The sequence below is a fragment of the Bolinopsis microptera genome, chromosome 10, assembly GCF_026151205.1.
Source record: "Bolinopsis microptera isolate Bmic1 chromosome 10, MBARI_Bmic_1.0, whole genome shotgun sequence".
NCBI lineage: Eukaryota > Metazoa > Ctenophora > Tentaculata > Lobata > Bolinopsidae > Bolinopsis > Bolinopsis microptera.
Window position 1 is genome coordinate 14,583,523 of NC_087081.1, and position 72,089 is coordinate 14,655,611.

The 72,089-nt window shown below is 39.5% G+C and overlaps 2 protein-coding genes and 1 long non-coding RNA gene across 7 annotated transcripts; all 3 read right to left on the reverse strand.

Moving 5' to 3' along the window:
* Nucleotides 1–727: 727 nt before the first annotated feature.
* LOC134822270 (uncharacterized) lies at nucleotides 728–11,482 on the reverse strand. 3 transcript variants are annotated; one of them, XR_010161157.1, is made up of 7 exons: nucleotides 11,269–11,482; nucleotides 10,975–11,049; nucleotides 3,438–3,581; nucleotides 3,167–3,228; nucleotides 2,427–2,626; nucleotides 1,632–1,848; nucleotides 728–1,524 (listed from the first exon to the last, which is right to left on the reverse strand). It is a non-coding gene; the product is annotated as an uncharacterized LOC134822270 (long non-coding RNA). The 3 variants fall into 3 exon arrangements; XR_010161159.1 differs by having other exon boundaries at nucleotides 3,167–3,247; XR_010161158.1 differs by having other exon boundaries at nucleotides 2,427–3,247.
* Nucleotides 11,483–15,801: 4,319 nt separating this feature from the next.
* Nucleotides 15,802–45,981, reverse strand: LOC134822033 (sushi, von Willebrand factor type A, EGF and pentraxin domain-containing protein 1-like). Of its 3 annotated transcripts, none has more exons than XM_063832868.1 (43): nucleotides 45,827–45,981; nucleotides 41,017–41,142; nucleotides 40,477–40,593; nucleotides 37,421–37,537; nucleotides 37,017–37,202; nucleotides 36,672–36,779; nucleotides 36,175–36,348; nucleotides 35,787–35,876; nucleotides 35,426–35,566; nucleotides 35,138–35,177; nucleotides 34,872–35,050; nucleotides 34,324–34,644; nucleotides 34,033–34,173; nucleotides 33,720–33,840; nucleotides 31,394–31,518; nucleotides 31,037–31,135; nucleotides 27,005–27,142; nucleotides 26,739–26,868; nucleotides 26,350–26,486; nucleotides 26,148–26,222; nucleotides 25,893–25,965; nucleotides 25,481–25,686; nucleotides 25,096–25,179; nucleotides 24,766–24,874; nucleotides 24,281–24,405; nucleotides 23,877–24,116; nucleotides 23,675–23,759; nucleotides 23,257–23,432; nucleotides 22,621–22,699; nucleotides 22,336–22,493; nucleotides 22,001–22,074; nucleotides 19,794–19,953; nucleotides 19,409–19,636; nucleotides 19,087–19,218; nucleotides 18,702–18,800; nucleotides 18,483–18,570; nucleotides 18,183–18,325; nucleotides 17,941–18,015; nucleotides 17,573–17,728; nucleotides 17,291–17,365; nucleotides 16,789–17,075; nucleotides 16,462–16,661; nucleotides 15,802–16,259 (listed from the first exon to the last, which is right to left on the reverse strand). In XM_063832868.1, exons 1-43 carry the CDS (start codon nucleotides 45,960–45,962, stop codon nucleotides 16,106–16,108), a joined length of 5,907 nt encoding a protein of 1,968 aa, XP_063688938.1. In that variant the 5' UTR covers nucleotides 45,963–45,981; the 3' UTR covers nucleotides 15,802–16,105. The 3 variants fall into 3 exon arrangements, with proteins under 3 accessions (XP_063688938.1, XP_063688937.1, XP_063688939.1); XM_063832867.1 differs by having other exon boundaries at nucleotides 35,138–35,198; XM_063832869.1 differs by having other exon boundaries at nucleotides 16,131–16,254; nucleotides 35,138–35,198.
* A 14,918-nt stretch (nucleotides 45,982–60,899) lies between these two features.
* LOC134821936 (uncharacterized) lies at nucleotides 60,900–64,142 on the reverse strand. The gene is made up of 4 exons (XM_063832765.1): nucleotides 64,069–64,142; nucleotides 63,066–63,150; nucleotides 61,468–61,698; nucleotides 60,900–61,345 (listed from the first exon to the last, which is right to left on the reverse strand). The coding sequence occupies exons 1-4, from the start codon at nucleotides 64,124–64,126 to the stop codon at nucleotides 61,162–61,164; spliced, it is 558 nt and encodes a 185-aa protein (XP_063688835.1). The 5' UTR covers nucleotides 64,127–64,142; the 3' UTR covers nucleotides 60,900–61,161.
* Between the last annotated feature and the right edge of the window lie 7,947 nt (nucleotides 64,143–72,089).

The following is a 72,089-nucleotide window of genomic DNA, read 5'->3' on the forward strand; positions in this document are numbered from 1 at the left end:
TCAATGCTACATAAACATTCATTCAACTAAAAGCTTATAATAAACAAAATAACTAAAAATGACATACTGCAGCTTTCACTTTCAATCGGCAATCATTTACATTTTTGAAATTCATCATTATCGTCCACGTCCTTTTAGTTTTATCATCAAAAGATTTATCAATATCTGGGGACCCCAGGCTATTATGTTCAATATAATATATATATATATAATATATATAAACATTATAGTAGAGGCTCTTACGGGCAAATATCGCACTTCTCTGCTCGAGCCCTGGAACTTCTTTTAGGGTTCTTATATGATAGAATGGAGTGTACTGAACACTCTGACGGTATCGGGAACCTTCTAGAGCCTTCAGAAGCTGTGTTGTGAGCACTTTACTGCCAAAACTTCGGACATCTACAGACACCGGAATATCGACTAAAAATTTTTTCTGAGTTGTTCCCCTAATTTCTCTTAGGTTGCTTAAGCCCCAGAAAGTGTCAGATCGTCTAAATATTGCTCCATTCCGGTGTCAAAGACCTCGAAAATTTCTACCTCGTAGAACGTGTTGCGCGTCGTATGTAGTGTTTACAATGAAAAAAGTGCACTTAAATCTGATTCGGTTGCGGCGCGTGACGTATCTAGCACGATATTTGCTCAAAAGCGCGTCACTGCGCCAGAAACCTCGTGGTAACGTAACACTGTAGAAATAGATAATCACAAGAGACACAATAAAAGTATCATCACTATGCAAAGTTAATGTTAAAATGATACAATAGCCCTGCTTTAACAGATTAATCCACATAAACACTATATTTCTACAGATGCCACCGATCAGTAAATCGAACATAGCTGATAGAATTCGTTTCTACATTGAAAGATTTCTTTTCTAATCTCCTTTATGAGTGCTGTCTTTGTTAAAGTGTTATCATCTCTATCCGCATCTATTGTTGCGGCAAGATTAGATAAGATCCTGCTGTCGAAACAAACTCGTCTTACCGACATTGTCTTTCTGAAAACTGATGTGATCAGATTAAACATTGCTGGAGTTTGCAGCGTTCTCAGATAAACTAGACGTCACATAGTCATTGTACTTAAGCTTCGGGTCAGACACGAGGTACAGTTCTGGTAAAACATTCTCCTGCTCCAGTTAAAAGGTACGTACAGCGTCAATACCTGCACTCATTAATGCAGCATTGGTGTTGTCGTGCGTGGACACGTGTCTTTCCATTTTAAAACCTGCCTTAGAGACAGGTTTTAAACTTACAGCTTCAGATAATTTACCCTTCAATTGTTTCACCCTCGAGTTGCTGTACCTCAAACGACATGTTTTGTGATATCTACCTAGCTTGCTATAGAGATATTTTCCGAGACTCTCAGAGTTAAGAACAGGGCACTTGGTCATGTGCGAATCAGGATTAACATCGATGTTGCACAGATCCTGAAGATTTCTGTAGATGTCCACAGATAGTATGTTGCGAAATCGACGAAGAAACTTTTATCTTTTCCTTGAATCAGACTATCCTTTTTCGTTTCTAACGTCTAGGGAAATTCGTATTGTTAAAGAAGAATAACCTCTCATACTCTTAAAATTAAATCTAGATAATATGTATAATAATTATATTTGCGAGCAAAAGTTTCACACAAACCTGTTCAACCTGGCATATGAAACACAAGTCTCAGTCCATTTCAAACAAATCAACATCTGGTCCACTTGATTGGGAACTAAATGAAGAAAGTCTCTACATTTTCTTAGTTCTATTCGAGGAGGGTGACAAAGGCGGGACTTTTTCCACTTGGATGGCAATAGCTTCTTCAATCTTCATCACAAGAGGATTCGTCAATTTCAGAAACAGCACTGTACACCTGCAAATACTTTATTACTTCCCACATTTATATCAACAGTATCATATCGGGGGGGGGGGGGGGGGGGGGTACCAATGGCATAAAATGGCATAAATGGCATACGTTTTATGGCATAAATGGAAATTTTTATTGGCCAATTCTCCATTTATGCCATGAATTTAGGTCTTCATATTGAAATGAAATGAAATGAAATGAAATTTGAATATTTGACTTTAAATTCGCAAATTATTATTAGTACTTAAATAAGAGACATGTTTCATGCTTTATAATGCTTGGAATGATCGTTAAAGATTCATATGACAAATAAAGAAAAAAGAAATGTATTATATCAAAAATGGCATAAATGGCATACGTTTTATGGCATAAATGGAAATTTTTATTGGCAAATTCTCCATTATGCCATTTATGCCATTGGTACCCCCCCATCATATCACATAAGTTTGAGATCGTACAAGTGTTATATCATTTTAAAAGTTTGCAAATCCGATAGAAATGGATTAAAAATTACTACTCGCTGTCTATTTACCTTTGAATAATAATGTTTTTAAATGTTAGTAAAACAGGAGGAAACCACTCACCCTGTTATAGTTGTCTTTTACATAGTTAAGACACTGAATACACAAAAAAGAGGTTTGATTTGGTGAGCACAACCCAGGATTGATCTTCTGCAGCAGGGCGAGGAATTTTCTAGACTGTTTTGTCATTCGTTCACTTTCAGAGCGGAAGAAAACTGTTTCATTAAAATCCTTTATTTCAATTCGGGTACAGATACAGCACTCTAAAAATTGATGAATGGTCACATTTTTGTATACCCTACGGCAAAGTCTTATGTCTGTGGTAAAAGAATGATATTCTTTAAATAGTTTTTCATTAAAGCCTAAACTTAACTTCTACCAATTCAAAATTGTTTACGTCGGTCTCCCCTCCTTGAGCCACTTTTCACATAGCTATTGAGTATAAATCACTCTAGCACAAGCAATTTCAAACCCCCTCCCCTAGGCTGGATTAGGTTATATACAGTGAACTGTGCTCTAGTGCATGATTGACTTTACATAATGCAGAGCATGCAAAGTTTTGATGTTTCATAAACTTATGAATAAAGTTTTTAAAATCGTGACATAAAAAGCAGTGGTCGCCCGGTGCCCCGGCCAAAATCACAACCCCCAGCCCTTCCCGGCCCCGGCCAAAAATTGGCAATTCGCCGGGGGTAAACCCCGGCCCCGGCCAATTCTCAGTGGTCAGCCCCGGCCATATTGGGGCTCCCCGGCCCCGGTCAGAATCCTGCCCCCGGTCGACCACTGATAAAAAGTTAACTCACTGGATTTGTCCAAAAGCGAGAGAAAGTACTGAGAAAGCACTTATACGTCACCACCAGAGGGCCTAGAGAGGTTATCTTTGTCTGTTTAATTGAATATTGAGTATATAATATGAGATTTAAGATGAACATGATAGATATAACGTCCAAATTCTAAAGTTCCACCAAAATTGAGTCACATTAAACTTGGTGAACACAACAATTTTAGTTCTTCATTATAGTAGGTGATTTGACATAATGAAGTGTAGACTAAATTATTATTTATAATAATTACCTGTCGGAGGGATTTAAGTGTTCCTTTGAACAGTCCTTTTCTGGAAGGTTGAGAGCTTTCCATACATCCAGAGAGCCAAATTGGATTTGTCCTTCTTTCGGGCATATGCAATCTTTGATATGATGCCTTGTACATTTTGAAACCCTGCAGTTATCATTATTCAATACTTATAGAGCCTATAAGGGGTTAGGGGTCGTTCACATAATATTGTGTAATTGCAATATAGTAAGGTTACTGTACATTTCCAACCCTTTGTCATGTATATCACAACAGATGATGTTAAAAGCATAATAATATTATGATACAGTTTTACGGTTTTTGTTACGTGTTGATAATCTAGCTCTTATCTCTATTTTATCGCTACATTACAACTGCCATTTTGCTGGTACTGTGTTTTTACTTTATACAAGTACAAGTAAACGATGGAGGAAATGGATACTCTTCAAAGATTGTCAGTTTATTCTACCTACATTACTGAAGAGTATGAGGTCTATAACGGTTGGATCACTGAACTCGCGGAAGCTACGAACTGTTAGGGACAATAAATCTGAGTTTTCAGTTGAAACGTTCAAAAAGCCAGTGAAGTCAGTTTCAGTAAAACATTTGTAATTTGTATTCTGCGTATCAGACTACCGATAATCATGTAAGTACCAGTGATCGACCGGGATCCCGGCCCGGCCCCGGATACGGCCGGGATTTGTGTTTTTCCCCGGCCCTGGCCCCGGCAAAACAATTTTCAAAATCCCGGCCCCGGCCCCGGCCAGAGGCCCCCAATCCCGGCCCCGGCTTTTTGTCAATTTTTGCCGGGATTTTGCCGGGATTTCTCGTATTTTCTGCCTCAATTTAAACAGATAGATTATCAGAATTTATCTTGATTTTTAGACTTAAATTAAACACAAAATTTTCGGTAACATGAGATCGAGTGAAAAATATAAATACGAGGACTTGACATCATTCCAGTTTGATATTCAGAAAATTTCAACTTTGAATTTACAAAGAATGTAAAATATTAATGTTGATTAAAAAAGTTCGAGGTTGATTAAAAAGTTCGAGGAAAGTCCTGTGTTTGTGTACCGTTTTCTTTCATATAACTAGTACAAAGGTCAAACAATTTAGTTCAGGAGCAAAAAAACAGTAGAGAGTGAGGCCGACTCAATGCAGATGATGATGATAGTCATCATATCACAGATGACTACTAGTTTCCGGTGTCAGCTTCAGTGTCCGAATATCTATGTCCGGCTACAAGAAAGCCTTTCTGAGTTACATTTAACTATTAAAGAGAAATAATCCTTTCTCATCCTTTAAACATTGTGTAGCTGCCTTCTAGGTTGACCTTGAAGCTAGCTCACATTGATACGAGTTTCCGGAAACTTTCAAAAATTTTCAAAATTAGATTAAAAAATCCCGGCCCCGGCCCCGGCATATTTTAGCAAATCCCGGCCCCGGCCTTGGCAACATTTCAGAATCCCGGTTAATCCCGGCCCCGGCTGATTCAACTTGGTCCCGGCCCCGGCCCCGGCTAAATTTCGTCCCCGGTCGATCCCTGGTAAGTACGTTTCTGGATAACAAGAAAGATATGGAGGAGTTGAAGAGCGATCTTATCCGATCGCAAAGTACTGTTATCAAGCTGCAGGCTGAACTTCTGGAAACTAAATCGAAGCAGACACTGTCCAAGCTGAGATGAAGTCATACAGTCAAGCTGTGACTAAAAATGCACCTGTGCTTGCAGAAGAGAGTTTAAAAAAGGTTGTACAGAATGCTGTATCGGAAGAGGATCGCAGTAGGAATGTGCTCATCTTTGGTTTGAAGGAGACTGATGAAGAGGAACTGTGCAATATTTAAGTTACCGTGATTTTTCAGCAGATTGAAGAAAAACCACGTTTTGAAGCTATCTGGGTTGGGAGAAAATCAGCCAACAAGACGAGACCAGTCAAAGTTTCGCTAGGTAATTCTAACTTACCGTTCATCAGATATTAGTAAATGCCAAAAAGCTGAGACTGTGTGAAGATCATAAGACTGTTTTCATCTCTCCAGATCGATCACCTGAAGATCGAGCTATCCATCAGCGGTTGGTCTTGGAAATGAAACAGATAGCCAAAGCAGGCATGGCTCCACCGTGTAGGTTCGGGTGGGTGCGCACCCACCCAAAGAATGTTGCACCCACCCAAACGATTTGAAAATGTTCACACAAAAATTGTCAAATTTTGTATAAACTAAGGGTCAATTGACTTCTGTAATCAATTGAGACTGTTTTGGAGATATTAAAATACGTTTAGGAGAGTAAAATTCCAAAATTTTCCAGGGGGCTTCTCCCCCCCCCCCCCCCCCCCCCGCCGTGCGCCAAGCTGCACCCACCCAAAGATTTTGAGCTGGAGCCATGCCTGAGCCAAAGAAGACACAAAAAAAACATTATTATATCAGAAGTGGTAATATTTGTAGCGAGGAGAAGATGTTAGAGAGTGATACATAATAATGAGTGATATACGTCCATAATTTTTTAATTTTGATTGTTGTTATAAGCGGGATAAAAATAATTTATTTCATTTGTATTGGACGGGACATACACAAAGATGCTACGCATGGTGCTGGGTATCTCATGGAAGGACAAGGTCAGCAACATAACTTTGTATGGTAGTCTACCAAGGCTTTCAAACAAGTTACGAAGCAGGAGACTAAAAATGGCGGGACACTGCATCAGACATCCTGAGCTACTTGCCAGTGATTTAGTCTTATGGAAACCTATGCATGGTAGAGCACAGCAAGGCCGACCAAGACAAAACTTCTTGTCTATGTTACTGAAGGAAATTGGTACAAACTCAAAAGAGGAACTGTGAACCCTGATGCGGGACAGGGATATATGGAGGGGGTTATCTGGCGTAGATCGGACTTAGTTCCGACAAAGTAGTAGTATTTCATTTCATTAGTAATTGCATTTTGTTGCGTTTTTGTTGCTCCCTTATCAGCAATTTTTATTTGAGATAAGACGTACTACTCATCACTGTGTGTATACTGTACAGCCTTCAGACATTATACATATACATACTCATACACGGAATTTGTGAAAAATGTCATCCAATCCGATTCCAGATTTTGATGAAAAAGTAAAACTTATAATCGGTAATATGCTGGCCAAAGCCGATAAAGTGTCAAAAACTGTCTTGTCGGCTTTTGATTCATCCGAAGATCGCGAAGCGAACGCGAAAGTATTGGGCGGATCTCGTTTTAATTCTCAAGCCCTCGACATTTGTGCACAGTTTCTTGACATCGACCTTGTAGATAAAGATAACGATCGAATCTTCACCAACAAACCATCGCTTGCTACGAGGATTATTCTAGAAATTCAGTCCTATTTTCCAGCCATGTGTGCCGGCTGTGACGCCGAGTACTCTGTTGAATTTGATTCTGAAAACAAGTCTGCATTGCGATGTTTCTTGTGCTTCCAAGGTTCTCACCACTGCGCAGCCTTTACTCCCTCCGGTAGCTCCCCTTCCTCCCCTATCGGTACCGTGTGGCTGTGCCGCTCATGTCACAATACCAACAACCCAGCTAAACGAAAGAAACCAAAGTCCAAGAACGCCAGCAAAGCCAATTCAAAGGCACCATCTGGTGCTAATACTCCAGTCAGTAGTTCAGCAAAAGTGACTTTCTCTGCCGAGACATTATCTGAAAAGCTATCAACTGTCAGCCAGCTTCAGCAGAAAAGCGAAGAGGAATTATCACAATCGACTGAAAAGGAGTCAAGCTCCGTCACAAACACCAGCACTGGTATTGTATGCGAGAAATTCAAAATTGGCAAATGCCCTCATGGCATATCAGGTAAAACTGAACAAAATGGACGAGTTTGTGACAAAAATCATCCCAAATGGTGCTACCGTTTCGCGAGAAATGGTAGCAAGGGAAAATACGGCTGCAGAAAGGATGACAAGTGTATTTTCTATCATCCGAAACACTGTCCCTCGTCTGTCTCTGACAAAACTTGCTTCTCCGACAAGTGCACATTGGTCCATCTCATTGGCACAAAGAGGCATAAACGTTCAGATGAAGAATCCTATAGACGGACAGATGAAGACTTCAAACGCAGCCAGTCCAAGTCCAACGACTCAAGACGTAGTGCTTCTAACCGACAGATGAAAACACCTCGTATGAGTCGCAATGAGTCCCAAACTGAAGCTCTACAGGACATCGGACATTTTTTAGAGTTGCGATCCCTTCTGACATCATTTCAAGAAACCTTTCAGAAGGAGATCAAGAGCCTAAGGTCCGAATTAGCGAGTCAAGAGAGCAAACTTACATCAATTGTTCCGAGCCTCAGTCAACATCATGTGATCAAACAGTTTCTTCCCCAACATCCCCCAGGTCACATGCCACCATCATTTCATCAATACCTTCCCCCTCATCATCAACAACAGCCGCACCCGATCCAGCAGACAACGAACTGGCATCAACTTCCCGTGTCTGGCTGTTAAATGTACAATCTTTCAACCCTAGCGCTTCCAGTACATCTAAGTGGAAGGTCTCATATCTAGCCCAACAACTCGCCGAGGAACACGCAAAACATCACTGTGTCCCATTTGTTGTCCTAACAGAGACCTGGCTGAAGTCCTATATTGAAGATGCACAACTTGAAATTCCTGGATATTCACTGTTCAGAAGTGATAGAAACGCTAGGGTTGGCGGGGGAGTTCTACTCTATTCACATGACCAACTCCCCATTACTCATGTTGAGACATATGATGACCAAATATGCCAAGCTCTTATCTGCAAATGTGAACTGACAAAATCTATTATCTGCGTGCTCTACCGTCCACCTAACTGTTCAGTATTCAGCTTCAGATCTTGTCTTGATTTTCTTGATAACTACATTGCAGGCGAACCTGATGGTTTTGAGCTATCAATTTTTGGTGATTTCAACCTTCCCCGTATAAACTGGTCCACTCATACTGTTTTACCAGGGGGAACTGTCTCGTCCATGGATGCTACTGCGCTCCTTCTTGATTTTATGGCTGAAAACTTGTGTACACAGTACATATCTCAACCGACTAGACTAGAAAATATTCTCGACCTCTGCATCTCGAATTCTGAAGAGCTTGTTACCCACACTTCTACATCAGACACCATCCTCTCAGACCACAGACTTGTTGAGATTTTCTGGTCTTACAATCCTTGCTCCTTCACTACTCCTGATCCGCCTGACTTTAAAGAACTATCCTTCAGAAGTCTTGATTTCTTCAAAGCTGACTATGATTCAATCAGTAATAAAATCAAGTCAGTGGATTGGGACGCTCTCTGGGAAGCTAGCGAGCCAGAGGTTTTTCCGGAGCTCTTTACTCAGACTGTCCATCAAATCTGTGTAATATATTGCCCAAAGAAAATTCCTCCCAAAAACAAGCAAGCATCACTTGTCCGGATTCCTTCTAGAAAGAAACGCAAGCTTCAAAAAGAACTTCGTGATGCTGAGAACGACGTTCACTGCCCTAGTACTCGTTTGAAATCTCTTCAAAACAAGCTTGCTTTGGCCCACATAGGAATTCGTGATGCTATTAACAAGACCCTTCAGTATCGCGAAGAGCAGGCTGCAGCAAAAGTAAAAGCAAACCCGAAGTACTTTTATAGTTATGCCAAGAAGTTTTCGAAAAAGAAAAGGAATATCAGCATGCTATTTGATGAGAACAGTAACATCCGTTCTCATCCTAAGGAAATGGCAGACCTTTTACAAAACCAGTTTCTATCCGTATTTAGCGACCCCTCCAAAACTGAGTTAGACGCTGCATCATTCCCTCCTCCGGATTTAACATATCCGTTTACGGATCAGATTCTGGAATTCTCTATCAGTGATGTTATCGAGGCTATTGATGATATTAAGCCAAATGCTTCATCTGGTCCTGATGAGATCCCAGTTGCTCTACTTAAGAATTGCAAAGATGCTATGGCGATTCCTATCCATCTGATCTGGTCAAAATCCCTTGCATCTGAAGAAGTACCTTCATTTTATAAGTACTCCCACGTTTCTCCGCTCCACAAGAAAGATAGCAAGGCGTTTCCTTCCAACTACAGGCCCATTTCACTCACCTCCCATATAATCAAGGTGTTTGAGAGAATCATAAGGAAAAAGCTAGTCTTACATCTAGAAATGAACAACTTGCTCTGTAGCAAACAGCATGGCTTTAGATCAGGCCGCAGCTGCCTTACACAGCTTCTCCACCATTTCGACGACGTTTTTGAGTCATTAACCAACAAAGCTGACTTTGATTCTATATATCTTGATTACGCTAAGGCGTTCGATAAAGTTGATCACAAATTGTTGATCAGGAAACTTCACCTCTATGGCTTAAATCCAAAAATCATCAAATGGATTGAATCTTTTCTGTCAGACCGGAAGCAAGCTGTAGTGGTCGACGGCCACTTGTCATTTCTCGCTCTGATCATCAGTGGTGTCCCCCAGGGAACAGTCCTCGGGCCGATCTTGTTCCTTATTTTCATCAATGATATTGAGCATTGCATAACTGAATCCATCATCAGATGCTTTGCAGACGACACTCGTGTTTCAATATCGGTAACCTGTGAACAAGACGTATCTGTGTTACAAAACGACTTGAACAGTGTCATAAAATGGTCTGAACGAAACAATATGGCACTACATAAAGACAAGTTTGAGTACATGTGTCACAGACACAATCGACGTAGTGCTCTCGTCGAACTTCCTTTTGTTAGTGAACTATACCAGTACTCAGTATCCAAAGACAAGTCACTCGCACCTGTAGGTCAACTAAGAGACCTCGGGGTTCTCGTCTCCAACGATCTATCTTGGCAACCCCACATCAAGACCGCAGCAAACAAGGCTCGACAAAAAGCTGCCTGGGTTTTCAGTGTCTTTCAGACAAGATCTCCAGTCATAATGCTTACGCTTTACAAGTCGATGGTTCGTAGTTTACTGGAATACTGTTGCCCGCTATGGCACCCCTCCAAGATATGTGACATCCAGGAGCTTGAAAGCGTACAGAAAGCTTTCACCGCAAGGATTACTGGAATGCGTGATCTCCATTATTGGGACCGTCTTCAACGGCTATCTCTGATGTCTCTACAGCGTCGCAGGGAGCGGTTCATTTTACTTCATATGTGGAAGATTTTCCATCACCATACCAGCAACGACATTAACGTGCAGTTTGTCTCCAGGCCACGTTTTGGAAACCTTGCAGTCATTCCATCTGCATGCAGACACAGCTCAGCAGCAAATCAGTCACTGTATGATAATTCATTTGCAGTCATAGGCCCAAAATTGTGGAATGCAATGCCTTACCATTTGAATTCCATCGGCGACCGAGAGCATTTCAAATCGCAGCTCACCCAGTTCATGCTATCTCTTCCGGATACACCGCCCATCAGGGGCTACACTCCTCAGAACTCAAACTCGCTGCTTTGCTGGAGGAATGACAGAGAGATCTCCTCTCTGTGGGGTGGTCACACAATGTGATGGCCCTGTTAAAGCTTAACGAATCTCAACATAGGTGACATAGGTAGGTGACATTTCATTAATAACCTGCATAGTTGAAAAGTTGATTGATGTAGTTTCGATAAACAGGGCGTCGTTCAACTCCACTCATTTCGTTCCAAGCTGGAATGTAGTATTGTTTAGTGTAGGTTTGTTAATGTACCTCTCATCATCAAAAGGTTTCAACTTATACAGCATCGATAACATCATCTAAAAAAGCTGTTTGAACAGCTTAAGATTCAGTTAAAATTACATGATTCAGATACAGTTTGCGAAATGAAACATTGTCAGCCTGTATTTAATTAATTATAATAATTATGGTAATTTAGCTAAAAATCGAACCATTTGAGTTTTCATTGTTATCAAAATAATGTCGATCTAAATTCTTCTTAATCTGCATGGCTGTGAGCGGATTGAAGTCTTTTAACAAACCACACAAGCTTCTTTCATCAAGAAGATTCTTGAAGTGATCCGCATGTACACAGAGAACTGTCTTAGCTAGTTCTGGGTCCATAAACATGTCACCTTCTTTCTAATGGTGATTGTCAAGTTTGTTCAGCAACATAATTCAGAATTACAGAAATTATTTGAATCTACTAGAGATGAAATGGCTTAAATAACTTGGCAATATGCTGCAATCATGAATTCAATGCAGCATCTATACATTTATTCGAAATTAGTGATGGATGAGGGGGTTTAAGTCAGGCATTCCTGACATTTACTCTACTACTATTTATAAATTCAAAATCATGTTAAGAAGATAGCAGCAACTAATCTATATTATTCACCGTGCTCTATTTTATGTGTACTGAAGAGTGCCTTTACAATATTCCACTTTGTGGTGTAGATTTCCTCCATATCCAATAGGCAACACTGAATGAGTGATGGATGAGGGGGTTTAAGTCAGGTGTTCCTGACATGTATTCAAAATTGCATTGAGAAGATAGCAGTAACTAATCTATATTATTTACAGTGCTCTATTTATGTACTGAAGGGTACCTTTACAATATTTCAGTTTGTGGTAGGGTTCCTCCACATCCAACAGGTAACACGGAATGAGTGATGGATGAGGGGGTTCAAGTCAGGCATTCCTGTCAAAAGATCTATAATTAATCTTGTAAGGGTACCACACAGTAGACATCAGCAATGTGTGGCTGTCTGCGCGGCGGGCTGTGTATTGTGTATATAGCTGAATTTAAATTTAGATTTATTTGTAAATGTATAATAATATTAAATATGTATTGATTGTTTTGTGGTAAATAAAAATTTTGTTTTACTAAAAAAATTTTGTTTTACTTATATTGTTGATTGTGAACCAAAAGTTTATTCATACCCACAATCGATAAATTATAAATCCAAATAGTCATATAAGCAATGCAATACTAAATTTGTGAAATTGTATTAACAAAAGGATATCAGCCAAGTTAAGGTATCTCAACAATATAACATTGAAGTATTAGAAATGGCACTCTACTATTGCTGACATTAACATTGTTAACTCTTGAATGATATTATTGAACGATTCTACGGTCAAAAATACGTCTTTTAAGATGGGTCTGGTGATTTTAGTGTATCGAGCAGACAAAGCCCGTAAGAGCCTCTACTATTATAAACATCCGCCAAATAAAGATTCGGCGGAATGACAGGCTGAGCGCCGCCCAGTAACAAAAGATACAACTTTTTCCTTCGTCATGGCTGGTAAATTTGTTTTGATGAAAATTATGATATATAGGGCAAGGTTACTAAGTTAATTTCAATTGACAAGTCGCCATGAAAAACTGATAACAATAACTGACGACAAAAAATTTTACTTTGTGACCATGTTAAGCGGCCAGGTAGCGCAGTTGGTTAGAACGCCTGTCTTACAATCGTTAGGTTGCGAGTTCGAAACCCACTGACTGCCTGGTCGTGGGGTGAGCGTCGTCGACGTTCAGCTAAGGATCATGAGTGGTCTATGCAGCCCCCCGGTCTACTCAGCCGAATACTCGAGAAATCGGGTGTGAGGGTTAAATGAGGAGCTGCACATTGCAGCAAAGTCTCGGACGAAGAAAGTATGGTACACACTACCTTAACCGTCACTGGCCAAAAAGATCCTTCGGCTTCCTGTAATTGGCTGGTTGCACTTGTGTAACATTGTGGCTGTTGGAATACACCGAAGTAAAATAAGTGTCTAGATAAAAAAAAATGTACATACATCAAAATCACTGGGCCGCGCTCAGCCTTCACCTAACCATGTGCTTTCGCGCCACTGCGGGCGCGCTTGTTTCACAAGTCAAGAAAGTGAGGCGGGCGCGCGCTACTGCAAGCGCAAGGGCTCTGGATAGAGCAACGCTCAGCCTGTCATTCCGCCTAATCTCTATTAGTATTAATGCTAATGTAATGTTAATGAATATGATAGCCTGACATGAGGCCTCCCCAGGTAACCGTAAACATTGCAAGACAACAAAAAATTTCTCGAGCCATAACGGCGTTTATATTATAATTACAACACTACAAATCAATTTTCATTTATTTAAATATTATATTAACAAAAGGTTTGTGTATAATGTTAATTAAAAGGGGTCCTACTCCCCCTCAATCCTCAAAGGGAGTTTCATTTTCTCAATATTATTGATCATGAAAATCATCTATGTTCTATATTCGGAGGTGCACGATAAAAATAAACTTTCACAGTACCAAATTGTTCATACCTTTTTAGTCAGTGTAATAAGCGCCAAGCGCGAGCACAGAACTTTTTTCTCCGATTTCGATAAATTTGGTACCAAAATTTGTCTAAACATGTGAATAAAATAAATCCACCGTGTAGCAATTTTCGCTAAAAATGCTACACGGCGCTTGTTCGCCGCGCGTGCTTTTTTCGCGCAAATTTTTAGTTTTTGGTCTATAACTGTCACATTTTCAGTTATTATCACATAATTATTATGGCATCGTAATCAGCTCATCAAGACGAAACTTTTAGTACTAATATTTTAAGATTTAAAGGAAATTTTTTTTTCAAAATTTTTCAATCTGAACACAATTAAGGGTCCCCCATTGTGTGAAATTTTGAACAAATTTTTTTCAAAATTTGGTGCTTGAAATATTTTAATTTTGGTACCAAAAGTTGCGTCTGACTAAGCTCATTACGATATATACTGTAATAATTATTTCAAAATATTCAATATTTTAGGAGTTATAGGCATTTTAAGCAATAAATTACCCATTTTTCGTCCTTTGTACATTTTTGTAATGCACCGGAGGCCCACATATAGCTCGACGTTATTTTGCTACACGGTGAATTTGCATTATTCACACTGAGAGGCAACTTTTCGTACCAAATTTATCAAAATCAGAGACAAAAAGTTCTGTGCCAACTCATGGCGCTTATTCATATTACATAAACTATTTTGTAATGATCAGTGAATTTTTTGTATCACGCGGTGACCCCCACGGTCGCTTCACTATAGTGTAGCGTCTTCGACGCTACAGGGGGAGCCGCGCACTTCGTGCGCGGCGGGTCATACAACGTATGACAATGAATTTTGACTTTCGCCTAGGTGCATGCTTGTCATACGTTGTATGACCCGCCGCGCACGAGTGCGCGGCTCCCCCTGTATCGTCGAAACTCTACACTATAGTGAAGCGACCGTGGGGGTCACCACGTGATACAAGGTGCATGCTATGTGCTAGGTGCCATATTTGATGGTGCGCGGCTTTTGGAGCAAAAGTAGCACTATAGTTATACTAGCTGTATATACTTATATATATTACAGCCTGTAAAAGTCGCGTTATTTCAAATTTGGCGTAATTTTACGAAATTCGTTGATTTTTGTTATATTATTCTGTCATATCTTCGGTTCCTTGAATGAGATCATTCTGAAAATTTGTGTAGACCTAGTCCAATAGGGCTTTTACAACTGTCCAAAAAACTTGGTGGATGTCAGAGTTGACGTACTCGTTAGTGATGAAAATGGGGCAAAATACGCTGCTTGGATATTGGATATGCTCTAAATTTTTCGGACAGTTTTCTTGTAAGCCTAGGAGTAAGCTAACCAATTTTTGTTAAAATTGGATCAAGGGAAGGTTATTCAATACGAATTTGTTTCAAGAATTTTGTGCTGGCCGAAATTAGCGCTAAAGAACAATCCTGCCATGCAGTCGGCAAGCGCGGCTCACTGTCGATGGCGCACTACCTATCTAATTCTATATCGAGCTGACAGTGACACGGACTTAGGACGTCCGCCAAAATCGCAGATTTTCAGACCACCCCCACCCCTTTCCGGGTGCGACTGTGTCCAAATTTTCAAAACCACCCCCTCCCCTCCCCCGGACGTTCGGATTTCCAACTACTTTCAAGAGTACAAATAAAACCAACTCAAATTCATTATATAGTAATTGGTGTCAAAGTACAAAGAGTTGAAATTAATGGGACTTTTTCGTTAGTCCGGATTTTCAGAAACCACATCCTTCCCCTGTCGGATTTGTCCGAATTTCCAAAACCAAAATAATTTATGAAAACGGAGCCTTTTCAGGTCACAGATACGATATCAAGATTTTACACACATCTTGAAAAAGATAAAAATAAACTTCGTGCAACATTGAACATTTTAGCTCGATATCTCATCAAAACAAATGTGCTTTTACATTTTACGAAAAATGGGTCGCGATTAACTTAACTAGCAGGAACCCGTCTAACCCTAAAATGGTGCCAAGACTCAAGAGACTAAAACAATTATTACCCATTTAATTCGCGTTTTTGACACCACGTAGGGTACCAAATTTTGGGCTCTAAAACTCCTATTTCTTGGCCTATTTTTTATTTTTTCATGCTGATTTGGAGGCCATTAAAGCATTTGACCCAGTCAAAAAAGTTTTAGTTGTATATATATAATATCTTTTACGGTTTTTGCAGAAATTCGCGTTTAACTTGATGCCGTGGTGTCAGTAAAATGACACGGATAAATATATATATATCGTCTCGCTTTATATATAGTAAGATAATAAAGCTAATTTAAGTCTTAAATTAGCTTTATTATTAAGTTAAATCTTAAATTTTAAGATGCAAAATATTCAAGCATCCACTAAAAGTAAACATGACTGGGATCTGTGCATAGTGATAATTATCATAAACTTAAAACGTTTAATTTTCAATTTCAACATTAAGAATTAATTTTTTAAATGTTAAAACATTAAATCGAGTTCAGTTCTTTGAAACTAATATTCCGACTAGATGTTCTCCGACTTCTTTAAGACTTTTCATCAGCACAGAGTTGGGTTCCCTGGAGAATATATCTAAATCAGGTCCCTCGTTACTACGACCTCTCTTTCTCCAATGATCTTTGTCGAAATCTGTCCTGAGGAAGTGTAGATATGTTAAAAATCCAAAAGTTTTAAAAACAGATTGATATGAAATGGATCAAAAACAAATTTTATGCCTATTTGAACAGCCCAAATAATGTAAGTAATAGTATATCTATAGATTATAGAACGAATCCGTCGGTATTTAAACCTTTATTTGATATGAGGACCGGTATTAATAAATATCTTAACTCGAACCTCTTGGAGTTAAGGTCTCTCTGAACAGAACGAATGATTGAGTTTAAAAGTCGCATCGTCATAGCAACTATCTTCCGAACAATACCAGGTTTTATTTCACCATCTTCAAAAGAAAACATAAAGTCAACATTCTTAACGGCAATATCTTTGACATAATCTCGAATCTTATCGGTAAACCTATCTTCAAGGGGCTGCATCTCCTGTAATATTATTAAAATTACAGCACAGTACGGTCAAGGCCGGTGATAAATAGCTGGCAGTCAGGTTAGACGATCACTCTTTTAACTTTTAAGATATGTAGCGCAGATAATATCAATAATAAGTCACCTGCAAAAGCAGCTTGCTGACAAGGAAACTATGTCGGGTGCTGCTGTATTCTGTCTCATTCATAACCCCCAACAAGAAATCAAGTGACATAACATCATCCTCTACCTCCTCCTTAAACTCCTCGATGACGTCATCACAGCTGGAGACGTATCTCAGGTCAGCTAAACATACGCCCAGCTGTTCCTTGTGGTAGTCCCAGCGGGGCTCTATACATAAGGGTGGGGAGGCACCCCAACTACCGTCCAGTCGACATACCAGAGCAGTGGATACTCCTCTCATTTTGTACCCTGATAGTTGTTTGTTTTTTTGTTAACAGACGTTGTGAAAGAGATTCCCACTTTTTAGTAAAGTTATTAGTGTTGGTTTTACTGATGATGTCATCATGTTTTTTAACAAAAGGGCAAGGTGACAAGGGAAACTGACAGAAGCTGATGCATGATGATTGATATAGACCTCTATTATTCACAAATTATTCGCAATAACATCGACATAAGCTGATAACCTGGCTTGCAGGAGAGGGAAGCCACAAAGTTGGAGATTGAAACCTGTCCGTTAGGGATGTCTAATGTAGGGCAGTCTGAGGAGAAGATTTAAAAGCTGCAGTATTTGCATGATCAGATAGTATCATTGGTATTATTGTGTTCAAGGATTCACAGAGCCAGCTGTGAAATTTATTTCAAGACTTTTAGTTTTAAATTTGATGCAAAGTCCAAAAAGGGTCTCAAAATGTCTCCGTCACGCGAGTAAGTCTTGATAATTTCCCTAAGTGCTAAACACCATTTACCTGGAGAGCAGATAGCTATTCCGGTTATCAATCTACAAGAATGGTTCTCCTGGCAAGTTTCCAGGAGCTCACACTTTGTTGGGATACAAGAGGGTGGTTCCGGATCCCAATCTCCGTTACTACAGTGCACTGTTCCCGCACCGTTCATCTGAAAACCTGAAATTCTGGAGAGTAATATTTTATACGGCGCTAGATCTGTGTTCATGTTATACACGATGCGAGTTAGACCAATACACAAGGGATTTGTGCCTGGGCCGGGGTTTCTTCCGAGCATAACTCTACCATTAGTAGAATATAGCAAAAACTACACCTTTTATTTGATGGAGGTAAACCCTTCTTATCTAGCCCCCCCCGGCCCCCACCTTTACCTTCAAGACAAGTGATCTGAGCTGAACTGGTCGTTCTTGTTACGTTACCACTGTACACAGTAGGTGTTGTGCACTCTGAAACAGTGGGTATAAGTACCGTATTAAGAAATATGTAATGCAAAGATAGTCAATGTTAATATGTTATACCAAATCATTTTCAAAACTTGACCCAACAAAACGAGACAGAATACTACAGCCAAAAAAGTAATGGTGCTATTTTGTGTTTCAAATAAACTTTAAACCTTTAAAGCAAGCAGGAACTCCGTCCACCTCCTCGCAGTACATTCCACTAGGACAGCTGTAGAATTCACATGTTCGAAAGACACAGAGAGGCGGGGTCCCGTCCCATTCTCCCTCAACACAGTGCAGAACGTTCCTCCCTACTCTGTGGAGCAGGAACGTGGTTATATCGATTTAAGTGAAGGAGTAACTGCTGTGTTATTCGTTTTAAGATCGGATGAAGATGATTAGTATAGAGGGGTTCAATAGTTTAAATAGAATGCGCTGGAATGACAGCTTGTTTTGTGTGTTAGAACTAGTACCTTCTGTAAAGACTGTCGCACGTGTAGCGAGCTGTAGTGGAATGCTGTACCACAGATCCGTTATCTAATGTATCTAACACTGGACACGCTGAAATATTTTCATTGACTATGTAATTGGACGATTTTATACAAATTAATTATAATTAATGATATATGTATCTAGTCAGGTAATAATTTAACAAGACAAAAAACTTCAACGAAGTAGTAAATATTAAATACCAAGGTGACAAGTAGGAGTGTCGTGTTCCATTAAACAAAACATATCAGACCCACAACTCCAGCTCGCGCAGTCATGAGGAACACATTTGGGTAGATCACCTGGATAATTAGCTAATTAACTAATCATTGACTGACTATTTATTCTGTGGACTGATATAATCAACTGACTAATTTTTTTAATAAATCGAAATTTCATACATCGGTCCCATATTACCATTTGCGGTGATTTTCGGGCATTTTTCGAAGATCCTGGAATCTAACTCTAAGTAACTTAATTGTGTCTAATGCTATCGCCATTCACAATTAATCGACTAATTGGTCAGCTCAATGTTTCTTAAAAGGTGTATTGAAATTAAAAACCATCAAATTAATATGCCAACAATACCTGACCAACTCCCGCCTTTACATGTCACAGAATTTACACCTTCTAGATAAAAGTATTCATCACACTGAAATTTTGCTCGTTTCTTTGTGTGTTCTACAGTACCGTTTTCTAGTAATAGCACTTCTTGACAACCTACAAAATATGTTGATAGTAAGGGACAATGTTAAATATCTTTTTTTTAAATACAAGCTCTAGATGTTTGTTGCTGAGAATAAATCAAACTCAACCGAATATCAAAAGAATCAAAGAAGGATGGGAATCAAATGGTTGACCTTTTAAGTTTTAAAATCAAAATAAAGGCATTAGTAAAAAATGCAGGAACCTTGATAACAAGTGGTAATGTCTCCCTGTAATTCACAGAACTCCTCCGCACCACACGGATAAGTATTACAAGTATGTGGCACACATTCCGGTTCACTTCCCGTCCACGCACTGTTAGAACAGGTAATACGTGACTCTCCCGACATGTAGAAGTACTGATTGCAGTGGAATGTGGCGGCCCCCTTGTGCATGGTGGCTGTTCCGTTCTCTAGCTCTAGTTCCTCGCATCCTGCGGTGGTTTCGTTTAATCTGCAAGCTGCAAACACTACAACGGTGGATGGCACAGAAATGTTTACAACATATGTCTTTAGAGCAAGCTAGGTATATATATAAAAATTGTAATAATAGAGTTTCGGTTATCAAATACAAATCACTGATCAGCTCACGTGGTAAACATGTGGGAATGTTGTCCTGGACCTCACAATACTCTGTCTCCTCACAAAGGAATGTGTCGCAGGTATGTACTGTGCACGTGGGCGCCTCTCCTTCCCACTCTCCTTCTACACAGTCTAACTTTTCTGACCCCTCCAAGAAGTAGTGGTCATCCTGAAAGGATGGGATTGAAAGATTGGTTAGAATCCCGTTAGAATCTAAACATTTGTCTTATATAGTCTCATTATATAGTCTTATATAGTCTTATATAGTCTTATATAGTCTCATTAAACATGAAATTAGAATTTAATTAGAATGATGCTATTGACGCGGACGTAGTGTTGGTAGATGTAAACGTTGATCCCTCTGATTTATAGACTACAGTGGTTGATTAGATTTAGAAACATTCGAACTTCTTGTTTGATAGATAAACAACAACTCGTTCTGTCTTCACTGAAAATTATTCAGCTCAGAATTCAGTTAATAATAGCCCATGATTATCATCTGTTTCCGTTCAATTCTAATCACAATAAATAAAACAACAAAAGCGTTTACAGTTAGAACGAAGACTCCGATCTTTAGTTATAGCCTCAGCACTAGCTGAGTATATATACGGTTATAAAAGGTGAAAGAGGTTGTTTAAAAGTTTAAACTATCATATTGAAAAAGGGCAATAGTTCATGTGACAATAATAGCATAGTCTGTGAGTCTCGGTCTATACTTAGAACAAAGACGTCCATCATAAGTTTTAGCCTCAACACTAGATGAATATAATATCATGAAAAGTGAATGAGATTGTTAAAATTATTGGATCAAATAAAACGGTCCACGCTTTAACAAACCAACTTTAACTGTAATAAGAAAAAAGTTCGTATGGTTTATTGTTTTCTGACACGTACTTAATGTCAATATTGTTCTTTATCAGTAAATAGACGCCGGGCTATCACTTGGTCTTTGTGTCGAAGATGAATGAGGATGAACAAAGAGGCGACTGATTGACTGCTGCGTTTTGAGTGCAGCTTTAAAAGCTAATCTATGGAGGTAAATTTATCATTTATTTTTATTGATTTAAAATAGTTCAGCCATATTGTTCAGACCTCTGTTACTTTTTAAGTTTTGCTTAATCACACAGAATTATCTGTATATTTTTTAGTATTCTAAAGTCAGTGTTAGTTATTCTAAAATGTCGACACATTGTTAAGTACGGATCAACACGTTTAAATCACAAAGCAAGACTTCGAAAGTAATTTTACGTATTATTATTTCCATATTTCCCAGATCTGAATATTATGAATAACAATTGATCCAATTAACCTTTTTAGCATCATGAGAATCTTGTTGTTTGTCTCGGTGATATGCGGATTGGTGGCGCTAACGGCTGCAAACAAAAAATGTGACAGTTTGGAAAAGAAATTTAAAGATTGTCTCTCCAAAGGATTCAAACCGAAAAAACTTGAAGGTTGCAAATCTGGAGACGGAAAAATGGAAAAGAAAGACGTCAAAAAATGTGCCAAGGTCGAAAAGGTGGTGATCAAGAAATGTGACTTCTCCTGCGACGATGAAGATGGAGGAGATGAAAATGGAGATGTAAGAGAACCATTCGTTCCTGCTGCCGGGTCTCACTACCTTGTTAAAAAGGTGGATGCACCTGGAGCTGGACAAGTCCTGTCGATTAGCCTTATTGACAAGAGGAACATTATATCCTACTTTCTGTCCACCACAGTCCACACTTCCAAGGGGATTCCGTGGACGATTGAAAAAGCAGCATGCAGCTGTCAAAATGAATGCACCTGCTACAAGCTCGTATTCCGGAAAAAAACCTGTTGCTGCTATAGAAACTTCGCTATGTCAGTGCACAGCGACACACGTGATAACGGAGATGGACGAGTCATAGTGCACCGGACACCTCACAAACCCGAAGATGAGTCGTGGGTCATTGAACCGGCAGTGAACGGCTACAAATTGAAGAAAGCACAGGGAAGACAAGAAGGAAAGTATCTTGTTGCCAGAGTTAACCGAAAAGAGCCCGGTACCATGTTTGCTGACGTCACCGCTGACTCTTCTGCAGCTTCAATTTGGAATTTTGAAACTATTGCGTAATTGAATGAGAATGGTTTGCTGGTTGAATAGACATTATCATTAGGATACAAAATGGATGAACGAAGACAGTATGGCCCAAACTAAACTATAAATTCCATCTCGACAACATTGATAAGAAAACCTGACACGAGAACATAGCAGTCCCTCCCACCACGGAGAGGTCTCCGTTACTTAGTGACGGCAATGCTGGACACGCTGAAATATTTTGCAGACATTAATAATTAACAATTATTTAACAAAACAATGATTTATTTTTACAGCACATTCCAACAATACCAATGGTAAATAATTCAGTGGAGGCTTGAGGAGGTTTCAAGTGCTGAAGGTCACTGTTATTGTTGTATGACATAATGTTGAAGACAATAATGTTACGATGCTGCTTGTTCATTCCAAAACGAGAATGAAAGTTGAATTACAAACTTGACAAGTTAAGGTACAGAATTCAAAACGACTAACATGTTTTGCAGGAGGGAAGGTTGTTAATAATACTACAGTACTCAGTTTCAGAACAAACCCATTCCGCGCACGTGCGTGGGATGCACGTGGGCGGGGGCGCACTCCACTTTTCCGTAATGTGGTTGTAGCTTAGCGTCTTCTCTCCTTCCAATATATATCTAATAGAAAGTGGTAGAGATTTATTTGAACTAAAATTGTTCATCAATCTAAAACGGAAATGTAGATTAAACGTTTCGTAAGTTGAAAGGGCCGTACAACAAAAGTAAGATAACCGAAAGAAATTACTTGCTATCACAATCAAACACAGTTAGTCGACTTTTCACATTAACATTCCCATGGTCAGGAGCTACTAAAACAGGCGACTCTGAAAATCAGATGGATAAATTAAACTGAATTTTCATCAGAAATTATGAGAATTTACAGAATATTTACACTCAGTTGTTATACAGACGCATAAAGACGGTTAACATTGTGCGAAAGCTTCAGCGTCTTTAATTTTGACCATTTTAAAGGCTTCACCGTCTTTAATTCATCGCAACCCGTCTTTAAATTTGCTGGTAGACGTAAGGTCAGTGTGTGAAATGTGCTTTATTACAATATTACATCCCATCTATTTTGAGACCTGTTAGGCTGTTAAGTGCCGTCTTTAATTTTTGTTCATGTGAGGCTTTGTCTTTATACTTTTATAAAGGGCTTCTTTATAAAAACAAACTGAGTGTACTTTAACTCTTTGTTGAGTCACTATAACTTAATTCCCCTTCTAAACTCGATCAGAATCCAAAAGAGACCATTTGGTATAAAGGTGAATGCATATTAAAACTTAACATGATATCATGGTAATCAAAAACAGGAAAACTTGTAATTTCAAGCTTTTTACAAATTAATAAACTCACTCAAGTAACATGTAATTAATAAACTCACTCAAGTAACATGTAGGACCAGGAATATCCGCGTCCCACTCACAAAGGTGCCCGGTCTCCCCGACTGGAGGGTTGCCACAATTCCATGTTTTGCACGTGTGTTTAATGCACGTGGGCGCGTCACCGTCCCACACACCCGCAGTAGAGCACAATAATGTGCTCAGTCCCTTCAAGTACCTAGTAATAGTATTCCATGCTTTCTTATATGACACGCATGAATAATTATTGATTACCCGCAACCACTGCTTGACTGACTAAGTTAACAGATAGAGAGCTAGTAATATAACAACCACAAGGACAATTTTTTCATCATCATGTTTACACACTTTTACAACTGTTCGGTTCGATTGTAACTCGTATACCGTGACACCAGGTTGAAACCGTAAGTTTATAAGGTTTGAAACAACTAAGTCCCTGACCTGTATATACTCAAGCATTGAAACGTTGCTGTTGTATCGGTTTGAGCCACTGATTTTAGTTGGGTATCAGACAGCTTCGGGCAAGCTGAAAACAGAGAGTTTGATTTATAATTTCTTTTAGATAGAGCTTGAAAAATTAATATAACCTAATCAACAGAAGCAACACACTCACTAAAAAATAAGAGGTGACCAACGTACTTACATTTGAAGCATGATGGCAAAGAGTTTTTGTCACTCAAAAGACAGTACTCGTCCACTGAGCATACCCACGAGCTACAATCATGAGGTTTGCACGTGGGTGCTGCGCGGTCCCAATGTCCGTTAGACTGGCAGGACAGCAAACTACTTCCTTCCATTCTATAGAATTTATCACAATAAAATGTAGCTGATGTGTACGTTTGCTCAACAGCTCCATTTGTAGGTTGTGCTAATAATGGACAAGCTGAAAATGGATGCCTCTTACGAAGTTTTCGGTAACAAGATTTGCAATTGCGACACTCGCACAATGTACATATTATACAATATACATTATACACTTGACGTGACCTATAAAAGTAAATAAAATTAAAAGTGATGTTGATGATTAACAGGTCATAATGAGCTCACCCTGTTGACAAACTGGTATCCCCTGAAAAACGATGCAGTACTCATTGACAGAATCACATTCCCATTCTTCGCAAGTGTAGGCTTCGCAAGTGGGTGCTGAATTATCCCAGATTCCTTCTTCACACCTTAGGATTGCGATTATCAGGAATACAGCTTGGGGTAACTTGAATAAATATTTTGGGACGAGTTTTTGCACTTTATCTTGGCCTTCTAGAGTCGACAATTTAATAGTCGACAATTTAAGAGCCTAAATGCTGATTGAGCCAACGAACCTATATATTGGAGACAAGCCAAACGCCACAGTAGGACGCGATGAGAATTGAGACCTTCACACCTCAAAAATCAGCTAAGGTCGGTCGGGACCCTCAATATGAACAAAAACAGAGAATTTGAAGCTACCGCCATGGTGATTGGAGCAAACATCCCTATCATGGTATGTATCAGGAGCGAATAAAGAATGTCATTCCTGCGCAATATATATATACCTTAGTTTATAGGCTCCCACCAAATAGTGAGAACTCTGACACGTAAACTTGGCTACGGTATTACTTTTCTCCACAGCTCCGAACACAGGGTTTTCCAGGTCAGGGCAAGCTGAAATGACACTGTTGAAGTCTAGATTTCTATTTATTACAATTTTCGGAGATTACAATAAATCAGAATTGGTGTCCTAGATATTTAGGGACCATTCATGATATTAGAACACCCGTTCTTATCTCCCCTCCTTCCGGTTTTGAAAGAAATTTCCAACGATTTTTTATTCGACGCAGGGAATCTGAGTGTAACCATAAAACAAGGATTTTAACACAACCTACCCTTCTTACAGACAGGTATGTTACCCGAAAGGAAGTCCATGTAACAAAACTCATCGTCAGCGCACGTTATTGCCGAACAATCGCCTGAAAACCCCCTAAATTAGACCACAATTACTACAGCACAACAATCATATCAAATTGGCATATTATTACTTATTAGTATAAATTAGCTTATTTCGAACTCAATCTTACTTATTGAGTATTCTTCCAGTATAGCTAGTAATTTCTATTGACCAAAAGTTATGTTTCTGTACGATCAACCAGAGTTTAAAAGACAAATATCTTCTTGTCAGAGATCTTTGGCAAAATTCGCTGTGTTCCTTAACCGTGCATTATCTGTGCCTCAATTTTCCACCGACAGATTACCGAACTCCCTAAAACTTACCTAAAACACAGGCAGGTTTTCCATTCACCATCTCGCACATTTCACCATCAGCGCAAGGTTCCTCCCATGTCGAACAATCGTGTGGAATACAGTGGGGAGGCGACAAATCATTCCAGTTACCGTCAGGCATACAAGTTACCACATGACAAGGTGGGCTTATTGCAACACAGACTCGCCGTAACCACAGTTTTGCAACTTCAACCAACCTAATGTCAGTAACGTCACGCAAATGCTACCTTGTGGAAACCTGGATCTCGTATAAGAAGTCCGGTTATATTTCATTATGTTATGCAGACTTGGAAAGTGATTCTGTTGGTAAAAATCGCACAAAAAGCACTTTACAAAGACACTAAACAAAGAACAGTAAACAAAGAACACTAAAGATTATAACATCAAATCTCGCACCACTTACTCGTTTGTATGAGACAGGTAAGAGTGAGAAGGGCAGCTTATGTAAGCGACAAGGTGTTCCGTCCTTATCCCGTCTGTTTAATAATATCAGAGATTGTTAAAATTGTTCAATACGGCTAATTTTAAGCAATAATAAGTTTGTATTAAGTCCTTAAGAAAATACGCGTATATTTCTTCAAAATAAAATACGTCAATAATTGAATAAATAGGTATCGTATTTTGTAATACGTATTAATAAAAGTATGAGTTTAACAACTTTGATAAAATCTGTAGGTCACTTTTGGTGCCACCTCGCCTTCATTGTAATCCGCTTGTGTAATCTTTGCACACCCTGTAAAGTGTAAATGAACTTCATGACTTGTTTCCCCCTAGTTACGGGAAGATTCAAAAGGGAATTTTCAAACTCTGCAAGTCTAATCTAAAAAGTAAGCTTGCAAATCGTAACAAAAAGAACTAACTTGGGTGACATTTCTTGATTTCTTCGAAGCCATTACAGTACTCGTGCTGCCCACATATCAAATCAAGACACTCCTGGTGTCCCTCACGAAATACATAGCTCTTTTCACAAGTCGGAGGGTCGTTATCCCACTCTCCACTGACGATGGAGTATAATTGGTTAATTGATCAGATTAAAAACAAGCTATAAATTCTCGAAGTAGATTGATCGGGGAAATAGCACTCATTCATAAATTTGCCAAATTTTATGAATGAGTCGTGATATATTCAAATTATCAATATTGAACTGTGCCGACGCCCGATAATGAATTAAATCTGATTTGGGTTAAATAAATTGCAATTTTATTGATTAGAGTTGATTCGACTGCGAATTGCGAAAAATAATAGTCACCTTGGTAAACAGTTGAGGGTGGAATGGCCCCACAGAAAATAATCATCTGTTAGATCGCAGGAGAAGACAGCTTGTGCATCCATGACATTGACTTGTAGTCGTTCGTCGGTAATGTCGAAACTCGGACATGCTGTAGCGAAACAGGAAAGTGAATGTGAAAGTGAATGTTGAGACAAAAGGTGATGGTGAATGTTGAGAGAAATTGTGAAAATGAAACGAAAAATTCACGGATAATTCACGCTAAATATTTAGAGCGACGGAAATACCTTGTGTACAGACAGGAAATCCGTCCACCGTATTTACACAGATTTGATCCTCGTTACAGGATATAGTTTGACAGACATGAACTAAACACACTGGTAGAACATCATTCCAACTTCCGTCATTTTGGCAGAGCAAGGTTTCTGGGGAATACTTCATTACTAATCTTATAAGAGCACTAACTCATTATTATATGTTCTATGATTTCTCATTTCAGAGCTCTCTATCAAATTTCTAGGTCTATATTCTACATACAATACGGTAATAATGAGTCTGTCAAGTATGAGCGGAGTAAAAATGATCAGGTAACACGTCTTGTATCCAAGAATATTGTTTACACTGTTGTTGGAGCCAGCTGTAAACTTTACAGCCGGCTCCAACTCTGATCCATCAATCATATGAATTTGAACGTATTCAAATTTCAAGCTCATCATTATTGGCTGGGGAAACTAAATAATAATGTTGAGTTGATGAATCCAGATTTTTGGAACATTTTTGGAACATTTTTGGAACATGTGCCAAAATTGTGCCAAAAGTGTGCCATGCATTTATTTGCCCTAATAAGCTCTAAATAGTGCCAAAAATAATTGTAAATGATGGATATAGCTGCAAGCTAGGTCTAAGGGCCATCGAAAGTAGCATAACATTACCCAGGTTCATGGAATGAACGTAAATGAACAAAAATGAATATTGTCCTAAAAATGCTCAGAACGGTTTAAAATTGGTCGGAAAGTGTTTATATTGTTCCTAGGACCACTCAAACCAAGTTTGGGAATCACTGCATGTCTAGAACCGATGTTACCTATGTTCCAAAATGTTCCAATTTTGTCACAATAATCCTCCTGAGAATCCAGATTTTTGGAACATGGGCACATCGAAGTATTGGCTGTATTTAAGTGCTGGGAAGCCTCAATTCGGTTTTCTAAGATGGATATAGGTAAAAACTAGGCCTAAGAGCCATCAAAACTCAAATAACATTACCCAGGTTCATGGAATGAACGAAAATGAACAAAAATAAATATTGTCCTAAAAATGCTCAGACAGAACGGTTTAAAATTGGTCGGAAAGTGTTTATATTAGTCCTAGGACCACTCAAACCAAGTTTGGGAATCACTGCATGTCTAGAACCGATGTTACCTATGTTCCAAAATGTTCCAATTTTGGCACAATAATCCTCCTGAGAATCCAGATTTTTGGAACATGGGCACATCGAAGTATTGGCTGTATTTAAGTGCTGGGAAGCCTCAATTTGGTTTTCTAAGATGGATATAGGTAAAAAGTAGGCCTAAGAGCCATCAAAACTCAAATAACATTACCCAGGTTCATGGAATGAACGAAAATGAACAAAAATAAATATTGTCCTAAAAATGCTCAGACAGAACGGTTTAAAATTGGTCGGAAAGTGTTTATATTAGTCCTAGGACCACTCAAACCAAGTTTAGGAATCACTGCATGTCTAGAACCGATGTTACCTAGATGTTCCAAAATGTTCCAATTTTGGCACAATAATCCTCCTGAGAATCCAGATTTTTGGAACATGGGCACATCGAAGTATTGGCTGTATTTAAGTGCTGGGAAGCCTCAATTCGGTTTTCTAAGATGGATATAGGTAAAAACTAGGCCTAATACTCTAATAGCCATCAAAAGTCAAATAACATTACCCAGGTTCATGGAATGAACGAAAATGAACAAAAATGAATATTGTCCTAAAAATGCTCAGAACGGTTTAAAATTGGTCGGAAAGTGTTTATATTAGTCCTAGGACCACTCAAACCAAGTTTGGGAATCACTGCATGTCTAGAACCGATGTTGCCAATGTTCCAAAATGTTCCAATTCGAGTGGTCTTAGGACCAATACAAACACTTTCCGACCAATTTTAAACCGCTCTGAGCAATTCCAAAGAGTTTACGAAAGAGTCATAAGGCCAATCAACAGATTATTCATTTACTGTACTGTTAAGATGGTTCGGTATTCTGCACCCCTCGTATCGGTTCTGGGCATGCAGTGATTCCATAAACAGTCAGACAGTCACACAATGTACACCCTATATTTAGATCACATCAGTTTCATTTGTATCACATCACTTCGTGTAATAGATGTGTGGAAGCAAATAAAGATGTGATCTGAATAAGGTGATCCGAGCGTAGCAAGTTTATCCGATCTTATTTGGTGTGATCGGATGTAGAGGCGTAAGATCAGATCAGGTCATCAGCAATAGGATTAACTTAGCAAGCTTGTTAATGAATAAGAAGAGAATAAATAGATAATTAAGTTATACAAATCATTTTCCCTCTCTGTTAACCACAACAACTACAACGACGATGAATCCCTTCACTAAATTGAATGATGAGCCTACCTCTTTATCTACCAGTTCAAAGAAGCACCAGCAGTCCACATGGGCTACATCAACGGGGGGGCAGCTGCCCCCCCTGGGATTTGGGGGACAAGTTTACAAAAACATGAAAATTTATTCTTCAACATAACATTAAACCAGACGGCTATGGTATACAGTTTTGTTTTCGCACCCACTGCTCTGTAGCCCCACTGCACGTAAATTCGTGTCCCTCAAGTACTGGAAAATGCGTCAAAATTGTCTAATTTCCTTTAAAAAATTTCCGGGGGGCTTCGCCCCCCTATCCCCCCGACAAGGGGCTCCGCCCCTTGACCCCACTGGGGGCTGCGCCCCCAGACCCCTGCTATTGGGGGGCTTCGCCCCCGTGCCCCCCCACCAGGGGCTCCGCCCCCCCTGGGTTGAAGACGTGATGTAGCCCCTGGTCCACCTCACTCAACCAACCCCTTCACCAGCAACCTACCTCGCTCAACCAACCCTTTCACCCGCAACCTTCATCCCTCAACGAACAAATACATCAATATATTGGGGGATTATTAAAACCAAAATAGTTGCCCAATAAAATAATTTCTGCCTTCTCTTGGAGGTACGTGTGCTAATTGTACATAATTCTGAATGCAACTTTAAGACTCTGTTGGACGAAAATATTGACTCTTTGCCACCATTTTCTTACCATTCTGAGCGCTTTAAGGAAAATTTTCATTTTTGTTCATTTTCGTTCATTCCATGAACCTGGGTAATGTTATTTGACTTTTGATGGCTCTTAGGCCTAGTTTTTACCTATATCCATCTTAGAAAACCGAATTGAGGCTTCCCAGCACTTAAATACACTTAAATACAGCCAATACTTCGATGTGCCCATGTTCCAAAAATCTGGATTCTCAGGAGGATTATTGTGCCAAAATTGGAACATTTTGGAACATCTAGGTAACATCGGTTCTAGACATGCAGTGATTCCCAAACTTGGTTTGAGTGGTCCTAGGACCAATGTAAACACTTTCCGACCCATTTTAAACCATTCTGAGCACTTTGAGAAGAATGTTCATTTTCGTTCATTTCTGGTCATTCCATGGGTAATTTTATACGACTTTTGATGGCTCCTAGGCCTAGCTTACGGCTATATCCATTTTAGAAAACCGAACTGAGCCTTCCCAGCACTCAAATACGGCCAATACTGCGATGTGCCCATGTTCCAAATTTATGGATTCATCTACTGATAATGTTATTTGTATTAATGTTATCAGCGGTTATGCCAAATGCGCCAAAATTTAGCGGGAAACGCCGCGCATTTATGTCACGGTAATCAATATCGACACAATGGTTTCAGTTATCAACACAAATTTGTCAATCGCGCCGTCCGTCAATCTCATAATGAATTTCAAAATGAGAACATTTTCCAAATTATGATTTTTCCGGAAGCTGTTTAAATATGCTACTAAGGTACTCAAAACATAAAACCCATCTACATGTAGGTAGGTAGATGGAAACAGACGTGACATGTTTGCGCGACTCTAAAGTCCGGTCTAGGTGATATCCGTCGGCTCCTTGCAAATCAGGAGCACATAAGTGCGAACTCCGGATCGCTACTCAATAGAGCACCCAATTTTAAACTCATCGCACAGGCTGAAGTATGTCACTTTGTTCGCAGTTAACATATCCATATATTTGATAATGGCGCTTACTCACCAGTGCCGTAAAGATAAAAGTTCTTATCACAGAAGATAATAGCAGACTCATCACGCTGAATAACTGTACCGTCTTTAACTGATCCTAGATCTGGACACGCTGCAAATGTATGAGATAATTTATTATATCTCCCGACTCTTACTTCTTAATTTCTGTAGCTTTATATAGAATATGAGCAAATATCTAATTAGAAAATGTGTCACTCTCTGCTGAATTCCAAGTTCACCAAATGAGACTTACCTAAATAAATCAGGACACAATCTGTCGATTAATTATAATGTTATAGCTAGTTTATTTCAATAAAACAAGCTAATTAGTTTACAATGAGAGATATTTTCTTAATATAAATCAACTGACCAGGATAGCAATCTATAAAACTGTAAGTGTCGTCAATCTTGCAGTACTGATCCAGCCCACAGATATACGTGGCACAACCTTGAGGTACACACTCAGGAGGGAACCCACTCCATACACCATCCTTACTGGTGGGGAGGTGGTGTTATGTGGGGAGGTGGTGTTATGTGGGGAGGTGGTGTTATGTGGGGAGGTGGTGTTATGTGGAGAGGTGGTGTTATGTGGGGAGGTGGTGTTATGTGGGGAGGTGGTGTTATGTGGGGAGGTGGTGTTATGTGGGGAGGTGGTGTTATGTGGAGAGGTGGTGTTTTGTGGGGAGGTGGTGTTATGTGGGGAGGTGGTGTTATGTGGGGAGGTGGTGTTATGTGGGGAGTTGGTGTTATGTGGGGAGGTGGTGTTATGTGGGGAGGTGGTGTTATGTGGGGAGGTGGTGTTATGTGTGGAGGCGGTGTTATGTGGGGAGGTGGTGTTATGTGGGGAGGTGGTGTTATGTGGGGAGATGGTGTTATGTGGGGAGGTGGTGTTATGTGGGGAGGTGGTGCTATGTGGGGAGGTGGTGCTATGTGGGGAGGTGGTGTTATGTGGGGAGATGGTGTTATGTGGGAAGGTGGTGTTATGTGGGGAGGTGGTGTTATGTGGGGAGGTGGTGCTATGTGGGGAGGTGGTGTTATGTGGGGAGGTGGTGTTATGTGGGGAGGTGGTGTTATGTGGGGAGGTGGTGTTATGTGGGGAGGTGGTGTTATGTGGGGAGGTGGTGTTATGTGGGGAGGTGGTGTTATGTGGGGAGGTGGTGCTATGTGGGGAGGTGGTGCTATGTGGGGAGGTGGTGTTATGTGGGGAGATGGTGTTATGTGGGAAGGTGGTGTTATGTGGGGAGGTGGTGTTATGTGGGGAGGTGGTGCTATGTGGGGAGGTGGTGTTATGTGGGGAGGTGGTGTTATGTGGGAAGGTGGTGCTATGTGGGAAGGTGGTGCTATGTGGGGAGGTGGTGTTATGTGGGGAGATGGTGTTATGTGGGAAGGTGGTGTTATGTGGGGAGGTGGTGTTATGTGGGGAGGTGGTGCTATGTGGGGAGGTGGTGTTATGTGGGGAGGTGGTGTTATGTGGGGAGGTGGTGTTATGTGGGGAGGTGGTGTTATGTGGGGAGGTGGTGTTATGTGGGGAGGTGGTGTTATGTGGGGAGGTGGTGCTATGTGGGGAGGTGGTGTTATGTGGGGAGATGGTGTTATGTGGGAAGGTGGTGTTATGTGGGGAGGTGGTGTTATGTGGGGAGGTGGTGCTATGTGGGGAGGTGGTGTTATGTGGGGAGGTGGTGTTATGTGGGGAGGTGGTGTTATGTGGGAAGGTGGTGTTATGTGGGGAGGTGGTGTTATGTGGGGAGGTGGTGTTATGTGGGAAGGTGGTGTTATGTGGGGAGGTGGTGTTATGTGGGGAGGTGGTGTTATGTGGGGAGGTGGTGTTATGTGGGGAGGTGGTGTTATGCGGGGAGGTGGTGTTATGTGGGGAGGTGGTGTTATGTGGGGAGGTGGTGTTATGTGGGGAGGTGGTGTTATGTGGGGAGGTGGTGTTATGTGGGAAGGTGGTGTTATGTGGGGAGGTGGTGTTATGTGGGGAGATGGTGTTATGTGGGGAGGTGGTGTTATGTGTGGAGGTGGTGTTATGTGGGGAGGTGGTGTTATGTGGGAGGTGGTGTTATGTGAGGAGGTGGTGTTATGTGGGGAGGTGGTGTTATGTGGAGAGGTGGTGTTATGTGGGGAGGTGGTGTTATGTGGGGAGGTGGTGCTATGTGGGGAGATGGTGTTATGTGGGGAGATGGTGTTATGTGGGGAGGTGGTGTTATGCGGGGAGGTGGTGTTATGTGGGGAGGTGGTGTTATGTGGGGAGGTGGTGTTATGTGGGGAGGTGGTGTTATTTGGGGAGGTTGTGTTATGTGGGAGGTGGTGTTATGTGGGGAGGTGGTGTTATGTGGGGAGGTGGTGTTATGTGGGGAGGTGGTGTTATGTGGGGAGGTGGTGTTATGTGGGGAGGTGGTGTTATGTGGTTGCTATAGTTACTATAGTTACTATAGTAACTATAGTTACTATAGTTACTATAGTTACTATAGTTACTATAGTTACTATAGTTACTATAGTTACTATAGTCACTATAGTTACTATAGTTACTATAGTTACTATATTTGACGTAAATTACATCAGTATTTAGTATTTACTTCCTTTTGTTGGAAATCTTAAATAAGATTTAGAATTTTTTAATTATCAGATGATTGTGACTGTATCAAAAGTAAAAAGTAATATTTCCTTGTGTTTTAAAACGGCTATAACAGACTTACAGACACCATTGTCTATTTTCATCGTTAGGAATGTAGAACATGTCAGAAACACAAGTATAGGTAGCCGTGGCCGGAGTCTGCTCCACTTTACCGTTTTGAATGTCACTCAACTTCGGGCACTCTGAGAAGGACATAATTTAATTAAAATTAACTCTCATTTTATTTCACTTTCACTTTCGTTCGTAATACTTAGGAAGGGGATTTAGGGGGAAACTTTAAAATGATAAAAGAATTATGAACACAGTGGCCACACGAAATAAAACAATCCCTAACTTATAATCCCGAATAAAACATTCCCTTGTGTTAAACATACTAGGGTAGCAAGTAGGTTTCCCATCCGTCATCTCACAGTACTGCTCTTCATCACACTTCCAGGTGTCGCATGTCCGAGGCTCACATGTGGGTTTGGGTGCGTTCCACTCTCCATTATCTTGACATGTTAACATGCTTTTTCCTGGAAATTATCACCAATTAAATAATCAATTACTGGAATTTGAACAGTCAATTCATATTTTTTTACGTGTTTCAATAGATTTATCATGCACACGATTTTAAACCAGCAAGATTGCTGCTAATCATCACGAGATACAACGATATAAATTACCCTTAACGATATAATATTCGTTGCAAACGAAAGTCATAGTGTTTTTAGTGCTCACGAATCTCCCATTCTTGAACATCTCATATTCTTCACAAGAAGTGTAACAAGTTGGTACACTGAGCGCAGACTCTATATCGAGACAAAACTGGGTGTCAAGGCAGGGCCACGTGTCGCACGTGTGAGGGAGACACTGGGGTGGCTCACCCTCCCACTCCCCATTAGGTTTACAGTTCAGGGTTTCAGGTCCATCAATATAGTGGTGTTGGTCGCAGGAGAAGGTGTGGGTTGGTGAGGGAATACTGTCGGGGGTCAGAGAGGGACAACCTGGAATTGGGGAGGAAAAGGGTCAAAATAGTTCGATGATAGTATTTTATTGACACCTTACCAAGTTTATGAATTTCATCTTAACCAGAATGTTAACGAGAATTTCACTGTAATGGCATTCTAAATAAGAGAAAATAAATGAATTAATGACAATGCTTTGAAAAACACAGCACAAATAAACAGATAACAGAGTAAAGTTAACAGTAGAGTGATTAAGAGTTATAGACCAGGGAAGCAAGCAGGCATTCCATCCTGACCAGTCAGGCAATACTGGTCCACCTCACAATCCCAACTGGCACAATCGTGTGGAACACAAGAAGGAGGATCACTGTTCCATGATCCTTCTTTGCTACATTTCAACGTACTGACCCCTTCCATGTTGTACTGCTCTGATTCACATGCGTACCTGGGAGTTAAGTTTCACTTTCACTTTCACTTTCAATCAGTAGAGTTTAAATTCAGTAAAGTCAAAATAAAACGGCTGGTGACTTACTGAGAGTAAGAAGGCCCGTATTGAACTGTCGCATGAGGAACTGAGGGAGGTACCGGGCAAGCTGAATGAGATGTGTTTAGCTGGTAAAAATTAAAAAGTTAAACTTGTGAAAGTGAAAAGAATGAACGGACGGTAAAAAACATGAAGCGAACGCTTATATAGATGAAATAATATCAATTTAATAATTCGATAATTGAGAAGCTTTTAGAGCCTTTGTACTATTTCTGACAACTGTTCTTTGATATTTACATGATTAAGTAACTAATAATTCAGTAAATTATCTAATACCTGGCCAGCAGCTAAATGAGTCATCCTGCAAAACACAGTAAGTATCATCCGGACATGTCCACGTTTCGCAGGTGTGTTGCACACAAGCAGGGAATTCTTCCTCCCACTCCAGGTTTGAGTTACACGTGATAGTGTTCGAACCTGTGAGACATTTCCACTTTCACTTTCAATTTTACTTTCACTTTCACTTTCACTTTCACTTTCACTTTCACTTTCACTGTGATTTCAATTGTAATTTATGTTTCAACGTCTCCAGACCATGGCTTTGCTCTATACTTCTATATAATAACATGAATGACATATTATGAACAAATTCAACTTTAACAATTTATTGTAAAATAAAGCGAATAAACAGTCATACCTTCTAAATAGTAGTACTGGTTACATTCGAACGTAGCTATCTGTTTGTTAATGGTGACTATCCCATCAGTTAGAAGAGGAGTACTGCAAGCTGTAAATAGAGGAAACAATTATATATTAGTAATTATATATTTAATGGGTCGTGAGTAGTGATAAGGATACGATAGTAGGGTTATCACATTACAAATTATAAAGATAACAAGTAACAGGGGATTATCGTGGAGAAGGGTTATAAAGTGACAATATTGGGGGGAACTCTGAGGATAATCACAGGTCACGTGGTCATGAGCCAGTGAGCGGACAGTAATTATTATCAAATGTTGAAAAACGGCTAAAGGGCTATTATAATATATTCTCTTTAAAAAACAAAAAATAAAACATTTACTAACGTCCTTTGCAGGTGGGTGTGTCTAGGATCATCTCACACCACTGATCGCCTAAACAGTTGGTCCAAGTGTAGCAAGTGTGAGCTATACAGCGGAACTCGTTAGGTCTGACTAGATCACCGGGGGGAGTGTGCCAGGAACCCTCACCGTGCACTCTACATTCCACCAACGGGTGTCCTGGAGTAATTTGTAGTAATTATTAGTAATTAGTAGTAATTAGGAGTAATTAGGAGTAATTAAGAGTAATTAGGAGTTGATGAACTATTTAATAAATAGCTTATTCGGGGTGATAGAGTATGTAGTTACTATAGTAGAATCTGGATAGGGTATCTGATAAAATACTTGATTTTCACAGCCGTCAAAATATTTATTTTTTAAAGTAAAGTAACTGTTATTAAATAGCAAGCAGCTTCTAACCAGCAGATAACTTAAATTAATATATTTATTAATTAGTCGGAAAACTCATATATTAGTTAATTAGTGCAATTAGCTTGACGTACCCTGCAAGTAGTAATATCCGGAATCGCACCAGAATGAGGCGTTGCTAGGATACGAGTAGATTGACAGCTTTTGGACTATATGTGGCTTTGGACTTGGTTCAAGACAACCTGATACAATCTTTATCAAAAATTGTGCGATCATATCTTGGGTTATGCTGTCAACTGGCTTGGAAAGATGGCATTGGACGATGCACCAAAGCCCGCAAATATTACTGTTTCGGTTATCAGTTATGCTAAAAAATTAGATTACTATTTGAATTGATTCGAATGGACTTATGTTAGAACATAGTCAAGTGAAAGTGAAAGTGAAAGTGAAAGTGAAAGTGAATGAAGAACACAACTAACCATACCCGCAGGTAGGAAACCCAGCGCTACTAACATAGCAGAAAGTCCTGTTAAGCTTCTTATAGTCCATAGCTTCAACTGTCTGTTCACACTTGAAAGTGTCACACGTGTGTGGTGCGCAGCGCGGCTCTTCCGGCAAGTCCCACGTTCCGTCCGACTGACATGCGATACTTGCCCAGGATTTACCTTTAGATGTGAAATACACGATTTACAACATAAAAAGGTGGGTCACATTTTACTTTATTTGCAAAAATTAGAGAAGTTGATTCTAAGAAGAAGAAAGAAAATAACAAAATATTAACAATACACTCAACATAGCTATGAACTAAGGTTGAGTTGTAGACTGGAGTTTATAAATTGAAACAGATAGTGAAAGTGAAAGTGAAAGTGAAATTCCCACCAACCTCTTATCTCCTCCTTGTGGTAATGGGTCGCGTAATAGAATTCATCGCATGTTAAGTTGGCGTAAGTCTGAAAGCTTTTAATGGTACCGTGTTCTACCGTTCCCAGATCCGGACAAACTGAGATTGTTTACGGTGATTTGAATGAAAGTCGAGTGAAACTGATAGTGCAAGTAAAAGCGATCTATCGAGATTAATAGAAAAGAGTAATTAAGAGTAAGTACTCATTTTTCCAGATTGATAGATTTTAATGATTTAGTTCGACACAATTCAATGTGAGGGATTATTGAACATTTTTCTGTGTTGAGTTTTGACCCGAACTCCACAGTGCTACAGTGCGTAAACTGATTTAAATTAAAGACTACAACAGGAAAACAGTTTGTTTAACACCCGTCATGTCATAATAGCTTTACCTCTGTGTACAATTCTAAACCAATAAGATTAGACAAAAACCGGACGAAAAGCTCCAGATTGGATTAGCATTCCCTGAAGTTTGCCCCAAACTTGATTTAAATGAAGTGGTAGCTGCTGCACCATTGCGCTTTTACTTTTTTAAAGAAAACACTGTCCCAACCGTGCTCAATGTTGTGCTTTTATATTGCTCAATATGAGCTTTTACAGCTTTCATTTAGCTGAATTTTCACTTCAACATATTAAGTGCTTTGTAACCATTTTAGGGACAATCAAAATAATATGTTAACGGTCACGGAAGTTTATCATAGCTCTAGCTCTGTTGACCACAGCTGTGGTGCACAGCTTGATAAAAATAGATAGAATCAATTAACCTCGGAGAATTATTACTATTCCGGCAATAAAATAGCGATTTGGCATGGTTTTTAAATTTACGCAGCTACTTTGTCAGTGCTTATAATACTATTTACAATATCAATAAATAACTATAGTACATTTCCTTGTTTATCTTAGTAGTAGTAGTAACACATATAATTACGATAAAAGCGCAGCTATTACTCATTTCTACCGCATATATTTGCTAGATACTTTGATACTCTGCGGAGTGAGGATCACCCAAAATATATTATATGTACGTGCAATGGCAATGTACTTACCAATATCTTGAAGTTTATTGATTTATCTTGAAGTTTATTGCAAAAAACTGCAATAAACTGTAAAACTATTAACTATTCACTGAAATGAAACAATTCTAAAATAAAATATCATGTAGTTTATGGAAGCACAGTTCATCAATAAATCAATAAACTTTAACATTCTAAAGATATTGGTAAGTGAAGTGTCAATGCACCTTCATATAAATGCCCCACAACATCAATTCCTTGTTGTAGTCACCTTATTTTCTGCTCAATAGTTTTCCGTTAAGTTTGATAGATAATCTTACTTAATTGCACCAATATTTACCTTTCTAGCATAATAACCTAAAATATTCAACTTTCAGTATGAAGTTTTTGGCAGTCTGCTTCCTTTTGGCGGCAATGGCGACGATCACCGCCAAGAAAGCCAAGAAAGCCAAGAAACCAGGGCCAGGTTTCACAGCATTCGGTGATATGATGAAGAGTGTTAAGATGGATTGGAATGCTGGTATAACTGAGATGTTGGATGATAACACTGACAGTGGACTACCCCAAGAAGCTGAAGAGATGCTAATGCAACTCAAACAGGTAACTCATTATTTATGATTTGATTTTTACTACTCCCAGTATAACTTCCATTTCAAAAGTTTCAGTTATATCAGTTTGCAGTTCGAAACTTTGTTTCTACTCTATTTTATCACCAAAGGATAACTAAAAATCCCGAATTGTAGGACACATTATTATTATTAAGCTTAAAGAACTCAGATAAGGCACCTGAAACTTCTCGTTAAATTCAAGTCAAGTGAGAGTGAATAAACTCAACTTTTTTAAATTTCAGAGTGTTTGTTTCGAGCCGGAGGACACATGTGAATCAGACCAGTTCTTTGGCTGTAACTGTATCTCAGCGTTCCAGAACCTTGGTCCACAGTGCTCCCAAATCCCCTGCAACATCGTTACCTTCCTCCTGGAAGAAATGTCCAGTTTCCTCAAAGACTTCAGGGACAACGTGAACAGCCAGGAGGACTACATGGAGCTGGTGATGGAACGAGTCTACATTCCCATGATGGACATGGCTTGTGAGTGCAGTGAGGGGCTAGCTAACGCCACCTTCAGCTGCATCAGGAACTACGACGCGGAGGTAGTTCAGCAGATTGGGCAGGGAACGTACCAGATGGTGGTGGGAATGTTGGACCTGGAGTCTATGGAGAAGGTGATGGTGGGCGCTCTGGCCATGCACTGTAATGAAGTAGGAGGTGAAGCGTGCTATCAGGACTTTGCTGATCAGGTAAGAACACACGCCAAGATGATGGACAAGACCATGAAAGGGGCTAAAAGCAATGATTGCAGTGCCTTTAGTAGAGTTGACAAGGAGATGAAAGCATTCGCTAAGGAGTTGAACAAGGATAAGCCAGATATGAGCGCAGTAATTCGCAGCTACTCCAAGATGAACAAGAAAGGAATGTGCTCAAAGAAGTGTTCGAACGAGATAGCGGATACATTCTACTCGTGTTGCAGTGTGGAAGCGCTTGACTTGGCAAAGGAACACAAAGTAGGAAAGAATATTGGCAACATCATGGAAAACGTTTGGGGTCTGCTCTCCACATTCTCCCAGGAAATGGGCGATGCACCGATCACCAAGGAGGATCTCCGTGTGTACATGGCTACATACGACCCTGAGATGATGTGCGGAAAGAAGAAGGGAAGTGTGTTCAAGAAGCAGAGGGACGAATGTGAGGAGGAGAAGGAAGAGTATAGGTATGGAATGTAAAGGGACTAGAATAGCTGTTTAATGAACTGTGGATGTTGAAACAAACCGTGAAATTTCGATTCTATTTATATATTACGATCTGTGTATCATGTATATTTCTTCAGCATTGTGAAAAAAATGTATGTCATATATTTATCGGTGTGTTTCACATCACAATGTAAAAGACACCCATTTTTCCCCTGAAAGAAAATGGTTTACCAAGTTGAAGGACGAGAATCTAGAAATAAAGTCAAATAATTTCTAACCCGGGTGGCAGTAAAGATATTTTCCTGTGTCGACACAGAACTCGTCCTCAACACATGGCCAGGTACTGCACGTGTGTCTTGTGCACGTGGGCGCGGCCTGGTCCCACCTCATCTTATCTGTATTTAGAACACATGTGTTACTTTTACTTCTGTGCACGTGCCAAATCACAAATGTGGTGATTTGAGGTATTCAAAGTTCTATTCATAAAGAAACCTTCGATAAACGGAAAATCATCGGAATATAAAAAGAGATTTTGGAAGATTTTTTAAGAAGAGCTTTTCTGCCGTCCCCTTGACCGAAATTTCGCGGTTTTGACTGAAATTTGTACCAGTTACCAATCAGTGAGGTCGGCGAGCGTGACACAAGTCGCCATCAAGGTACTGGAAGCAGTATATCCGGAGAAAACTTTGACGCAATGAAAATTTTGAATATGTCCTACCAGTAGGACATATTCGAATTTCAGCCTTCCGCGGCCCAAATTTCGCTGTTTTTACTGAATTTTACTTGAATGACCAAAACAAAAGATTAGCAATTCATACCGTTTTTGCCAGTGACACAGTTGAGGGAGGTAGACCCAGTCAAGTAGTAGTATTTGTTACAAGTTATTTCTGCGGAGTACCTTGACAGGGTGGAGGAGCCATTTGGGACATCTGGTGGTGGACACACTGAAAATAATTAATATTACCACATATTATTACCATTTACCACATATTACCACATCGTGATCGTGTTTGTTTTTCCAGCCCCTGATCGATCACTGCATTAGATAAAATAGCACAATAACATGTGATATTTAACTATTTCTTGATGTTTGATCTCACAGCGAATCATCATATTATTCATAAATTTCTCATTCCTCTAGCTCTGTAAATAATAATTAAGACAGAACAAGGTTTCATGCCAAATGACATCATTGGATGTGTTCTATAAATTCCCCTGGAAATTACAAAACTACTTGATTCCATCTACTTTGAGGACGTTACCCGGAGAGGTGGCTGAACTCAGCCAGACTGAACACTATTAACTCACTCTTTAAGTAGCCCTTATAATCTGTTGAAAATTCGGCTCGTCATTTTACAAATTACATGAGGTCGTTATGGTATCATTGAAATTGGTTTTAAAATGTTTTCTGAAACAGAAGAATAGGAATAACCCTGGCTGTCCGCTGTGGCCCGCATAAACAACACCTCACTGACCTTCCATCTGCCACCTATCAAACAATCTCTAGGATTTCATAGCTGAAGATGGAAAATAAACGAATCTCTAATGAAGTAACATTAAAACGTTCGAGAATTTTCCTTTGTCGGGTGAGTAAATTGGATTTACTCCGTGCTAACTACATTACAGTATAAATAATTCTGCTTCTCAAGTAACACTCAGCTTTCACACGTACAGTTTCTACCACACGTACAGTCTCTACCTCCGTACGTTATTTTGTTTTCTTTACCATTTTGTGTACCACTGACTAGCACTCCAGGCCCGTCACAACCAAAAACAATGTCTGCTCTCTACCCGACAGCATATGGTTGTAAAGAAACCAACAAACGCCCGACTTCTACAACAATGATCTTGCAACCAACTGAAAACCAGCGGAACATCTCGCCACTTAAAATCTTCAATCCTCAATCTCGAGATGTAGCGGTGATAAAATCAAAGAAACAGGTTAGTGATATTGAATACTTTTCGCCATTACATAGCCGAAATTCTAGATATTATCTCCATCAAATATGATGGTTAAAAAATCATAGAGTCATAGTGAAATTCTCGCCATTTTCGGCATTCTTGCTACCGAAATTATGGCCAAATTCTCGCCAATCTTGCCATCAATGACAATATAGTGACAAACATCAAGGCGAAATTGTCGTAATTTCTAATTTCTAAGATAAGTCTTTATTCTTTTATTCCAGGGAACAAGGCTGTCGGAAAAAGAGCCAGGCTACATCTGGATTCAGTCACCGCAAAACAGGAAGTGAAATCTGTACTAGTCCACTTCAAAGTTGAGGTTCCGAGTTTTAGATCGGGATGTGCAAGAAGAGAGCATCACAATAACAACGTAGATTTAAAGGTATTATATTAACCCAACACATGGACCCCACTAGATGGACCCCACATGGACCCCACATGGACCCCACATGGACCCCACATGAACACCACATGGACCCCACATGGACCCCACATAGACCCCACATGGACCCCACATGGACCCCACATGAACCCCACATGGCCCCCACATGGACCCCACATGGACCCCACATAGACCCCACATGGACCCCACATAGACCCCACATGGACCCCATATGGACCCCACATAGACCACACATAGACCCCACATAGACCCCACATGGACCCCACATGGACCCCACATGGACCCCACATGGACATTGAACTTGCTCGAAGTACAATAAAATTACAATATAAAATGACACAATGTTTTCTTAAGATTTTAAAAGTGAACTGTCGTTAGGGGGGGGGGGGGGGGGGGTCCAACTACATTTTTGTACAATAATTTAGCGTACATTTGGCAAAAATCTGATGGCCATGTACAGGGTGGGCCAAAAGTCAGTGGGCATACGTTGGCCTTAATAGCTCAGTCACAGAAAGAATTGTAACAATTCTTTCTGGTATGACTTACTACTACCACTGGTTCGAGGAATTTGTCAAATCGATAAATATTCGAGTTAATTTGTTTCAAATGAAGGTTCATTTTTGCATTTATTTGATAGTTTAGATAGTCGAATCGAGCTAAATTTTATTGAATTGTGTTTGGCCATTCGAATTACGTTTGTCCTGAAAAAATTAGAACTGTAGCTTCTCAGATAACAGAGATATGAAGCATAACGAGTTTATTCATTACGTGTGATCAGGTGATTGGTTTACCTAATCACGTTATTAGGTGACCAGGAGGTGACCGGGACATGATTTCAGGCCTGACCGGGACAGGGATACAAAATGTGACTTGACCGGGACCGGGACCGGGACTGAGATTATCAATTTACCGGGACCGGGACCGGGACCGGGACCAATAATTTCTATCTTACCGGGACCGTGACCGGGACCGGGACCAACAATCCAATTTTACCGGGATGACCGGGATGACCGGGATTTGACCGGGATGACCGGGATGACCGGGACCAAAACTGGTATTCTCATATTGAAAGCTGCAACTTTCATTTACATTATAATTGAACAATTTGAATAAGTAATAACTAGAATATTAAATTAGAAAAAACTAGAAAAAACCCGTCAATATGGGGCATGGGTCTAATGTACTACACCAATAATGTTCATGTACTGATTACTCAAGTTCACCCTCATTCCTCATACCTCAATCAATGATCCCTCAAATTATTCAACAGTTTCATTGTCCAATTCCAATTGACAATTGGGCTTAGCCCGAGTTGACAACTTGATGTTACTTTGCACTTATGAGTTATGTAACGATATTAGTTTATTTGGCTCAGAGGTTGTTTAAAGATGAAATTCACAATGAATGAAAGTAAAAACTTAAAATCACAGTGAATGAAATTATGTAAAAGATCGCGGTCAAAATTCCGGCAAATTTGAGTGATTGACCGGGACCGGGACCGGGACCGGACCAAGAATCCTGAATTAACCGGGACCGGGACCGGGATCATAAATCAGCATTTGACCGGGACCGGGATGAAAAATGTGACTTGACCGGGACCGGGACCGGGACCGGGACCAGGATAGCTCAAAATTGCCAATCCCGGTCACTTCCTGTAGGTGACCCCGTTAACCACTCCGTTAAACATTATGGGAATTGTTAAGGGTGCCCAATTAAGGTGTCGTTTCAAGGTGTCATATAATCACCCAGTCAATGTTGTTAACGAGATACAGAAAATGCCTGATAACATCGTCCTATCTAATCCGTTTTTGCCTCATGTGTTTCAGATCAAATGCAACATTCAATAATCTACCGTCTCTGAAAAAATAGGCGTTCAGCATGTTCAGAGAAAACAATATAGGGTTTTAAAATCGAATGGGTGTGGCTAATATATTCGGAATTTTCCAAATTTAGACGACGGAATCCTCGAACAGTAAGTACAGTTGCCATAGCAAAAGCAACAGTCTCAAATGTAAAACACGGGAGCTTTTAGGGCAACGTATGCCCACGGACTTTGGGGCCCACCTTGTACATTAATGGTCATAAAAAAATGAACAACAAAATCGGAAATCCCTGAAACGGAACAGGAAAAACGGAAAAAACATATTTTGTAATCATTTATGTATATATGTACATTTGGCAAAAATTGGTTGCAAACAGGAAAAAACATATTTTGTATATTTTTGTACATTTTTGTACATGTACATTTGGCCAATCTGGTGGCCAAACAGGAAAAAAATATTTTGTACATTTTTGTACATTATTAGTACATGTACATTTGGCAAAAATCTGGTGGCCATGTACAAAAATGTTTTTTAGGGGGTTTTTTGGACCCCCCCCCCCTGTCGTTACATAACTGCATGATTTAAGAATATCTTAGTGATGCTGCTTTGATGTTTGAGTCCCTTTTAGCTTCATTTACTTTTAAATCTCCCTATTTTCTTTGTGGTAACAAATTCATTCTTTCATTGAAATACTTAATCGAATAGTTGACATATTTACAAACTATGCTTAACTTAACGACGTTTTAAATAAAACTATATCAGTCAAGATTCTCAATAATTCATTGTGGTACCAGTTTCCAAAAAAGGTTTAAAGTAATTAAATTTTCGATCGGTTTTACGATCATTTGGAACAGGAGAAAACAAAATAGTGTTGGTTTGCCTGGGTCTCACGCACAGATTAAAATGATCGTGATATTTCTTTTGTGTCCCGTCATCAGAAATGATATGTTCCATCTGAATTGTGAAATATCATAAATCTTATAATAACAATTATCCTCTTTTCATATAACCACAATTACCCAACAACGCGTTCGCTTGTTTTATTTTATACAAAGCGTCTCCCCTTACCTAGCGATAATGTTGATCAGGAGGAACATAAATATCTAAATGTTTCTGGTATGTTAGCAGCACACTGTACGTTCAGCTTGCTCTATTCCTCAGAAATGCTGTTCTCCGTTCTATTCGAAATTACAAATCTAATCCAAATTTAACACGTACGTTAACTGTCAATCTTAGAGTATCATCTTGTTCGACTCCATACTTTGTTGAAGAGAAAATAAAAGACAATTTCTTTATTTATTGAGCATCCAGACTTTCATCAAAAAGTCACCATGAGCCGGACAATGTTATCAGCCACACAATTCCAGTTAACAATAACTAAAATTCCAGCTAAATTGATTATACGGCCAGTGGAAATTGCGGAGGCAGACAAGAACCAACCTGACTTGAAGCAGCAGGAACCTTGACACATTGAGCGAAACCACATGACAATACCGGTACTCGATACAAGGCCATGCTTCTGCTCCTTCGCAGGTGCGTAATTCACATTTGGGTAGTGTCCCCTTCCAATCACCATCTTCTAGACACTGCACAGTCTCTTGCTCTGAAAGAATTTGGTTTTTATTCCACAACTGCATGACGTCAAACAATTGGAAAATGATATAAATGATTGTAAATTGAGTTGCTTTTGAACTATGACAGACACCTCAGCTCACTTCATTTATAATCATTTACAGCCGGGCTATGACAGGGGATGTAGCCTGTATTTAAAGAGGCTCTATAAGGTATAACCTGCAGAGTCTGTGGAAAATGATGTGACCTCTAGAGTCTAGTTTGAGTAGGGCGTGGCAGCATCTCAAAGAATTTTCACAATTATGCTGAGCTCAGATAACCTACTCCAAAGCATGAGTCGTGTAATGACGATTTAATGCGGTGTCATGTGCTGGTTGGGTAATTAATCTAGGCTCTAACAGAGCTGCTGACTAGATAGAATGCCAGTGAGTACGAGAAGAACCTATAGAGTTGATCAGCCGATCCACAGATGAGGGGGGGGGGGGGGGGGCTCGATCCTTTCACGTAAATGAACTGAGTTGCGATTCTTGGGTAAAATTATTCTAATCCCGGTTGATGCGACAAGTAAAAAATGCTCTTTTTCAATACAACAATGCGACTCATAAACAAAACTCAATCCGGATTTTACATGTACTGAGTAGGCAGCTTAATGAGTCTTTGGAAACCAATTAGTGCCATTACTGGACATAGCTTAGTTTAATATTAGAATTAGAATTATAATTTGAATTTACACGCAAATACAATAAGAATAAAAAATAATTTAGAAGCTTCAATCTGCTGTGCAGGGCCATTGAAGTCAGTCCGAAAACTGTTAGCAGAACACCCTTCTAGGGACATAAGGATATAACATGTAAAAACATATTAAGTAATAAATTAATGTAGTGATAAAATCAGATATATAGAATTAATGGGCCAAAAACAAGTTCCTGGAGGATTTTAAACCCAGCATTATTCATATACCAAGACATTTATGCCTCTTGATTTATGCTATGTAGTAGTTCGAATGAGCAGAAAAATGTAAAGTTAAAATCTAGAAAGGAAATTTTTTGAGAAAATACAAAGTTTCACATTTTATTATCACCAATCAATCATTTTTTAGCACTAAATATTATAAATCACATAACCCCGGCATGCGCAGGGATTATAATTCAATTTTTCCCGCGCGCGGGGAAAAGATTTTTATAATATTTCGAGTGCGAAGCCGAGGGAATATTATGAAAATAACCCGAGTGCTTTAGCACGAGGGGTTATTTTAATATAACTTAACCGGCGGTGTTGTGTGTTATAAAAACCCCTCCGGGTTAGTGATAGGCACCAACAAATTTGACATTTTAATCTAAATATAGCTTATGAGATCATTATGGAAAATATGAAATGAATTGGGGACTACCAAAAATATACAATAAGGTTACTATGACTTATGAAATTGGCGTTATATCTAAAAACCTTATTCTCAGTCAGAACGTTTTGAATGAATATGAAATATCGATTACGGGGCGTCGAGTTAAGCCCTGGCAAGCGATTGAAAGCTAATAACTGATATCGGTGTCTTGAGAAGTTTATCAAAAGTCGACGATATAATAATGGCTATATCAAACCGGACAAAATATAAACCGACGGACAAAAATCAAATGTAACCGTCGAGACCAAGTTTGGGAAACTGGTTCCAATTAATGTAAGAGTTTAAGTAATGTAAGCAGAGTGCTGGAGTTTTCGCCAGCCCCTGCAATTAGGACGATAACGTAGATCGAGTGTATTTATAGTTCTTAGTTAAGCCATAGGTCACGTGACATTTGTTACCAATTGCGCGTCGTAGTAGTTGTCACGTGATACACGTCATCAAAACACGTGAAGTACGCGGTTTTGAAATTCTCATGGAATGTCAAAACAAAACAAATCTTGTTGAGCCAAAATTAGCGGGGCGGGATTATAAAAGCTGTGCCTGGGTATTTATACAGCGGGAAAAAATCTAACAGCGGGAGCCGGGATTATAGAATTATTTAGCGGCGAGCCGGGATTTCAGAATCTTATTCTATTCCGGAGGGGTCTTTAATTATTATATTAACCAAAGTCCCAGTTGGTAAAATTTGTATGGGACATCCTGTACCTTGCAACTATTATAGATGGCACATCAGCTTAATTATGCAGTTATACTCCCTAGCATTATCTCGTTTTAGAACATCCCTAGTGTTGGGATAGGCTACCAAGTCTAGCCTTGAAGATTCTACAAATTTACTGTTTACATCTAGCCTGGTCTAGAATCTTCCCTTCCAACACTTTGTACAAAAAAAAAAATACTGAATGGTAGATGGATCAAAATCCCTTCCACCGAGTTTATTGATATTGAGTTTGAAAGATTTACTGTGTATACTACCTGCAGGTACTAAGTAGTAATAATTATCCACAGGAGAATGTAGCGCTGGTTTCAGTTATCATAACTGTTCCATTTTCAAGTTATAGTTGATAGTGGGGCACGCTGAAGTAAAAACATTAGTGAACACATTTTTGTTGACTAATCATTTAAAATTCAGTGATAATATGATTTCAGAAGCGTTATGCACTCATTGATGATGATACTGACGCTGAACAAAAATTTCAATTTTGTCAGTACCTTTTGGGCAGCAAAATGAATGAGGTTACACAGGAACACAAGCGTGGTCATTATCAGCTATTAGATTTGCTTCAGACATGTGTTTATGTTAATGTTGGTATTATATATAATAATTATATATTATTAGTCAGCCACACTATCAGTTAAAACAATGCCGTGACTTCAAAATGTCGGTAAAATGTACCTTTACAGTCATCCTCAACTTATTTGTTATAAAGTAGTGTTGAAAGTAATAAAACTATATATTATTACTCATCCATTCCGGTGGTCGACGGGATCAAGAGACAGGGAGTCGGTCTCAGTCTTTCAAAAGAATCAGAAACTCCCTGATATCGTTCACTCCCCACCTCGGAGCGGGTTTTTTTACTGCTAGGCTCATAGTAAGCAAATCAACATCTCTGTTGTTGTGGCCTATGCTCCAACTGCGGGTGCAGAGGAGAGTGAGAAAGATAAGTTTTATAGGGACACTCACAGATACATTTGATGGCTACCTCGTCACGATATCAAGTTACTGCTCGTCGTTTTTAATGCAAAGAACATCAGGCAGATATGGACTGAAGCGGTCATCGGTGGGAATCACTCCATTAGCTCATCAAATGACAAGGGACAAGACTTGTGGATTTTCTGTTGCGATGTGAACCAGCTTGTCATCGGGGGAACTCTCTTCGAGCACAAGAAACATTCACAACGGGAACATGGCGGGGGTCCAACGGGCATCACGGTCAATCAGACTAGATATATCTGCATTGGGAAAGCGGTTTCGACAGTCACTTTTTGTTGTTAGGGTAAGTCGCGGGGCAGACATCGGTTTCCCGATCATTATCTGGTTTAGGACTGCTGAAAATCAAACTTCAGTCAGTGACAACGATCAAACGCCACCAGGCCAATGTTGCCTGCCATTGAGCGCCTGGGGAAGTACTACGGTACAGAGTTACAATGGTGGCTCTTCAAAATCGAATTTGCAAGTCTGGCTAGTGAGGTCAACCTCGAGGATATGTGGGTAAATCAGACAGGACCGTCACTGATGTTCTCATAGAGGGTACTAGGCAAACGACCCCGGAAGGCAAAGCAGCAACACACCGGTCACGGAAAAGACCAAAGGATTTATTGATTACGCGGGCACCAGTTTAAGCGCAACGACCCAAAACTCGGACGCTAACAGGTCAAGGAGTATTCTAAACTTAATAAGTTAGTCAAGAAAGCAGCAAGCTAGACGACAATAACTGGGGCAGTTAGAGTAGCAACTGATCTTGAGAAGCAGCGAGCAAAGGTCAGCAGCGTGACGTTATGGGCAAAGAATCAGAAGATCTCTGGTAAGAACAAGAAGCCTCCAAGCATCTTGTGTCCGGGACAGGACGGTAGGAAGATCACGGATCCCCCAACAGCAGAGGGATAGGTGGAAGGAGCACTTTACTGACTTCTGACTGAACCCTCCATTATCAAGGTCGACCTTGAGGACTTGATACAGTACCACCCAACCCCGCTTTAACTCTCTCTCTTGGTTCGGATGGACACCACCAGAGACGAGATTAGTTATTCCCTGACAAAGCTTACGAACAACAAAAGCCCAGGAGTGGACGGATAAACTAACGAGCAACTGAAGTATGGTGCGAGTACTCTTGTTGACCAATTAGAGTGTCTATTCAAGAAAGTTGGGAAGAGAGACTGTTCCTGAAGTATTGGTTAAGGGTGTGATCCATTGTTATTGGGAGAAAGGAGAACTTCAGTCTGCGGGACAAACAGTGGGTCACCTTAAGGTCTACAGCATCCAAGCTTTTTCAGCCATATGATTCTTCTTACGCGGTCTACAAGCTGGGTATGGGTGTCTTCTCAGGGCTGAATCAGTGCGGATTTAGGCGAAACCGCTCATGTATTGCATCAGATTTATTCTCTCCGAACTATTATTCATAACTGTTCTTGAGTTTAACAATTCTCTTTACCATTAATTTTGTCGAATTTCAAGGCAGGTTTGATTCTATCAGAAGGGACTTTTATTTTGGTGCAGTATGAGAAACCTATGGGCTGCCTGAAAAATATGTCAGAATATTACAGTCATTTTTGGGGGTACCATGAGTGCCGTGAGGGTTAATGGGGAGCTGACAGGACTGGTTTGATGTTAACTCAGGCACAGGTCAGGGTGACATTCAAGCACTCTGTCTTTACTTTCTGCCTAAAATTTTCTGCATTTCTGGCTGAGACCAACAAGATCATCGTCCAGGCGCAGTGCTGCAGAAAGGAGATGAAGACGGTCGAGGAAAAGGTCATTTGGAACACCGATTGTGCGAGACATGGCATATTATGGACACTCAGGGGAAGGCCTACAGGAGTAAACCAGATCTATTAGTTCATTGGCAGCTCCGACGCTGGGCTGTCAGAATTAAATGCAAAGAAGACCAATGCATGGCTGTAAGCTAAGTGCGCCTCCATCGACCTTTCATCAAGGGATGATTGTATTGAGCTGAGGTTGAGGGTGAAACCGTCGAGGCAGGTTAGAACTTTGTCTACCTGGTGTGCAAACTTCAGGGGATGGGACAATCAACAAGAGACCTGGATGTCCGTAATCAGAAGGCTATAATGGCGCCTTTCATCAGCTCTGGAACATTAGGAATAGCCGAACTATAAGACCTCCAACAAGATCAGGATTATAGGGGGCGGCTGTCCTCACCATCTTGTTGTCTGGAGCTGAAGTCTGGACACACCAAAAAGCAGCTGAAACGCTTCGGGTTTTTCCACCAAACCTCTTGAGAAGGACCTTCGGGATTAAATGGTTCTTTCATTTGACCAACGACGAAGTTCTTAGGAGGGCTGGCATCAAGTCAGTTGAGACATTCATCAGTGCTGCCAGGCTACGTTGGTATGCGACATGTAGTTAGAATGCCGACTTAGGACTACCGAGGTTTCTTGTGTGAACTGGAAGCCAAATTATGGAAAGGGTCAAGGGGCAGACCTCGTATGAAACTGGAAGTCCTGCTTACTCGAAGATGCTGCTAAGTTTACAGGTGTTGAAAACTCGACAACGCCACAACAGAAGCTTTTGGCTACCAACGAGTACAGTGGAGACATATGTTACGCCCAACGCGATTGTGTGTGATGCAGGCCACTCACGACTAGGAGGGAGACCTTACCATGTAACATGTATGGGTAATATTTATATTTTAATATTTCAACACTACTATTATAACAAATAATTTTAGCATGTACAATGGCATGAAGGGCTAGGAAGTACAGCGATCTCCTGGTATGCGGGAGCGCTGGGGTTCTGAAGTTCGCCTCTGAGATTGGGCTCCTCTCGCCCAGTGCTTGCATGGGCAACAACACCTTAAAAAGATGTAAGTTTCTCTTTTACTTCTTTCTCATTGATAGCTTATTATGAATTGTGAATTTTTATCTTGATATTGCCCCTTCTTAATCCTTACTCTAGCTATATTTTCACTGCAAATTTTCACTTTACTCCGACCAGCAGTTTCATTACACATTTTCTCGTGCATTTTCCTTCCAGGTCGTGTTTAGTGTTGTGGGAGGTTGCCTTTCTGAGGTGTTACGGATGGTTCCCTGGCAACTTTGCTGCCAGGACTCGACAATCTCTGACAAAAATGATAACCTTCAGAGATTTTCGACTATGTCAAAGGCTGCCTCAGTTTGAGGATCTACGTTCATATCCTTAACTCTGTTCAAAAACGAGCTGCCAAAGCGTGAGGGAAAGGTGGACAATTTTGTGTTACTATAGCGGACTTGGCGAGGATGTTTTAGGTTCTCCGAGATGCGGTATGGGTTGAATGTGCGTCCCTGCAGAAATGAACACCGAGGGAAGACACAAGGCAACAACAGCTTGGTTGTGCTCACAGGATGCACCCTTATTTACACTGACAAAATTACAGTGCCCCACCACCGGATATCAGTGGTTTCCTAATATCAAAAGACTCCTGAGTCTTGGTAAACTCGAGTACAAGTTGGAGTATGGAGATACAATGGACCTGGACTCATGTCTGGTCATCAAGTATTGGAAACCAACCAAGCGGTACTTCAATCACAATTACGGTGAGAAACTAATGGACCAGGAGAAATCGATTTGCTCTTTCTCACTGGATGTGAACGGACGCTTGAGTTCTACGAGGGTACAACTGGGAAACCTTAATTGTGTCAAGACGATAAGGATGAAGAACAAACATCTTGTTGTAATGCGGCCTGGGACACAGCAGAATCTGAGGCATGCTGTGCGAGCAGAGCGTCCACAAAGGGAGAGCCTCCAAAGAAATCGGAGCAAGTAAGATCCTCCCTGTCATTTCGAGCTATTGTGATATCTGGTGGCAGTAGCTCCAGAATATCAGCACAGAGACTAGTTACACCAGCTTATGGCACCGAAGCCCAAAGAGTACCTGCGCCAAGAGTCACGTTGGTTGTGGAGACTCTTAGCTAAATATTTGGACTCCGCAAAGCTGGGAAAGGGAAAGTCACGTCGTAAATGTTGCAGAAGGCGGAGCAAAAATGGACAAAGTCCAGAAAATGTCTTTAATCATATTAACTATAAAATTCTACCAATTTTTATGAAACTTTTACAGTAATGTTTGCCAAATAATTTGCAATCACATTGTATCATTATTAATAACTCAAATAAAAAGTTGTTATTTTCATTCGGCTACAAAACGTTTCCTATCAAAATAGGCAATAAAACGTCCAAAGGAGGTCCCATCTGCGCGTGCCGGGGTGAACTTTGAAAGTAAAAGAGTTGGAGACTTCCGGTTTTTTGTAACATGTTCCTCTTTTAAAAGTAACGTTACCTCTCCAGGAGGAAAATTCAAGACAACGTAATTGTTGAGTTATATCAAAATCTCCAGAAAAGTCCCCTTTTGGGCCGATCAAAAGTTTGCAACTTTAACTTTGCGGATTCCTGTACTCTGGTTGGCTGAATTGTGTCACGTGGTAGCTGCCTGAACATTGGAATACGCCACGCGTGCAAATCATGCTTGTTTGTTGTTGTCGCGCGCGAGGTCAAGCCGTCTGTTTAAATTAAACCAACTCTAGTACCACCACCAGCCGGTAACTTTTCATGGGTACGAAGTAACCAATTAGGGCTATTAAAAAAGTGACGTTAAGTGAGACCGTGAGCACCACTTCTTGCCAATTTGCTTTTGAACTACGGCCCAATCATGAAGTTAAACAGTTCAAGTTGTGTTTTAACGGCAAAATACAGCGAATTCTAGCCCTTGAAAGTTGTAGGTTTGGAAGATCAATACAGCTGCTTTAATTCTTAAAAGTCTTAAGTTAGAACGGCCAGAACACCCTATTTGGCGTCAGCCAGCTACATGTACTCATACGTTGTATGACCCGCCGCGCACGAAGTGCGCGGCTCCCCCTGTATCGTCGATAGTGAAGTGACCTATAGTGAAGCGACCGTGGGGGTCACCACGTGATACAAATTGGAGATTATATCTATAGTTATAGTGAATGAAATCTAGCGTCCGCCAAAACGAAACAACGGGCGCAATTCTTGTTGCAATGATGATGTTCATAATATACTCAACTCTGTACCCGTGTCAATATGTTCATTATATGCAAGCCTCTTGATTTATATAACCTGTAATAGACTAATACTATTCTGTATATATCTAATTTCGTTTTCCAAAAAAAATTTATGGCTTAAAATGCCTATATCTCAAAAAGAATCAGTTTTTTTTGAAATTTTTTTTGAAATTTTTTTACAGAATCGTAATCAACTATTTATTCATGTAATAAGAAAATCACTTTTTCTTCAGATTGTGTTTTGTTGGATAATTACTCCTCATACTACTTAACAGGTACACGGAGTAATTGTTTATTTATTTTCGAAACGAAATAATAAAGTAATTTAAGGAAAGATGATGTATTAAACAATTCACATTATACAAAACATCATTTTAACATATCTATTTAAATCTTGTTTTTGTCAACTTAGAAATATCACTTTGCTCAGCTTTACCAGAGTTCTTGCTAATTACAAAGAATTAAGCAAGGACAAGGTTTACAAAGCTGGAAGTGAGAGCCGTTATACCAAGGTTACTGAGCGGTACAATTAGAGTTTGTATTAGAATAAAATTAGAGTACGTGTGTGTTATATTTATATATATATATATTATATTTATGGTGTCTGTGTCAATAGTATCATTAAGATTCATCTCATTTAGGGAAAGTATGTCTAATTTATGATCTCTAATAAGTTGGGAAAGTTCATTACTTTTAGCTAAATTGAGAAGCCCTCCTTGAATGTTACAATGACCAATGCAGAGGTTGTGAAACCTATAAGCTGCATTATTAAAATTTGTCATCTTGTGAATCTTATCAATTCACAATGGAATGAATAAAAGTTGTAAAGTTGTGTTTAAACTAAAAAACAGAATAAAAGCAGGTTGTATTTGTCTGGATGTCGTACTGTAAAAATAAAACTGATGGTAGGAGTGTTATGTCAGTATTCAGCAGTATTCTAATGGTGTGCACGATACTTCAAGTGCCTTGCTAATTTAACTATGCCATAATCATTGAGATGGACATTATCCTCTCCATAACTACTAAAAAATGACGATTTTCTAAAGCCTTTCTTATCACTAAACAAGAAACGATTTGTCTCGGTTGAGAGCAGTTTTACATAGGTGTATTTTCTTTGCAGATTTGATATACACTCATTGATATCAGTTATAACCTTGTTTCTGGAGAAACTCTCCCGAGGTAATAAGTTAACAATTTTAATATCAGCTCCAGGTGCCCACTTGTGAAGGAAAAGTACAAGTTTTTCAATACAATTGTTTGTAAAGTCAAGAGCTCTAGCATCACCAGAAAAACTATCAGGGCACAGAAGTTTAGTCCTCATGTTGCGAGGGCTGTTCAGGATAGAGTCCACGTCATTTGTACCACACATAAGTACAATGCTTTTCACATTATTGGTATTAAGAGTGTCTTTTCTTACATCTGATTGAAACCGTTCATTGATTGCATTGGCTGTGGCACCAGGGTAGCTGAATACATGTGCCTCATGATGTTTGGACGATAGCTTTTCTCCCTCTAATTTGGAGAACATACTAGAGCTAATGTAGACACACAAAGATTTACCAGAATGTTCTATTGATCTAGTCTTAGGGGCCGAGGGTTCAGTGTTCTTAACTTGACTGGAAACATCAGACAGAGTAGATAAGGTTGCGCTGCCATCAATTAGGCGCAGAGTAATGCTTATTCTCATGGTTTCAGACTTGTCCTGGATGAGGCTGTGTTCAAAGCTGGTCTGGGATTGTCTGGTCATATTCATTATGTCACCATGGGAGAGGGTGAGGTCAGCAATATGAGCTCTAAGTTTGGATCTGAAGCTTAGGACTCTAGTAGCCCCTAAAGAGATGGTGGAGATCATGGAGCCTGGTGAAATTGACCTCTCGTCATCCGAGTGAAAGGGAATTCCTTGCTGACCATTTCTATACTTGGTAATCATAGCACTATTGAATTTCAATTTTGGGAACTGTGAGCGTAAGCGTTCTAAAATAGACTTTAGGTATGGATTGTCTGCTACTGGCCTTGTGTTATGAAAGCCTCCATTGTAAGCGTAGGGAAAGTCCCCGTAATATGCAACTGCCCTATTCTCAAACTTATGAGTATAGTGGGTTTCTATATCTAGCTTGGCAGTGTCAACAAACTGAAAAACTCCTCGACTCAAATCTTGGTATGGATTGATAGAGTTGGTCACATCATTGTCACCATTTACAGAGTGTTTGGGATTTTCCAAATTGATAATTTCTGCTGAATGTTCACTGTCTTCTGCTAATTTGGATAGCTCTTGGGTTAACTCAGAAACAAGATGCGAGGATGACCTATTACTGAGGGGAACATTGATAGACTGTTCACAGTGATCAGGTACCTGGGGCAACACAGGGATAAGTGAACCATCGCTGAGGGGAACTTTGAGTGCACTGTCACTTTCTGATAATTGTTTATAGAGAAAAGAAATTTGCCGACGAAGACTATCATTATCTCTTAATAGAGTTAAACAATTGGAACATTTATCAGTAGGACAAGAGCCGTTGCTGGGGAATTTAACAGAATTCCCTCGATATCTCAGATTGTAATGTCTTGAGCCAACTGGTATTCTAGACATAGTTTATCACAAAAAGATGCTACTGTTCGAAATTTAGTTAATGATTACAGTACCTTTGTAGCACTCCGGAGGATAAGGATAAGTGATGTCTGATAATCTTTAGGTGATAGATGGGAGTAAACTGCTTTAAAAACCGATGTCTGATAGTCCTTAGGATGTCTTTAAGATAACTTTATCGTGCAACAACCATTTACATTGACATACAACCTGTAATGGTCGTTACATTTACCGAGGCATTAGTTCCCACTGGGGGTCCTCAATAAATGTAATAGATTTGTAGTGTTGTAATTAGTTTAAATTCCATGGCTCTGTCATTCAGCCAGGAGGACCTAGTTGGTAGGATGGGTGAGACTATAACTTTAGAATATGGACACAAATCACAAATATTCTTGAGCTTCTTCGTCAGCTCATCAGCCCAATGTTTAACATCACCCCTCCCCTTTTAATATTATTTACACCACAGTGTACTACAACGTTCTTGTATCCTACACAAATAGCAGGGTCTAACTGATCTATTGTGAAACATTCAACTCTTTTTCCAGGCAGTTTGTGACCAAATGTCCCTTTCCCTGCACCAAACCGGAGGAACCGGGTGTTTGAGTCACCAATAATCAATGTTGCATTGGTGCTGTTGCTAACATAACGGAACGTTATACTGAATCTTATGTCCCTCTTCTCAGTGCTCTTATCTATTCTGTGGTCCCAGAGGAACTGGGACTGCTTGCTCATGATATAAAGACTGCGTCCCTCTATCGTCTCAATGACTTCCTCATTTGTTGAGCCTTTCATTGAGAACTTAACCGAGCACTGGCTTCCTAAGGATACTGTGAAAATCGAACTGTCATGCACAAGCGAGTTCTCGTTGTCCGAGTGTTTGGGGAGAAAGCTGCTCTCATCATTGTACCGGTTGATCAAGCATCGATTAATAACTGTACCAGGGCAATGCTTCTTTATTCTTGAGGCAAGTTCAACAAGAACATCGGGAAGGTCTTCTGATTTGGGCTTAGCAGCTTTTGCCCCAGGGTAATCATATGCTTCTCCAAAGCTTATAACTCCATGCCCATTGGAGTTGTGTCTATAGACTTGTCAGTGTGTCAGTCTATAGATTCTTATTATAATTTCTATATAGCTATGATATTTCACATTCTTCTTCACGTTACTCATTATTATACTCTATACTACTCTTCTCTCTTCCAGGCTCGGAGGCCTGTCTGACGGGACACCACCCCGAACGGTTCACCGCACAGTGTGCCCGTGAGCCCAATTTTCTGCAAAAAGTCAGTTTTTTTCTTCAACCAGCCTATTTTCAATTTAAAACCACCCTATCCACCCTAAAATTGCATGAGAAATCGTTTAAAGGGGTTTTCAAGATGATTTGAAGGATTTTTGACCTCATATATTGATTTAACTTGATTTTTTGTGTAAAATTACATTTTTTTGCCGTTTTTTGCCATATTTTTGAACAAATTACAGCACCGGCTACCCCCCCCCCCCCCCCCCTCTACTCACAATGGTTAAACAAACAGAAAAAAATCGCAACGCAAGATTCACCGTCCCACCCAAGAAGAAGCTCAGCCTGAATAGCCCAAAGTTCAAGACGCCTGAAATCCGGAGTCCAATGGAGGGAAAATACCAGGGTAGTACCACACGGAGTAGATCCAAGAGTGAAGGTGACCAGAAGAATGTTATTATTAACTCAACATTAGCTACCACACCGACAAGTTCAGAGAACCAAAGCCTTCTGCAAATATCCCTTCCCAGCCGCACAGGAGTATCACCACTCACCAGGAATATCACCACTAGCAATCCCTTCTCAGATACTGAAGCAGAGACCTCAGCCTCAGACAGCAACAGTGCTCCACCGAAATCGAAGCGCAAGAAGAGCAAATGCCCCTGCAAGGCAACTTCAGGCGGGAAGTCTTGGCTCTTGACATGCTCGCACTGTAACCAAGTCTGGCACTCTGCCTGTGCAAACCTTAAGATAAGAGCAGTGAACTAGCTGGCCAGAAAGCCATTGATGAAATACTTAAGAGTTGGGAATGCCCTTGGTGCTTCACATGCCCTCATCCCTGCCCAAAAACACATAAGTCTGCCAAACTTGCATTAAAACTGGAGTCAGCATCAGAAGCAAATCAGGTGTCAGCATCAGTTATTGAATCTCTTGACGGCATGCTTAAGGAAAGATTTGCAGAAATCACCCAACCATCCAACAATCTGATTGATAGTATCCAGGAACAACTCAGCTCCCTGTCAGATCAGGTAAAGTCCGTGCAGATCTCTCAGCCACCACCCCCACCACCCTCTAATATGCCCTCCACGTATGGACAGCAGCATCATCCAAGAGCACCTCCATCAGTTCCAAGGATTAGTAGTAAACCCGCGATGGGGTGGCATGTGCCTCAATAAAAATATTACAATCATTTATTATTAAATCAATTTACCATTAAATATTTCAACAATATCAATAACGTATGGTTGATCCTTCACACTTAGTAAAATATGTAAAAATAAAGTTAATCTACACTAAAGAATAAATAATCTATTTTATATTTACTGGGCCGCGCTCAGCCTGTCATTCCGCCTAATCTCTAATCTCTATTCTTCTATGTTTACCAACATTAAAGCCTGGGGTCCTCAGGTAATCTTATATAAATCAACAATATTAACTCCCCATCTTCTTGTGGTCATTTTATTAAAGCGGTAGAAATCCAAGTAATTTTAATACGCGGTGCGCAAGGAATTTCGTTTAAAAATGTGTAGGCAAGATAAGCTTGTAGCGCGATGCGTTACTGTGCCGCTAGATCGGCAATGCGTTACTGTGCCGCTAGATCGGCGAGATGCGCTACTGTGCCGCGCCGAGCTGCCATGAATTGACATCGTCAATTAAAGATAAGCCTAAGTGTGGCAGTGAAAGTTGAAAAATAAGTTGCAGAATAAATTGCAGTGACTGACTGTCAAATGCATTATCGCAGTTCATTATTTTTTATTTAGCCCAAAATCAGACTTTTCGGTTTAATTCAAAATCTAAGTTGTCCCAAATTGTGCTCCTGAGGAGCTAACTTTGAATTCCCAGGAACCCTGACCGGATGGGGCTTAACTTTGAAAGTAAAAGAGTTGGAGACTTCCGGTTTTTTGTAACATGTTCCTCTTTTAAAAGTAACGTTACCTCTCCAGGAGGAAAATTCAAGACAACGTAATTGTTGAGTTATATCAAAATCTCCAGAAAAGTCCCCTTTTGGGCCGATCAAAAGTTTGCAACTTTAACTTTGCGGATTCCTGTACTCTGGTTGGCTGAATTGTGTCACGTGGTAGCTGCCTGAACATTGGAATACGCCACGCGTGCAAATCATGCTTGTTTGTTGTTGTCGCGCGCGAGGTCAAGCCGTCTGTTTAAATTAAACCAACTCTAGTACCACCACCAGCCGGTAACTTTTCATGGGTACGAAGTAACCAATTAGGGCTATTAAAAAAGTGACGTTAAGTGAGACCGTGAGCACCACTTCTTGCCAATTTGCTTTTGAACTACGGCCCAATCATGAAGTTAAACAGTTCAAGTTGTGTTTTAACGGCAAAATACAGCGAATTCTAGCCCTTGAAAGTTGTAGGTTTGGAAGATCAATACAGCTGCTTTAATTCTTAAAAGTCTTAAGTTAGAACGGCCAAAACACCCTATTTGGCGTCAGCCAGCTACATGTACTCATACGTTGTATGACCCGCCGCGCACGAAGTGCGCGGCTCCCCCTGTATCGTCGACTATAGTGAAGCGACCGTGGGGGTCACCACGTGATACAAATTGGAGATTATATCTATAGTTATAGTGAATGAAATCTAGCGTCCGCCAAAACGAAACAACGGGCGCAATTCTTGTTGCAATGATGATGTTCATAATATACTCAACTCTGTACCCGTGTCAATATGTTCATTATATGCAAGCCTCTTGATTTATATAACCTGTAATAGACTAATACTATTCTGTATATATCTAATTTCGTTTTCCAAAAAAAATTTATGGCTTAAAATGCCTATATCTCAAAAAGAATCAGTTTTTTTTGAAATTTTTTTTGAAATTTTTTTACAGAATCGTAATCAACTATTTATTCATGTAATAAGAAAATCACTTTTTCTTCAGATTGTGTTTTGTTGGATAATTACTCCTCATACTACTTAACAGGTACACGGAGTAATTGTTTATTTATTTTCGAAACGAAATAATAAAGTAATTTAAGGAAAGATGATGTATTAAACAATTCACATTATACAAAACATCATTTTAACATATCTATTTAAATCTTGTTTTTGTCAACTTAGAAATATCACTTTGCTCAGCTTTACCAGAGTTCTTGCTAATTACAAAGAATTAAGCAAGGACAAGGTTTACAAAGCTGGAAGTGAGAGCCGTTATACCAAGGTTACTGAGCGGTACAATTAGAGTTTGTATTAGAATAAAATTAGAGTACGTGTGTGTCTAGAAGAGTACTGTGTCTAGAAGAGAGCGTATATAGCTGCGATGAGGGGCAGGAGTAGAGCTGTCATGCTCACTGCACTGTTCACTTCAGTGCTCGTTTCCGCGCACTTTTTATCGGTCTTTTCTTGTGCAACTGAACAGGGTCCACATCCTGCGTTTGCTGCGGTGAAATCTGCCTCTAAATCTGCCGCTGTACCGGGCCTAGAAGTAAATTTATTTTTAAATTACAAGCTATTACGTACAAGCATTTCAAATTTTACACACAAAAAGTGACCATGCCATGACTTATACCTGTAAAGTTACTTGCTCCTTTATAAACTTACTTGTTGCACACGTGTTCTGTCATGCTCGCCTTACTCTTGCAGGTGGTCATCGCAGCATTTGCCACAAACTCGTCAGTTTTCCACTCGTAATTGGCACACTCGAAGTCGTCAGCCGCTACCTTTTCCACGTTACAGCTTGCAGTGGCACATTCTTCACACCCTTCTGCACCATCGCATTCACCACAACCGTACGCGTACGAAGTAATTCCTGCTGCGTATGTAAATTCCGGCCTGAAATTAAACATTGATAATATCGGCTTCATTGTAACATAATTAAATTATTAAGATTTTAAAGAATTCGATAATTCACTTATTGATAAAGCGCTCTCAAATCATGAATATGATTTCATATTATTTCATTAAGGGGAGATACACCAAAAACGTTTTTGCTCCGAACATCGATTTTAATTTATATTATGGTTAAATAGACAAACAGAATAAAATTGCACACCTTCAAAATTTTCTAAAAATATTCCCTCATCGAGAAAAAAAAAATTTTTCTTTTTCGAAAATTTTTAAAATTTTGAGAAGTCTGTCACTGTAATACCGATAGTTCGGCCATTTTAAAAGTTTTTTGGTTGATTTTTTTACTGAACATTACTTACAATCCGTACAAGAAGCCATTGAAAGGATTATATAATTAAACAATAAATGACGAAGTCACAGACCAAACAAGGTCGAAAAAATAAAAATTGAAATTTTTCCCACTTCTAAAGTTGTACATTTCACCAATCACCCGGGTCAGCAGATATCGCTTCAAAAATTCTTGTGAGTGTAGCTGATGATCATATCAAACTTGTTGGAGTAGGATTTCTCTCAGATTTGAGTTTTAAGCTATGCAATGTGGCCTCAAACGACTTTTTTTGAAAATAATTTTTACAGAATCGTAATCAGCTTGGTAAGACGAATCTTTTAGTACCAAATAGGTGCTTTTAGAAGACAAATTGTCTTGAATAATTTTCTAGCTCGAACACAAGGGTCCCCCCTTGTATAAATTTTGTACAAATTGTACACATTTTTTTACAAATTTTGTGTCTTTAAATATTATAAATGTCGTACTAAAAGATTCGTCTTACCAAGCTGATTACGATTCTGTAAAATTATTTCAAAAAAACTGATACTTTTTGGTGGTGATTGGTGAAATGTACAACTTTAGAAGTGGGAAAAATTTCAATTTTTATTTTTTCGACCTTGTTTGGTCTGTAACTTCGTCATTTATTGTTTAATTATATAATCCTTTCAATGGCTTCTTGTACGGATTGTAAGTAATGTTCAGTAAAAAAATCAGCCAAAAAACTTTTTAAATGGCCGAACTATCGGTATTACAGTGACAGACTTCTCAAAATTTTAAAAATTTTCGAAAAAGAAAAATTTTTTTTTTCTCGATGAGGGAATATTTTTAGAAAATTTTGAAGGTGTGCAATCTTATTCTTTTTGTCTATTTAACTATAATATAAAATAAAATCGATGTTCGGAGCAAAAACGTTTTTGGTGTATCTCCCCTTAAATCCTTATTAACACAAAAAGAGAAAAGAGTAGTTTGTCTCAAACTTGCGAATATAATCAGTTTGCATGTTATGTGCATGTTGGCTACGTACCCCTTGCATTTTGTAGCAGCAGCATCATCTCCCGCACACAACTTATCTTCGACCTTATCACCAACAGTTTGGAAGCACTTGATGGCTGAAAAGTTAACTTGTATGAAGGAGTATTACACCATTTTATATGTTATAGATATTTTGGTAACCTTTTTTTGCTCTTATGAGTGGGTCAATCATTTATTTTGAATTGTAGTTGACGAAGTGAGAGTCTCCACAATATCTATATTTTGGTCAAATATAGATATTTGACCAAAACCCATAATCATGGGTAGAGTGGACCGCTGCCAGTGTCTCTCTTTTCCAAACAAAAGGAAATGATATTAATTTGATTGACCGTTCTCAAATGCAAATTGATATCGAGAATGAAATTGGTCGCTCGCGTTTCCCATTCAATAAGCTTTATTACAATCCGTAAGCCGTGAATATGCAAATTTCCTAAAAAAAACGAAATTTTATGATGAAATCAATATTTTTCAACGGGTCATAAATTTACTTCTGAATATCGAAAATTAAAAAACTGGTCTGTAGACAATCGTTCGAACTTTTTCTTGGTTTCAGAATTTTGTGTTGATCTTAGATCAACACAAAATTCTGAAACCAAGATCAACTTGATCTACTTCACAACCCATAATTTAGGCCGTTATTTAAAGGGTCGATTCCAAACTTGGTAGATTTATGATCTAGTATAGTAAGAAACTATAGCTTTTTAAAAATTTCTGTTTCCCCCCTAACTGATAAAAAAAAATTTACTCGAGCGGACTCATCCCGGAATTCAGGGGATACAGCTGAAGCTGAAGGCTTAAAGTCAAATATTTTCTCTTTCGTCGGGATTTTAGACTGAATTGAAGTTTAAAGGATTACCTCTCGAATGATCAAGACTGCATAGTAATTGTAACTTAACCCTCAGAAGTCAAGTAATGATTCTAAAAGCTTGGGTAAGCTAAAATTTCACGCAAAATTGTCGACGCGCCAACAATTATGACACCCTGCTGTAGCTTACCATCACAGTTGACGAATGCAAGCATCCCGATGAGGGCGAGGAAAGTGAACAGCTTCATGTTTAGGAACTTAGCTAAAATAGAATGTGTTACATCCAGCAAATATATTTGTACAAAATAGGTTTTGAACCATGCCGGCTCGATGAAACAAAACATTTGTCAATGACATGATTGTTATGAGGGTTTTATGGGGTCTGATATATATGAGGTTTTAGAAATTACAGTGGGGTGACATATGTTTTCGTCACTTCTGAATGCGCGCATTTTAGCGCGCGAGTTTGCGTGCACGTCACATGATATTGTTAGCAGTGAGTGTAATCACGAGTCTGGAGAATTTGTCTAGTACAAGGCCCAGACCCTTTGGCGTATCTGTAGTAAATTTTGTGGCGATGTAATATCTATGACACCACTAAAAATTGAGGAATAGGGAAGTGTTCACAATATCCAACTTAGCATGGTAAACTTATGCTATCTCTGGCTGAAGATTAACAACTCTAACAGTATTTATTTTAATCAACTGAGAAACATTTGGTCTTGTTTGAGAAACTGCTTTGCAACAAACTTGCTTATAAGAAGAAGCAGAATTACAACGATATTATAAATTTTTATCGGTGTAAATTATCATTTTTAATTAGGAAATTAATTTTATTGTGTATTAGAGGATCAAGAAATACCTCAAACAAAACTTACGAATTATCTAACATGGATGATTTAGAATTTAACTCTTTCGAATCGAAAGTCAACTAATTTTTTCAGTCCCATGGACTGGGTTTTATTTTTGCAATGATGATGTTCATAATATATAACCTGTAATACTATTCTGTATATATCTAATTTCGTTTTCCAAAAAAAAGTCTTGTTACCTTATCAATTTTATCGAAATCGAACGATGCAGTACAAAGATATTCCGTTTTAAAATTCATGGTAATATTGAAGTAGAGAAAAGTTCGTCGCTTGCTATTAAAACATGTGCTCCTTCATAAATAGTATCATTATCGTGATCAAACCCCTTATTTATGGGTCTGCCAGTCTCTTCTGAAGCACGAATGAACTTAATTTCTACTGTCCGAGAAAAGTTCAGAATTTTCTCTAAACACCCATTTTTTCCATCCACCATTTTGAAAAAATATAAAGTGGAAGGTTACGAATGGACGTTTTTGCAGAAAAACGTGGATTTTGGGGATTGCGGTAGGTGGGTCAAATATATGTCGTGTTCCTTGCTTCCGTTCGTTACTATGCAACGAAAAAACCGCGCGCGCAGAAATTTAATCACTTATGAATTGTACTTCCTACAGACTATGGCTCTATGGGTCTACTTGGACTCTCGTGACGTCACGTTAATGCCATTTAATCACCACGCAACATAGTTAAATCTTTCCGCAAATTACACGCCACGTTACGTTTACATTCTTTTCAATTTAAATTATCAAACTTTTCACCGTAATTTAATGAAGTACAAGTTGTTAATCATTCTCTAAACACCCATTTTTTCCAACACCCATTTTTGAATTTTGTAAATCGGTGGTCCGGAAGTGGAGTTATGGTTTAATTAAAATTGTTAGTTTAACGCTGTTTGTATTGTCATTATCAGAAGTGACGAAAACATATGTCACCCCACTGCAGAAAATGTTGGTATCAAGGGTAATTTAATCTGCAAACGTAAGTAAAATCAAAAAGGCGAAAATGACACTTGGGTGTACCGGGACGATTATGCAAGCGATTTGCGCGCGAAACTATCACGCGTCACGTTATAGGTCACGCGTCACGTCACGTTTAGCCAGGACTAAATACTTCATCATGTAACGCATCATGTACAGTCTACAGATTCTATGGAGCAGCTCTTGAAGAATCATCCAGTACTAATACCAATAGTGGGGAATGGTTTGCCTTTTACGCCGATCGAAGAAGTAGAAGAATCATTGTTTTATAATTTATTAAATATAGATGAGACAATGGTATTTAGGGCGGCGAAAATGGGTCTGCTGATTCATCACCAGGAAAGAAACTAAAAGAGGAAATAGCTAAGTTTGCAAGGTTGATCTCTTCAAAACCGTATAAACTGATATGATCGACTCCTACAGTAGACTCATTCCGCTTAACAAGTGCCAAGGAGTGAGCTGAGGCCAATAGGGATACGGGGAACTTTTAGATGAATAGTGGACACTGGACATTGGACAATTGCTTGAGTTGGGAATTGAAACTTTTGACGCATAAGAATTTTAAAGACAAAGGAAAGAAACTGAGAGATGAGATTGCTAAGTTTGCAAGGTTGATCGCATCAAAACGGTATAATCCTAATCTGTTGGACTCTTACGTTAACAGTAGACTCATACCGCTTAAAGTTAACAAGTGCCCAGGGGTGAGGCCAATAGGAATTGGGGAAACCTTTAGTCTTAGACGAATAGTGGGAAAATGTTTGAGTTGGGAATTGAAAACAGCCATCCAAGTTGCTGCTGGACCACTGCAGGTTTGTACAAGACTAAAAAGTGGATCGGAAACTGCAGTGCACAGTGCTCTACATGCAAAATCTACGGAAACGGTGATTTTAATTTTTAGTTGATGCCAGTGCAAGTGACGCTTTCAATTCCGTTAACAGATAGGCTCTTTACACAACGTGAGAGTCAGTCCCACTAAATCCCGCTCTCCCAAATTTTTCAAAAATTCTTTTGAAAAGGCACTGAGAGCATGAAAGTAATCGTTTCGGTGTATTTTGGACGCTGATTCCGAATCACTCCCCATGACATAGGGTAAAACTAAAAATGCTTCCCTGGAGAGTTATGGACAAAAACTGTTTTGGTCACGTGACAAACACGAATTCGATTGTTTAGGGCTCGGGTTGGGGTTAGGGTTGTGGTTTATACGGTTATGGAAAGCTTCGGGGTTATGGTTAGACTTAGGGTTCCGGTTAGGGTTGGGATTAGAGCTTATGTAAAACCGTTTTGTTCGGCTGCAAAACCATAAAAACCAAAGTCACGTTATTATTTTTGGGCGAGCGAATTAGTAAAAGCCTGCGAGAGTACTATGCCCGGATTTAAGCATGATTGCAATCAATATTTATTGGAAACTGGTACAACTCACGGTGAAGTCTAGCAATGTGGCTCTTTGTCATAGCAACTCTACCAATACTATAGAAATTAGAGGATCATGAAAAAGTGGCACAAGTATGGCTTAAGCAGATAATGCCACAGGGGTGGGTACTCTTCACCTACTTTTAGGATGGTGGAACTGGAAAAATATCATTGTAGAAGGACCTTAAGTATGGCTACTTCGTGAACCAAGAAAAGTCTTGCTTAGCCTTAATCTTAAAAAATCCTGAACATTTACATTCAGCGCAGGAAATCTTTGCCGACTGCAATATAGATATCAGGATAGACGGTCAAATGCAATTGTGCTGGGGAGTGGGGACTGAATTCGAGGATGCCAATATTAACAACCTTGTAGTTGAGTGGAGTGATATGTTTAAAAAACTAGTTGAGTTTGCCAAATCACAGCCTCAGGCAGCCTACGCTTGTTTTACGCACGGTGTCCGCCACAAATTTACATATTTTATGAGGACACTATATATCAGCTCTTATATGGGCCCTCTTGACAAAATAATCACTCATGAGCTTATTCCAACTATATTTGGTTGTCCAGTATCTTCTATACGCCGAGAGCTTATGTCATTACCATTAAACTTAAAGAACGGAGTTATGGAAATGCCACAGTTAGAGTATTTAGCAAAAAGAGAACAAGCTGCATCGCTTTCGGTTACGTGGACAGTGGCGTAACGTTGCCTGTTGAAGCCCCCTCGCCGAAAATGCGCACGCCACCCCTGTTGGCACCCCCTCCCCTTTTGGCGCCCCTCCCTAAAATTGAACAAATTAGGTGATTTTAGAGCACACCGGTAAAATCTTTAAAAAAGTGTGTTTCTAGAGCAAAACGCGCAGTTTTGCTAGTAGTAGTATACCTCAGTTAAGTTTTTCAAAATTGTCCCACATTCAAACGACGATTTTGCAGTTTTGCGCCCCCTAAGATGGCCCCCCCCCCCCGCACAGCGGGGTCAGCGGGACCCTTCGTTACACCACTGTACGTGGAGACCGGTAAATGCCATGAAAGGTTAATCTCTCGCCACAACCTACAAAGAATCAACAGATGCGCTTCAAGTTCAAATAATACTAAAACACCGTGTTTCTGATTATCAAGAACAACAACAGCACATTTTAGAAAAGGTTAATAAAAAGACTGCAAGGGTTTTAATGCAGTTTGTCGGTAAAATATTTGCTTAAAATCCGCACATGAACAATAAACAATTCTGCGCGAGGAAACATCTTGCTTTAAGTTTAAAATTATTTCGTTTCTCCTTCATAAATATATGTAAAAGTTTTGTTATAAGAGTTTCGTTAATACAAAAATGCGTGCGTTTCTGCGCGTCAAAAAGGTTTCGATTCTTTTAAAAGAGTTTCGATTCTCTTAAAAGAGTTTCGATTATATTTCTTTTAAATGCGCGCGACAAATTGCTGCGAGTCAAAACAGTTTCGTTTCTCCAAAAAGAGTTTCGATATTACAAAAATGCGCGCAACAACTTGCTGCGAGTCAAAACAGTTTCGATTCTTCTAAAAGAGTTTCGATATTAAAAACGCGCACTGCACGACAAGTTGTTGGGAGTCCAAACAGTTTCGATTCTTTAAATCGTTTCAATTCTATAATTCGAATGCAAGACAATTTAGCTATCATTTAAAAAACTACGCATCTGCACGGTAATGTTTTAAAATATTTGGTTTATGAAGAAGCTCTTATCTATTTTTAATTAGGAAATTGATTTTATTGTTCAGAAGAGGATCAAGAAAGACCTCTAGATAGACCATCAGTATTATAGTAATAGTATCAAATATCAAATAAAACTAACGAATTATCTACTATGGGTGATTCAGAATCTAACTCTTTCGAATGGAAAGTTAATCAATATTCTCAGCCTGAGCCAGTCACCTGAGCCAGTCGCTAAAGAGGCTTTAGATCAAGACATGGAAGGATATGAAGCTATGGAAGCACAGTTTCATTTCGGATTCAAAGAGGACTCCTCTAATGAAAGCTTGCCTTGATTTTCAATTGATTAATATATAATTATAAATAGGTTTGAACATGGTTATATTTTATTTCTGTTTTTATCTTAAGGGAAGCTAGTTTATAGTTTATTCATCATCAGATCTATTTTACGGTTATTGTATATGAGTATACCCGTGTTTTCTATTATTTACTAGATAGAGGTAAAACAACTAGATAATAAGGATAAAATGCGCTCCTATAAAATGAGTAAAATAGTAATACAAAGTATAATAGTAATATAATTATAAATTATAAGTAAAGGCATCAATCGTCTGCAGGACGGCTCTCATAAATGATGAGGCAATTAATCGTCTGGACTCCTTTTTCTGCTATCCCTCGAGATAGTAGAACTGCTTCGCCGTCAGGTTGAATCCCTCCAGATTGCTTGCAAAGACCACATGGCAGAACAGCTGCCCATCCTGTTTGAAGTATAGTCGCGTTCTCAGCTTTGACTGTGCGATCCTCGCCAACTCCCAACACCCGATGAGGTGGTTAGCCTCCTCCTCACTCCACGAGCATACTTCAGTCATGGTGGTATATTTGAAGCATGTGCTGCATGCCTCAAATGCGTACTCCCGGGCATTTATGAGTTTCTTGTAATGTCGCGAGAAGTGTTCCACCTGAAGAAATGTCTGGTTAAAGATGTTATAAGTTTATCTAGTGTGAACAGCAATCATTATATATAATAAAATAGGTAATATCTAAGATTATCGTGAATAATAATGTAAATAATTAGTTAACGGCTAAATTTACCTTGACGTCTAACTGCATGTCCTCCTTGATTGTCGTGTAGAGAGGATGAGAGGAGAAGAGGTTGAAGCGGAAAGTCCTCAGCCAGTAGCCAACCTCTTGTTTCACCTTGATTGTCTTGTAAAGACCCATCGTTCCATCCCGAACTACAATACGTAGGACTCTCACCAGACAACATTCATAGTTTTCTGAGCCATCATCAGGAGCAATTTCTTCGGCAGAGTGGTTACTCATCATGGGTGCTGTCGAGTCATTCGGGATAGTTCTCTTCTTGGTGTCGGATAGAGGGGTAGGTTTAATCCGATTCATTGCTGTACGTACTGTTGAGACAAAGGTACGAAGAGCGCATTGTTCCACGGCAGAGAATTGAGTAGCATTTGTGATAGACATGATTGAACGAATAAAGTAACTGAACGTGAAGATGGTTCTAGAGAATAATATCATAAGTTCTCGTAAACAGATGCGAACAAAAATGAAATAATATAAGTTCCTGTGAACAGATGCGAACAAAAGTAAAATAATATAAGTTCCTGTGAACAGATGCGAACAAAAGTGAAGTTCCCTAAGAATAATTTAAACCATATCAATATCGCAATGCATCTCATACTGGTTAAGGTGGTGCCCCAAAGCTCTTGTGCTAACTAAATCAGATAGGATATATCTCTTGTTGTCAATGGCAGAAAGTCACTAAAGTGCACATATATTCTGTTGAACAGTATAAATCGTGTGATTGTAACTTCTAAGGGTGGTCTGGTTTACATGAACCTCTTCACCTCCAAACAAAACATCCTTGAGGACAACTCTCATGTCTCAAATCACGCCTAGCTACTTTACGTTTAACACCCGCTGCTGCCATCTTACCATCAGCTTCATGAATCTTACAACTATATAATTTACTTCGTAATCCTACAAACTCTGAGCCATACTTGCCCGCAAATTCATCCTTCATTAAACCTGGTACTGCCTTGTTAGTTGAACTGAACAAATAACGTTCCTTGGGATAATTGCTTGAGTCAAAGTGACGTCCCATATCCTTGAAATCTTTATGCAAATCTGGAGTTTCAACCGAATAAAGTAAACTATCTGTATCCGTAAAACATAATTTAATGTCACTATATTTAACCTTGAGAACATCATACCAGAATCTATACATTAACAACTTTGACATATCCAGAATAGCAGCCCCTAAGTAAATCGGCTTATCTAAAGTTATTGTGGGTTTTACCATTTCCAGTCCAACTAACTCTGGTGAAAATATCGTGAACCTCTTGAATCCAGGTTTGCTAGTCTGGAACTGATGCTGCTTTCCGTTCTGTACCAATCTAATGTTGACCCTCTTCCTAACAGATTCCATACTCTTGCCGAAGAACGAGTTGTTGAGTAGTTTGTAGAAGTCTTTTCCGAACTGTGAAGTAGCAGCCTGTCGTTTAGCGGTGTTAAAATCAATATATTTCTTTAACCAATCAGTCTGTTCAAACTATAGTACCCTATGAATCCTATCGCAGACACCACCAATAGATAAATAATATTGTAAAGCGGCAATGTGAATCTTATGCTTTAACTTTGGAAACAAATTAGGTGCAAGCTTCTTTTGAGGAGCAGCAAAGTTAACCCCTCTTCTATTCATTGCTATTTGCTTTACGAGTAGCATCCGATACCATACCGTCCTCTATCATCAGAGATTCAGGGAAAGGAGGGAGATCATTGAATCTGTCATGGTCTTCAGGATTCGTATGAACGTCACACTCGATGAAGTATCCCTTATCGCTGTCGGGGTTCCAGGCCATGTTGTCACTGACCGTGAGAAGTTTATCCTGCCACTTGAACTTCGAAGTAGGAAGTTTCTGACACATTGCCCAACCGTAGAGGTTGTTTGCATCAATGTATCCGAGGTAGCTTTCAGGTAATTCAGGATTGTAATCTGGGAGATGATGGTTATTTGCCTTTGCATACCGATACGTGATTGTACTGATTCCTCCTCGAATAGCCTGCTCAATGAAAGTATAGATATCAGGATCACTGAATAATTCTAACTCGACTTTAGTAAATTTTAAGCCTGCATCCCACGTAAGACTTGGAGCGGTATAATAATGAACAGGATCTAAATTATAAGATGATAAACACTCTGTCCTATACTGCTGCAGCACCGAATCCAGGAGAACAACGTCAGAGGAAATGTAGAGGTGAA

Excerpts from the sequence above, each read along its gene's own strand:
- LOC134822033 (XM_063832867.1), bottom strand. The coding sequence starts at position 45,962 with ATGGTGATTGGAAGGGGACACTACCCAAATGTGAATTACGCACCTGCG. Across the intron at positions 36,349-36,671 it reads CGGATATTACTACTTGCAGG|GACACCCGTTGGTGGAATGT; the intron begins GTACGTCAAGCT and ends AAATTACTCCAG. Across the intron at positions 19,954-22,000 it reads CTGCTATGTTCTCGTGTCAG|GATGACCACTACTTCTTGGA; the intron begins GTTTTCTTATCA and ends CCATCCTTTCAG.
- LOC134821936 (XM_063832765.1), bottom strand. The coding sequence starts at position 64,126 with ATGAAGCTGTTCACTTTCCTCGCCCTCATCGGGATGCTTGCATTCGTC. Across the intron at positions 63,151-64,068 it reads TGCATTCGTCAACTGTGATG|CCATCAAGTGCTTCCAAACT; the intron begins GTAAGCTACAGC and ends TTAACTTTTCAG. Across the intron at positions 61,699-63,065 it reads GCTGCTACAAAATGCAAGGG|GCCGGAATTTACATACGCAG; the intron begins GTACGTAGCCAA and ends GTTTAATTTCAG.